This window comes from Nicotiana tomentosiformis, chromosome 8, assembly GCF_000390325.3.
Source record: "Nicotiana tomentosiformis chromosome 8, ASM39032v3, whole genome shotgun sequence".
NCBI lineage: Eukaryota > Viridiplantae > Streptophyta > Magnoliopsida > Solanales > Solanaceae > Nicotiana > Nicotiana tomentosiformis.
This window is the reverse complement of record NC_090819.1, coordinates 141,895,214-141,967,302: the sequence shown is the minus strand read 5'-3', so window position 1 is coordinate 141,967,302 and position 72,089 is coordinate 141,895,214. Positions and strand designations below refer to the sequence as shown.

Here is a 72,089-nt window from a genome sequence, read left to right as displayed (position 1 = left end):
CCGAGCATTGAGTTGAGGCTGTAAACAAGTGGCAGTCACCTTCACATGGTTGGTACTTTATGACATTTCTAAATGAGCTTTTGACATGTTAGAAACATGAGTTACAAGATTTTAATTTGATGGGTTTTAAGTTTTAGAACGACAACGGTAAATGCTAATAACTGAATTCTAAACCTAGTATGTATATAGACTTGTATTTAAACATTAATTATGTGAATATATAATTTTTGTATTATTTTAACACCTCCTAAAGTCATTAGTGTTATGTTACTTTAATTATTTTCCCCAATTTTTGTGTCTTTGATTACATATTTCCTATCATAAAAATACCAAAAAATAGTTCTTTTTTTATTTGTGCATTTTAGGAATTAACTAACTATTTCAATTGGTGAATTAATCTAGTTAATTGATCATTTGAATAAGTTACTTAATTAATTTATTTGTTTGTATAAATTTAGTTTAATAAGTAGGATTAAGGAAGAAATTGGGCCAAATTTGAAAGGGAAAGTGGCCAAAAGTGTAAGATAAGGGGTTGCCCTTGAAAGAGTCTGAAACGACGTAGTTTTGCCTCAAAACTACACTGTTTCATTAAGAGACCCAAGATCAAATCTTACCCATTGATCACCCCTTGATCTAATGGTCCATATTTGATCTCTCAAAAGGTATTTAAAGCCTAAAAAATCTGAAAAATCCCTCATTTCCCCATAACTCTTTTTCTCTTCTCTCTTCTCTCTCTCTTCTCTGTCTTCTCTCCACCGCCGTCGGAAATCGCCCACCAGCGGCGGCCAACCACCAAACACCCCCAAATTCACACCATGTAATCTCCACAACCTCCTATTTCCATATCTCCAAACCAAATCCTTCAAAACCCCCTCAAACTCCTTGAATTTTAGATCTAGGAAACTTTAGCCTCCATTTTTTTGCCCAGAATCTTGAAGTTCCTGCCACTACCACCCCACAATACCTACATCAACGGATATAGCTCATCAAGACCTACCTATTGATGTCAATTCCATCCCGAAAATCCGATAACTAAAAATCCGACCAAATTTCCGCGACCACCCCGAACGCCCTCCTTTGGCATACCCCTATTCTCGTTTCCTTTGTCTATTTTTACTAATTGTATTGTAGTTAGTTTATGTTTAGCATAATTTATAATTTTTGTTTTTATTTTTATTTTTATTATTTATATTTTTATTATTAGTTGTGTTTAATATATGTTAGCTTAGTCGTTCATAGTTATTAATCACTGATAATTAGTTATTCATTAGCTTTGAAATAGCTATTCGTTTAGTCATGATAGTTGATAATAAATTTTTCAAGCGCTTAGTGAATTTATTTATATTGGATTTGAGTATTTGAATTTTGTGTTGATAAAAGCTAAAATTAAAGAAGGAATAGTACAAGTTTGGTTGTTTTTACTATGCAAAGACTTTGGAGTACAAAACTCAAAAGTCATTGTGTGGTGACAAATATAATACTTTTTTTTACAGCTTTTGAACAGTGTTTAGCACACAAAGTCCGACTTTTGGTGAATCAAAATTTGTCCAAAAAATCTGACTTTATTTGCCTATTTAAAGGGCTACTCTTCTCCTGTAAAAACACACACTCTATCTTACACTGAGAGAGATCTTGAGAGTTGCTTGAACACACATATGGTTGAACAAAAAATCAGCACCTGAATACTTTAGTAAGCTGAAATTTTTTGCGCTTTGTGAGTGAATCTTAGAGTGCAAACTTTAGAAAAGTAGAAGTCTTCTTTAGAGTTAGTTCTGGGTTTCTTCTCTAAATTTTTCGGGCTATTTAAACACGATTTGCTGCTGGATTTCTGCTGATTTTTGCTATTATTATCTGTCGTTTTTTGTTGCTGAGCTCTCATTCTTCACTGCTATATTTATTTTCTGCGACTCAGGTAACCTTTAAACTTTGTAATGCAGATTTTTTAATAGCAATTGATGAGGATTTGAGCATGTTTAGATTACTCGAAGCATATGCAAGGAAATTTACTATATGGATGAATGTTGAGGTTTTAATCTTGAAATCAAGTTTTGGATCATAATGTTAAATCCATGACCTTTTTTGCCTTATTTATTCATTTATTGCCTCTTAGCACTTCTCTATTAGTTTTAAGTAGTATTTTATGAGAATCTTGATCTTGTTGTAGAAAAAATAAATTTGTTAACGACGTGATGAAAATTTTGAAAGTGGGTAGAATGTATTAGTTTTGTATTTAATAAGATTGAACTAACAAGAATAAAGGGCCAAATGAACTAATATGTTGGCCCATTTTCACTGATAACAAATTTGGCCCATTTTTGTTTTTAATAAGCAAGGGCTGGCCTAATGCCAAAGCTTGTTCAAAAAGGGCCAACAGTTTTGATACTCAAATAGTTGGCCCATTCCCTTTTAAATCAATGGTTGTCCACTCTTTAAAATAACAAGTTAGCCAAACTTTTCATATTTTTATTTTAGTCAAATAATCTCAATAAAAATCAGAATTTTCTTTTATTAAAATAACTTTACAACTTAGTCTCCTTAATAATTAATTTAAACGCTAGGCAATTAGTAGGCACGCTTTAACTTCACGGGCTCGCTTGCGTAGCGTGATATTATTTTCATTAAATTAATTCAATAATCTCATGCCATACCCATTAGTTTTTAGTTAATTTTTAATTTAATTAATCCTTTGCTAAATAGCGGATTCGCTTGCGTAGTGCGATAGTTGATTTTTAATAATTTTTAAATGTAGTAATTTCTCAAAAGTACCACAAATAATTGATTGTCATGATTTCTGATTTGTTTGCGAGGCGCAATTATAATGAGTTAATTAATTTTGTTTTTCGATCACGCATTCGCTTGCGCAGCGTGGTTATGACAGTGTAATATTATCCTTTAAAAAAAATCAAGAAATAGAAGTGGATAGGTGAAACATAAAAATAATATAAATTACAGTTTTGTCCAAAATTAAGTCAAGCCAAATGTAGTCAATAAACCGACCGTGCTAGAACTACGGGACTCGGGGAATGCCTTACACCTTCTCCCCGATTTATTTTTTGCAGACCAATAATAATATAGTCAAATCTTTCTTTGACTAGGAATTCAAATAAAAGCTGACTTGGAACACCCAAAAACTCAATTCCAAGTGGCGACTCTATAAACAAAATAATCCCTATTCAAGTTTGTCACTTTAATTGGAAAAACTCTTTAACCTACAACAATCCATAACACATATATCTTTTGGGGGGTAGAAAAGGGGTGTGACAGCTCTAGCGACTCTGCTGGGGAGTCTCATGAATTTGAGCTTGTATATCGACTTTATTTGGCTTTATTAATTTTTGTATATATTGTGATTTATTTGGGCCTAATGTGTTACTTGTCCACTTTTTTTCGTTTTGATATTGTTGAACTGTACATATAAATTGTATCCTCTCTCGCACCCCTCTGAGTCTTCTTATAGTTAGTTATGTTGTGTTTGCCTACCAGCTTCACAAAATTTTTGTCTTGAGATAAAGCCAGTTAGCCTACTAGCTTCTGGTGAAGGATTTAACTACACATGCTTAGGCGGGAGAGCCGTTAGCTAGCCAGTGTTGTTCTACTACTGGTGACGCTTGACGCTCCTCGGCTCGGGTTGTCCGCCCGGGTACGCCAGGTCTAGATACCATCTCCTTTAGGATTTGAAAACTTAGAAGAACAAGCCACAAGCAATGAATATCCCTAGTAGGCTACGCTTTATTTGCATCATGTGCATTTGACTTAGCAACGCTCGACACAGGGGTCGAGTTCTATTGTAGGACAGGTACCTTGTTGAGACCATTATGTTATGTTATGTGCTACTTGTTGTATTATTTGGGAGGCTTGCATGTCGACCGATTTTAGCATAAATCAGTTGAACAAACAGAGAAAAAAATGATGTGGTCTAGTGAATATGGTTTTTAAAGATTAATTTTCATAAAATAAAAAAAACAAAAAAAAATATAGTCGGTTTTAACCGAACTACGCGGGTCTGATTCTCACCGGATGTGAGATACTTATGCAAACATCATCGGTTCCGGCCCCCAATTTTCAAAAATACAAAAACATATCTTCCTTTAATTCCTTTTTTAGAAGTCTTTCTTTGAGACGTCAAATCCAAAAATATTTTCTTCTTTTTTTAAAAAAAAAAAGGTCTTTCTCCCAAAATTAAAAAAAAATTCAAAATCCAAAAAATATTTTCTATCTTTTTAAATTTACAAAAACAAAAAAACAAAAAAACAAAAATCCAAAATATTTTCTTTCTTTTTTAAAAGTCTTTCTTTCTAAGATTTCAAAAAAAAATAGAATTAAAAAAAAAAAAGCGAAATCAAAAAAAAAATTCTTTCTTTAAAAGTTTTCTTTCAACAAAAAAAATCGAAACAAAAATTTAAAATATTTTCCTTGCTAGGAGGTTTCGAGAGGTTATTTATATATGAGTAAAAAAAAGAGTTAGTTTATTTACTTTATCACTGATCCTTCATGAACTACACAAGATCTGATTCATGTTCCCACATGATACGTAGGCAACCCACATCAGGTTCGATCAAATGATTTTGAAAAAAATAAAAAAATAAAAGAAGAAAGAGCAAAAAAGTATGTTCATTATAACGTGCTTGTTGTTTTGAAATAAAAGCTAGTTAAAAGGGAATAACCATCGCTATTGTTGATTCGACTAAGGTCACGAAAAGGCAAGTACACAGTTTGGTGGTGAAAAGAAGAGGAAAATGTTGGTTGACTTTTTGTAACGACCCGGCCGGTCGTTTCGAGAGTTATAGCCTTATTTCCCCCATTTCTATTTTTTTATTCTCTTAAACTATATTATGATATACCGGGTTAGTTGGTTCGGGCTCGGAGTAGTTTCGGAGTGGAATGAGATACTTTGTCTCTTATTTAGAACCTTAAGTTGGAAAAGTTAACAAGATGTTGACCTATGTGTAAACGAACTCGGATTTGAATTCGGATGGTTCTGTTAGCTCCGTTAGGTGATTTTGGACTTAGGAGTGCATCCGGAATGTGATTTGGAAGTCCGTGGTAGAATTAGGCTTGAATTGGCGAAATTGGAAATTTGGCGATTTTTGGTTGGCAGTGAAAAATTTGATATCGGGGTCGGAATGGAATTTCAGAAGTTGGAATGGGTTCGTAGCGTTATTTGTGACGTGTGTGCAAAATTTGAGGTCATTCGGACATGGTTTGGTTAGTTTCGGCATCGGTTGCCGAATTTAGAAATTTATAAGTTCTTAGGCTTGAATCCGAGGGAAATTTGATGATTTAATGTTGTTTTGAGTGGTTCGAAGGTTCGACTAAGTTGGTATGTTGATATATGACTTGTTGATATTTTTGGTTGTGGTCCCGAGGGCCTCGGGGTGATTCCGGGTGGTTAACGGATTTGTCGAAGTTGGAAAATGCAGCTGAAGCTGCTACTGCTGCTGCTGCTATTTTCGCACCTGCGGAAGAAAGAGTCGCAGGTGCGAAACCTGGGGCAGAGATGCGGAAAGGGGGATGCTGGGCAGGCTTCGCAGAAGCGGAGTAGACGCGCAGGTGCGCCTTCGCAGGCGCGGGGTTTTGGGCCGCAGATGCAGAAGCTGGGGTCCTATGTGAGTTCCTCACCTGCGATGGATTTTTCCGCAGGTACGGTGGCGCAGAAGCTTACAATTTTCCGCAGGTGCGAAAAACCTTGGCAGAAACCATAAATAGAACCCTTCGCGATTTTGGTTAATTTCCACCATTTTTAAGTCGGTCTTTGGAGCTTTTGAAGTGATTTTTGAAGGGTGATTCAAGGGCTATCAGTGAGGTAAGTTGCTTGAACCCTAATACTTGTATACATGGTGATTTTTCGTTGTTTAATCATTGTAATTAGTGAAAATGAGGGGTTAGGGCTTGAAAGTTTTAAGAGTTTAATTTAAGGATATGAAGGACCAAACGATGTCGGATTTTGATGAATTTGGTATGGTTAGACTCGTGAGTGAATGAGCTTTCTAGTTTTGTAATTTTTGTCGAATTTTGAGATATGGGCTCGGGGGCCGGGTTTGAGCCAATTTCGGCTTTTGGTATAATTTGATAGTTTTTCTTGTGGAATTTATTCCATTAGCGTATATGGATAGTATTGTACTAATTGTAAATAGATTTGGAGCATTTGGAGGCCGAGTCTAGAGACAAGAGCATTGCGGGGTAGAGATTTGACGGGTTTGAGGTAAGTAACGATTGTAAATCTAGTCTTGAGAGATTTTGTATCATTCTACTATTTTTAGTGACGCACATGCTAGGTGACAGGCGTGTGGGCATGCACTATTGGGGATTGTTACTTGATCCGTCCCGTAGCAACTGTAAAGTTGCATATTTTATGAAAATTATATGATACTTATGTGTTTTTAGAAAGTGTTTCTGTTAATTGGGCTGAATGACATGTTTGGGCCTTGTGCCACTACTGTTTGGACCCTTAGGGGCTTTTTCTTACTATCCTCTCATTATTTTCGATAGAAAATCTATATTCAGTCATGGTTATACCTTTTTACTGCATAACTTAGTTTTATAACTCTATTTTGATGCATATAAATGTTCTTTTGGGCCAAATGCCCTGATTTTACTGAAATGCCCGAGTGGCTCGAGAGGTTTTTGACTGAGTGAGGCCGAGGGCCTGATTTGTTAGGATATTTATGGGATCGGGTTGCACGCCACATCATGTTGTATATTTATAGGATCGGGTTGCACGCCGCAGCATGTTTGATATCGGCTGAGGGCCTGATTATGAGGATGAGTATGGATCGAGGCTGCCCGCCTGCATCATACTTTATTATTATAGCATGTGAGTTGTCCGTGCAGATTATAGCGCTCGGGCCGAAGGAGCCCCTCCGGAGTCTGTACACACCCCAGTGAGCGCAGGTACCTACTGAGTGCCGAGTGCCGAGTGCTGAGTGACTGGGAGGCATGAGTAATGGTGAGGTATTCCCGAGTGGCAAGAGTGATTGTGAGGTATGTCCGAGTGGCACGAGTGACTGTGAGATTTGCCCGATGGGCTGTATATGAGTGATGTTTTGCCCGAGGGGCTGTTTATGATTTCATCATTTTTGCTCACCTTTGCATTTTTCCTCTGTTTAAAAACTGGTGAAAAATATATTTAAATGATTTTTTTTTCTGGAACTTGGTTTAAACGAGATATTTTGATTCAAATCTTGATTTTAAACGCATGTGGTATTTTACTGAGATTTCCTGATATGAATGTTATATGATTTATTGCTCGTCACTACTGCTCAGTCTTTATTTATTGTTGTTACTTACTGAGTTGGCGTACTCACGTTACTCCCTGCACCTTGTGTGCAGATCCAAGTATAGCTGGACACGGTAGCGGTTGTTGATTGTTCTGATTGCAGATTTTTTTCCAGGGATAGCAAGGTAGCTGCCTGGCGATCGCAGCCCTGCTCTTCTCCCTCTTATTTTCCTTTAGTTGTATTTAGCTATTTTCCAGACTGAGTTAGTCTTGATGTTATTAGACAGATTGTAGTAGATGCTCATGACTAGTGACACCCCGATGTCGGGCTTTTCCTTCCGCATTTGTATTTTGATTGGAATTCCTTTACGAAGGTTTTTATGTTAAATAACATTGAAATTATCCTTGAAATGAAAATATCGGTTTGTTTTGGAAATGAGTCAGCTTGCCTAGTTCCACGATAGGCGCCATCACGATAGGGGTTAGTTTGGGTCGTGACATATTGGTATCATAGCCTATGTTACATAGGTCTCATGAGTCATGAACGAGTTTAGTAGAGTCTTGCGGATCGGTACGGAGACCTCTGTACTTATCTTCGAGAGGTTGCAGAACCCTTAAGAAAATTTCACTTTCTTGTATTCTATCGTGCAAAATTGATTCAGCTTGAAACATAACTCTTTGAATTCCTTCCACGCATTCGTATGCGCACATGAGCGCTCGGTATCAGTTGTGCATCGCCGGCTTGTGATTCTATGAACGAGGTTCGAGATGTGTATTATGTGTTTTGGTGATGGGCTAGTCTGGAGGACTTGAGGCCAGGTTTAAACCGTAGCTTTAGCTTGGTAGCTTCAGTTGTAACCTGTACATTTATACTCATATATTCTGTAATTCCCCTACGAGTGGAATTCGTGGCTCGATGAGCGGTGGAATGGCTTTGTAATGAGTATGATGTAACTGCGGGATGTGTTAAGACAATTTGAATGTGACGAGAAGTGTTTCCTTGAAATATAAAGGAAGGCCATTGGGCGCTTGATTTTTATTTTGATGTGATGTACGGTCTCGAGTGTGAATGTTTTGAAGGATCTTTCACGTTGCTACATTTTGGGGCAAATTAAATTCTCATGTCTTGTCAAAGAGTTTGGACTCAAGAGAGTAAGTGATTGTGTAGTAATTGTGGTTGAGAATAGGTATTTTCGATGTTGATGGCTCGAGAAAGATGATCTTCGAAGAGACTTAGAGTCGGTAACATTTTATTGGTTCAGGTGCGACATAGATACATTTCGATTTGATGCAGCAGTTGGGTAGGAAAGTATGAGGGAAGACATGACGGGAAGTGTTTCGCGGTGGTTGAAGTACTAGCAGGTCAAGTAGGAGAAGTAGAGGTCGAGAAATTTCTTAAAGGAGATGATTTAACCGAAGTAAGAGTGGCAGATTAACATATGAATTCACTAGTAAGGTAGTCATGCGCCTTGAAAAAGTGTAGAATGGTTTGGAATCGTGTTAGTATGTGAATCGACCTGCAGACTCTATTTGGATTGATGGTTAGTGTACAAAGGAAAATTGAATATGGCAGAAATGAGTGTGTTTGAAATGAATAGAGGCGTGAAGATCTGATTATCGTGTCAGGTGCAATATGACTTGAGTTCAGAAGGTATTGTTGACATACAATTGATATCAATAGGGAAAGTGCAGACTTATACAAATAGTGGGCGAGCAAGAACTCTGGAGAAATTACGGATTTAGTGGTCGTTGCACTCAGTACATTGTCAATTGAAGATGTCGGTAAGGAATTCCACATGTGGGTTATCTCATGTGTGCAGCTAGCGGTGGCGTGATGTTGATGAAGCTTTTGCGAGAAATATTACTTACTACCCGATAGGAGGTCGCGTGTGTGATTTTGGCTGGAGATTCAGAATCTTCATGAAAGGCTTAATAAAAGACTTCGAGAAGTCTGGCAGGTTAACGGTGCAAGACCTTGGTAATTGAGAAGTAGAAATCCTTACGCATTCTAATTTTATATAATTACAGCTTAAGGCTAAGTGGGGGAGTCTGCTATCGACGAGTTGATTGCACGATTATGGGTCGTATTAGTTTCGGTTCGGGGTATACCGGTGAATTAGTTATGACTTGTAGAGGTCGAGATCGAGAATGACTCAGGTAAAGGAATTTCTGGACACAAGTTGTATTACACTCTAATGGGGCACAGGTTGTTTCGGTCTGTTTGGTCGGTTAATTCGAGATTTGAGTAGAGTGGATGACTCTCGAGAATGGTTCCAATGGATTCAATATTTATAAAATATGGCTAGAAAACTGGGAGTTGCATTGAACGGTGTTAAGACTCGTGGCATCTTATATCATTGTGAATTATGCATTTCAGTATCAAGAAGGTAAATGAAACAATTTTAGGTTCACATAAAGTCTCTTCGGAGTAAGCATTTTTGGTTGTGGAACCTTTGGGATATATAAAAAGGGAATTCAGGCATCTTATAAGCCTTAGGGAGGCATGATTCTATGCTAGAGTTTGTGGGGTAAGTTTTAGTTAAGGATAGTAGTATTATAACAAGGAAAAAGTAGCAATTTGAAGGCAATTTAGAAAGATCTTGGAGAAATAGGACATCTTGGTAGTAGGTTGGGTTAGCACAGTAATGGGTATGATCGGTTCTTTGGGTACTTATGATGTGGCTAGTATCTACAGGTGTTTCGTGGCAATGCTCTCGAATTTGGCAACCTGTGTGGCTTGGTGGAGTTAGAGGAATTCAGTTCAGATAGCTTCGTTATGTGCAAATGGATTTCAAAGTGTTCATGATGGGTTCTACCATGGTTTGAACCGGATATTTTCTACCGATGTATGGAACGTGTTGTGTGTTATGATTTTCTCCTAGAAAGAATCAAGAAAGAGGTTTCTGACTAATAAGGTATGTAATTTGCTAGTGACTTAGAGTTGATAATGGAATTCTTATGCTTGTCACATAATGGTATAATAGATGTGGTGTGTTGTGGAGGAATAAGATTTACATGTACAAGGTCACAGTTCAGTTTTGAAGGGAAGGACATAAATTCTAAGGCAGCATGGATGGTTTCAGATGACTAGGTAAATGATATTACTATTTGGTATGGCTTGATGGGAGTGTACATTTTAGAAGGGACAACGTGTTTTGATTTATGGGTACTTCGCTGGTATTGCGACACTCTCCCGGTTGATCGACTGCTGATATTAAAATTTTTGCCAGGTGGCACGGAAGAATTTTTAAAGTATTTCTCGTGGAATGATTGTGTATGAGAGAGGTGTTAGGCATTCGGGCGGTGGAGGTGGAATCAAATATGGTGATTTGTGTGTTCTATGAAATTGGAGATTGGGAGTTCTCAGGAGAAGATTGTTTCATGGTTGTGGACTGTGAAGTTGTGGCTGGAGCTATCCAGATGATAGAATGTGCTATGATTCATTCATTGTGGACTTTCGGAGGTTATTTAACTATTGGTGGCTGAGCAGAGTTGATTTGGGGCCCATTGGTAGACCCAATTAGGATGTGTATTCTACACCAAGCCAAATTGGCTGGCTCCATACTGCTATTGTTGAAGGATGTGCCATTCGGTTGATGTGAAGATTATTCGTGTTCTGAAATAATCTGTGAGTTACTCTTCTATGCTACGAGGAGTTGTGATTCGTTGGTTACATGCACCTATGGTGTGGTTCTATTGTGGCCTTATAGCAGAATTTGAGCGAGAATAGTACTAGATATTGATTGGTTGATGGCGTATTGGTCATGTTCTTTCGGGTTTTGTGTGGCATGGTGTCGTTTGTTTCTCCGTGGTTATGGTAATGAACTTTGGGTACTTGATGTTGAATTGCGCATGGTTATTGATTTTAGCAGGGTGGCTTGAGGTATTTCATATGGACCAGTATTTGGATAGGGTCGTTATTACGATTGGATACATTTGGAATGTTGCTATCTGGTGCACGGATTGCAAGGGTTGTGGTTTAGATTGTATTGATGTGTCATGTCACTAGAGTAGTCGTGTTGGATAAGACGAGGTTATTGGGCCAAGAATGAATGGTTATGAATTCGGTATGTTTCTTTCATCATCGGCAGTGTACGAAGGTTTTAGAACGAGGTTTTGTCTGATACGAGGTTTATTATCGGCACTGGGTTGATTTGAGATGCTATTGTGATTAGAAATCATTGCTTCAACCATTCGAGCTATGCTGTATTTGAATTGGAGTATTAGAGTTATGGTTACGGCTTTTGGTACAGCTTGTTCAGACTTATACGGTATGTAGATGCGAACTTCTAATCTTATAGGAAATTTTGGATGTTGCAAATTTGATTCGAATGCTTGTGGGCTAGGTTGAATTGAGAAATTTCAGTTATGCTGTGCTATCAGACCTGTATGGGATATGGTGGCATGGTATCACCCCCGAGTATGTGCATGGGAAGGTTACACAACCATTTCTTGGCTTTTGGAACAACTCTCGGCACGTTCGAGCACAAATGTATGTTTAAGTGGGGGAGGATGTATCGACCCGACCGGTTGTTTCGGGAGTTATAGTCCTGTTTCCCCCATTTCTATTTTCTTTATGCTCTTAAGCTATATTATGATATACCGAGTTAGTTGGTTCGGGCCCGGAGTGATTTCAGAGTGGAATGAGACACTTAGTCTCTTATTTAGAACCTTAAGTTGGAAAAGTCAATCGGATGTTGACCTATGTGTAAACGAACTCGGATTTGAATTCTGATGATTCTGTTAACTTTGTTAGGTGATTTTGGACTTAGGAGTGCGTCTGTAATTTGATTTGGAGTCCGTGGTAGAATTAGGCTTAAATTGGCGAAATTGGAAATTTGGTGATTTTTGGTCGGCAGTGGAAAATTTGATATTGGGGTCGGAATGAAATTTCGAAAGTTGGAATGGGTTCGTAGCGTTATTTATGATGTGTGTGCAAAATTTGAGGTCATTCGGACGTGGTTTGGTTGGTTTCGGCATCGGTTACCGAATTTGGAAATTTACAAGTTCTTAGGCTTGAATCCGAGGGAAATTTGATGATTTAATGTTGTTTTGAGTGATTCGAAGGTTTGACTAAGTTGGTATGTTGATATATGACTTGCTGGTATTTTTGTTTGAGGTCCTGAGGCCCTCGGGGTGATTCCGGGTGGTTAACGGATTTGTCGAAGTTGGAAAATGCAGCTGAAGCTGCTGCTACTGCTATTTTCGCACCTGCGGAAGAAAGAGTCACAGGTGTGAGCCCGCAGGTGCGAAACCTGGGGCGCAGATGCGGAAAGGGGGATGTTGGGCAGGCTTCACAGAAGCGGAGTAGACGCGCAGGTGCGCCTTCGCAGGCGTGGGGTTTTGGGCCGTAGATGCGGAAGCTGGGCTCCTAAGTGAGTTCCGCACCTGCGATGGATTTTTCTGCAGGTGCGGTGGCGCAGAAGTGTGCAATTTTCCGCAGGTGCAAAAAACCTGGGCAGAAACCATAAATAGAACCCTTCGCGATTTTGCTTCATTTCCACCATTTTCAAGACGGTTTTGGAGCTTTTGGATTGATTTTTGAAGGGTGATTCAAGGCCATCAGTGAGGTAAGTTGCTTGAGCCCTAATACTTGTATACATGGTGATTTTCCGTTATTTAATCATTGTAATTAGTGAAAATGAGGGATTAGGGTTTGGAATTTTTAAGAGTTTAATTTAAGGATTTGAAGGACCAAACGGTGTCGGATTTTGATGAATTTGGTATGGTTAGACTCGTGAGTAAATGAGCTCTCTAGTTTTGTAAATTTTGTCAGATTTTGAGATGTGGGCCCGGGGGCCGGCTTTGAGCCAATTTTGGATTTTGGTCTGATTTGATAGTTTTTCTTGTGGAATTCATTCCATTAGCGTATATTGATTGTATTGTACTGATTGTAAATAGATTTGGAGCATTTGGAGGCCGAGTCTAGAGAAAAGAGCATTGCGGGGTAGAGATTTGACCGGTTTGAGGTAAGTAATGATTGTAAATCTAGTCCCGAGGGTACGAAACCTCGGATTTTGTATCATTCTACTATTTTTAGTGTCGCACATGCTAGGTGACAAGCGTGTGGGCGTGCACTGTTGGGGATTGTGACTTGGTCCGTCTCGTAGCAACTGCAAAGTTGTATATTTTATGGAAATTATATGATACTTATGTGTTTTTAGAAAGAGTTTCTGTTAATTGGGTTGAATGCCATGTTTGGGCGTTGTGCTAGTACTATTTGGACCTTTAGGGGCCTTTTTTTACTATCCTCTCATTGTTTTCGATTGAAAATCTATACTTAGTCATGGTTCTACTTGTTTACTCCATAACTCAGTTTTATGACTGTATTTTGATGCATATAAATATTGTTTTGGGCCGAATGCCCTATTTTTACTGAAATGCTCGAGTGGCTTAAGAGGTTTATGACTGAGTGAGGCCGAGGGCCTGATTTGTGAGGATATTTATGGGATCAGGCTGCACGCCGCAACATGTTGCATATTTATGGGATCGGGCTGCACACCGCAGCATGTTTGATATCGGCCGAGGGCCTGATTGTGAGGATGAGTGTGGATCGGGGCTGCCCGCCTGCAACATACTTTATTACTATAACACGTGAGTTGTCCATGCAGCACGTGAGTTGTCCGTGCAGATTATAGCGCTTGGGCTGAAGGAGCCCCTCCGGAGTCTGTACACACCCCCAGTGAGCGCAGGTACCTACCAAGTGCGAGTGTTGAGTGCCGAGTGTTGAGTGACTGGGAGGCATGAGTGATGGTGAGGTATGCCCGAGTGGCAAGAGGGATTGTGAGGTATGCCCGAGTGGCACGAGTGACTGTGAGGTTTGCCCGATGGGGTGTATATGAGTGATGTTTTGCCCGATGGGCTGTTTATGATTTCATCATTTTTGCTCACCTTTGTATTTTTCCTCTATTTGAAAACTGTTGAAAAATATCTTTAAATAATTTTGTTTTTCTAGAGCTGGGTTTAAACGAGATGTTTTGATTCAAATCCTTATTTTAAACGCATGTGGTATTTTACTAAGATTTTCTGATATGAATGTTCTATGATTTATTGCTCGGCACTACTACTCAGGCTTTATTTATTATTGTTACTTACTGAGTTGGCGTACTCACGTTACTCCCTGCACTTTGTGTGCAGATCCAGGTGTAGCTGGACACGGTAGCGCTTTTTGATTGTTCTGATTGCAGATTGTTTTTCCCGGGATAGCAAGGTAGCTGCCTGGCGATCGCAGCCCTGCTCTTCTCCCTCTTATCTTCCTTTAGTTGTATTTAGCTATTTTTTAGACTGAGTTAGTCTTGATATTGTTAGATAGATTGTAGTAAATGTCCATGACTAGTGACACCCCGATGTCGGGCTTTTCCTTTCGCACTTTTATTTTGATTAGAACTCCTTTACGAAGGTTTTTGTGTTAAATAACATTGAAATTATCCTTGAAATGAAAATATCGGTTTATTTTAGAAATGAGTCGGCTTTCCTAGTTCCACGATAGGCGCCATCACGACAGGGGTTAGTTTGGGTCGTGACACTCTTACTAAGTTTGAGCAATAGGGAATGCTTTGTGTGAGACGATCTGTGATGTTAGGGACATGAGAATTCTTCCAATTCTTTTGATAAATTGGTTGCTATGAAATTTCTCATGCCGCCAGTCCTGAAATCCGATAGCCAATATTGGGGAACAGTTTGATCTAAAAGTCAAAATTTGAATGTTGATTCCAAAGTAATCTTATTGAATTCAGTAGTAATGCTGATGTGCAAATACGTAGCTAAGATGTCAAGCTTGGTAATTGGAAAGTCACTCCCCTTCTTGCCGGAAAGGAGTTTTGGTAACTTATTTTGTCATAATTTCTACCATCTGGATTACTTCGAGGTTGTGATCTAGATGTTGTTTGTTTGTCATGTCATCAAACCTCTCTATCCTTTAATCAATAAAATACAACTTTTCGTTTTGTGTCATTTTATCCATTGTGTTTAATTCTTCTTGTATATATAGTTCTTTTCACGCCAATTTCAGTTACATGACATGCATGCGGAGTTTTCGGCTAGTTAGAAAGTCTGTCTAATCTTGAATTGAATCGAGAAAAAACACTCGAAGGATAAATAAGAGGTTGAATAACTTTGATGATAAACCTGTGTTACATGGAACCAATTTAGTCATATCCGTAGAGGTTAAAGATGTTTATCTCAAACCTATCATGAATACCTGCTTAAGGATAATTGAAGGTTTTGAAGCCTAGTTGGACTAATCGATGAAAGGCTTTTTTGCCATGGCCTGCCATGATCTAATCATATCAGGGAAGATGACCCAAATCTCCAAAGAAGGTGCATTCCAAGGAATTTAAAATGGATTAGTTGGTACTAAAATGTATCATTTCACATCAAGGCAAAGACCAAGAAAATGTGGATCAAATTTGTAAAAGGTCATTTGTTGCGAACAAGATATTGACTACGGAGCTGTACAACTGGCAAAACCAAGAAAATATTCATGTCTATCAATGTCGAACTTGAGAAGAGATAGTATGTTTGGCATTTTTGAGGTTGGGAGGTCATTTTTCTGCTACCTAAACACTTTATACCCTTCGTCACCCCTTTTGAGCGTGTTTTATTTTTTTTTTACCCCCCTCTTTTGGAATCAACTATAGAGTCAAAGTCCAAAAAAATAAAAATGCCACCAGAAAATAGGAGCTAGGTCAATTTATTTTTAAAAAAAAAAAAGAAGAGAAGAAAAAGAATGGAGAAAGGACAAATGAAAAGAAAAACAACAAAGAAATCTTTCGTTTTAGTTTGTACTATGTTTGACTTGATTCCTTTAAAGGATACGTAGGCAGCTATACTAGGGTTCAGTCCAACCAAATCAAAAATAAAAAATTTCACTATCTGAAACTGGGGCAGGAGTTGTTTTTAAAAAAAATATTTTTATGAAGAGTCGATTCCAAGAGTTGTAAGTATACAACCCCATCATCTTGAGTCTATTTTGAGCCTTCATACAACCCTTTCTTTCTAACCCTATTCAAAAGCCATCAAAATAAAGACCTCCCAATTAATCTTTAAGAATGCCAAGCGAAGCACGTAATAAGCAATAATTGTCACACGACATAGAACAATGTCAAGTTGCTCACACAAGAAAGCAAAAAAAAGAAAAAAAGAAAAAAAATGAGAGAGTCTTACTAGTGAAAACTCCCATGGGCATTGTAAGGTGATGGTAAGTAGAGATAAATAAATGAGAGAGATCGGTTGGTGAAAACCTTCCGGGGCACTATCGGTCGAAGGTGAGCTATGATTTTATGCAAATGATTGGCACAAAGAGGCCAACTTCAAAAACGAAAAGGAACAACAAGTAGAAAGGGTAGATTGGCTGGATAGATTTGGCCGCTCAATCCAAAATGCATGTCATGATCATTAAAGTTTGGCTACCATATTCAAAAGAGTCCATTCTATATTTCTCTCCTCGTAAAGTGGCATTTTCAGTTAAATACTATTCTTTCTCATTTTCACATCGCGTTATTTTATTCATTTGCATTATTATTTTGAGTTAGTTTTTGTAAAAACAAAAGAGAAATGATTGCAAAATCTGTTACCAGCTTTCTAACTATACAAAACGAGTTCTATCCTAGCACATCAAAGAGGACATATCCAGAAGGCAACATGCACAATAAGTTGTTGAGATTAAACAAGATATGAGATTTCATGCAGACGAAAGTTCCAAAGAGAAAACTTTGCTGGTCTATTTGCTTAGAAGCCAACAAAGAAAGGGCCACAAAATTGGTCATCGTTCCCCGGAAGTGCAAAACAATGATGTAGTGCATACACGATATTGACAAAGGCACAAATCCAATTCTGATGTCCTCTGATAAGCCTAACAAAGTGTTTCAAAGAAATCGAAAAGGTTACTAAGCAAGACTTGCTTCATCGAAAAAGCTGATAGCACCACAAACACAAACTGATATCGGAAGCAAGATAATCAAGTTTGATTTTTAAAGGAAAAAAAACCTCCAAAGTGAAGACTTGCTTTATAGACAAGGTTCAACAACACCTTAGATATTCGGGTATGAGAATAGTCAGGGGCAACGATGAAAAGCTACGATTTCTAAAAAGCAATACAGAGTATCCGAGCAACTCGGTATCGCACTGAAAGAATTAGTTCTTCTTCACCAAGGTGGCCGCAAATTCAAACTACTCAGGGCATCAAGGCCACAAACCGACCACCACTGTTAAACTTATAAATCTTTCTTTGTTTGAAGTAGGAAACAAAGTAGCGTAGAAATAAAGTTCTCAAAGTACGAATGTCACCAAAGGTAAGTTCTTCAAAGACTCTACTTCTTCTTTCTAGGCATGCCCATAATTACATCATCAACCACTGCATTTTCCAGCATAAGGTACATCAGTCCTTAGTTGAGGTCCTATTTTTTATATAGGGCACACCACACCCTAGTCGGATGTTCAGTATAGGGTACACCAATTTCTAACTGTATTTTCCAACCTAAGGTACACTAATACTTAGTGAGGTTCCACTTTAATACAAGGTATCCTATCCCTGGTTACTTTTTCTCTAAGTGATACAAGGCGCCATCCCTTGGTTAGATTCTCTCAGCGATAATTGGTGCCAATCCCTAGCTATATTCTCTCTTAGTAATACAGGGTGCCAACCTCTGGTTACATTCTTTCTCACTGATACAGGGCGCCAACCTTTGATTATATTCCTCCTTAGTCATACAGGGCGCCAACCCCTGGTTACATTCTTTGTTAGTGATACAAGGCGCCAACCCCTGGTTACATTCATTCTCAGTGATACAGGGCGTCAACCCCTTGTTACATTCCCTCCAAGTCTTTCAACCTCACTCGTAGGAGACACACTTCCTAGTTTGGGCGCCAACCCTTGATTATATTCCCCCTTAGTGATACAGGGCGCCAACCCCTGGTTATATTTTTTGTTAGTGATACAGGGCGCCAACCCCTGGTTACATTCATCCTCAGTGATACAGGGTGCCAACCCCTGGTTATATTCTTTCTTAGTGATACAGGGTGCCAACCCCTGGTTATATCTTTCTCAGTGATACAGGGCGCCAACTCCTGGTTACATTCCCTCCAAGTCTTTCAACCTCACTTGTTGGAGACGCACTTCCTAGTTTGAGTCATTCCAATAGGAGACGCACTTCCTACTCTGAACCATCAATCCTTGGAGATGCATTTCCTAGTCCGAGTCTTTTAACCTCATTCGTAGGAGACACACTTCCTAGTTTGAGTCATTCCAATAGGAGACACACTTCCTAATCCAAACCACCAATCCTAGGAGACGCACATCCTAGTCCAAGTCTTTCAACCTTACTCGTAGGAGACGCACTTCCTAATTTGAGTCATTCCAATAGGAGACACACTTCCTAATCTGAACCATTAATCCTAGGAGACGCACTTTCTCGTCCGAGTCTTTCAACCTCATTCGCAAGAGACACACTTCCTAGTTTGAGTCATTCCAATTGGAGACACACTTCCTAATCCAAAACACCAATCCTAGGAGACGCACTTCCTAGTCCAAGTCCTTCAACCTCACTCGTAGGAGACACACTTCCTATCTTGAGTCAACCGTGTTTATTCTAAAAGGAGATGCACTTCCTAATGAGTTATTAATCCAAGGAGACGTAATACCTAGTTCGAGCCCTTCAATCTCACAGTTATTCCAATGCTACCCATGGGACATGTACCTCCTAAGTCCAAGTTATATTTATTTTACACCTAAGATAAGAACATCCTTTTCGGAGCCTTTAGTTTCATTTATGCATCTTTCAAATAAAATAAGCTGATCTTCAGCTTTACCCAATAACTCACAAAATTTTCTCAGTGCCAAACTGGGGCAGAAAATTTTGTTGGTTTTGTTTGTCTTTGATGGCTTTGCAGGCCCTGCCGTAGAGCACATGTTGTGACGATTAAAGTTTGTGGTTTCAGTATCTCATCAGAAGAAAGAAATCTATCGATCACAAGATAGTTGGAGTTAATTTTGATAATGTGTCACTGACCCAGCATCTCAAGATTCATCTTCTCAATTTCGAATTAGGAAGGCGAGTGATCGAGAATAAGCCATAATATTTTCTTCAAAGAGTATCAAGATCCAATCTAAGGCCAACACAAGTGAGCGGGTCAAGAATCAAGATTTGACTCCACAAGACACATAGATTAGGAATTTTGTAACTCTTAGTTTGTAGACATATGTAGTTCTCTTCTCTTTTCCTTTTGTTGTAAGCAACAAGTAACAGTAACAACGAAAACAACAACAACAACAGTCTTAAATCTAGTGTCCGGTAGTCCCAGCTACTAAATATTTCTAGAACTACACTGACCCAATTCCTCTAAACAAGGATATGTAGGCAACCTCGGAAGCAAGGTTCGATCACCATTTTTTGAAAATGATTTTATTGGAGTGATATGTGAGAAAATATTAGCCATGGCATTCACTTTTCTTTGCACGAAAACTCTTCATGTTCTCGAACAAAGAGGGGCAGCTGTGAATACCTAATTTTTGCACTATTTTAACACCTCCTAAAGTCATTAGTGTTATGTTACTTTAATTATTTTCCCCAATTTTTGTGTCTTTGATTACATATTTCCTATCATAAAAATACCAAAAAATAGTTCTTTATTTATTTGTGCATTTTAGGAATTAACTAACTATTTCAATTGGTGAATTAATCTAGTTAATTGATCATTTGAATAAGTTACTTAATTAATTTATTTGTTTGTATAGATTTAGTTTAATAAGTAGGATTAAGGAAGAAATTGGGCCAAATTTGAAAGAGAAAGTGGTCAAAAGTGCAAGATAAGGGGCTGCCCTTGAAAGGGTCTGAAATGATGTAGTTTTGCCTCAAAACTACGTCGTTTCATTAAGTGATCCAAGATCAAATCTCACCCATTGATCACCCCTTAATCTAATGGTCCATATTTGATCTCTCAAGAGGTATTTAAAGCCTAAAAAATCTGAAATATTCCCTCATTTCCCCCATAACTCTTTCTCTCTTCTCTCTTCTCTCTTCTCTCTCTCTCTTCTCTCCGCCGTCGGAAATCACCCACCGGCGGCGGTCAACCTCCAAACACCCCCAAATTCACACCATGTAATCTCCACAACCTCCTCTTTCCATATCTCCAAACCAAATCCTTCAAAAACCCCTCAAACTCCTTGAATTTTAGACCTAGGAAACTTTAGCCTCCATTTTTTTGCCCAGAATCTTGAAGTTCCGGCCACTACCACCCTCACAATACCTACATCAACGGATATAGCTCATCAAGACCTACCTATTGATGTCAATTCCATCCCGAAAATCCGACAACTAAAAATCCGACCAAATTTCCGCTACCACCCCGAACGCCCTCCTTTGGCATACCCCTATTCTCGTTTCCTTTGTCTATTTTTACTAATTGTATTGTAGTTAGTTTATGTTTAGCATAATTTATAATTTTTGTTTTTATTTTTATTTTTATTATTTATATTTTTATTATTAGTTGTGTTTAATATATGTTAGCTTAGTCGTTCATAGTTATTAATCACTGATAATTAGTTATTCATTAGCTTTGAAATAGCTATTCAATTAGTCATGATAGTTGATAATAAATTTTTCCAGCGCTTAGGAAATTTGTTTATATTGGATTTGCGTATTTAAATTTTATATTGATAAAAGTCGAAATTAAAGAAGGAATAGTACAAGTTTGATTTTTTTTACTGTGCAAAGACTTTTGAGTACAAAACTCAAAAGTCATTATGTGGTGACAAATATAATACTTCTTTTTTACATCTTTTAAACAGTGTTTAGCACACAAAGTTAGACATTTGGTGAACCAAAATCTGTCCAAAAAATTTGACTTTATTTGCTTATTTAAAGGGCTACTCTTCTCCTATAAAAACACACACTCTATCTTACACTGAGAGAGATCTTGAGAGTTGCTTGAACATATATATGGTTGAACAAAAAATCAGCAGCTGAATACTTTAGTAAGCTGGAAATTTTTGCGCTTTGTGAGTGAATCTTAGAGTGCAAACTTTAGAAAAGTAGAAGTCTTCTTTAGAGTTAGTTCTGAGTTTCTTCTCTAAATTTTTCGGGCTATTTAAACACGATTTCCTGCTGGATTTCTGCAGATTTTGCTGTTGTTCTCTATCGCTTTCTGTTGCTGAGCTCTCATTCTTCACTGCTATATTTATTTTCTGCGACTCAGGTAACCTTTAAACTTTATAATGCAGATTTTTTAATAGCAATTGATGAGGATTTGAGCATGTTTAGATTACTTGAAGCATATGCAAGGAAATTTACTATATGGATGAATGTTGAGGTTTTAATCTTGAAATCAAGTTTTGGATCATAGTGTTAAATCTATGACCTTTTTTTGCCTTATTTATTTATTTATTTATTTATTGCCTCTTAGCACTTCTCTATTAGTTTTAAGTAGTATTTTATGAGAATCTTGATCATGTTGTAGAAAAAATAAATTTGTTAAAAACTTGATGAAAAGTTTGAAAGTGTGGAGAATGTATTAGTTTAGTATTTAATAAGATTGGGCTAACAAGAATAAATGGTCAAATGAACTAATATGTTGGCCCATTTTCAGTGATAACAAATTTGGCCCATTTTTGTTTTTAATAAGCAAGGGCTGGCCTAATGCCAAAGCTTGTTCAAAAAGGGCCAACAGTTTTGATACTCAAATAGTTGGCCCATTCCCTTTTAAATCAATGGTTGTCCACTCTTTAAAATAACAAGTTAGCCAAACTTTTCATATTTTTATTTTAGTCAAATAATCTCAATAAAAATCAGAATTTTCTTTTATTAAAACAACTTTACAACTTAGTCTCCTTAATAATTAATTTAAACGCTAGGCAATTAGTAGGCACGCTTTAACTTCACGGGCTCGCTTGCGTAGCGTGATATTATTTTTATTAAATTAATTCAATAATCTCATGCCATACCCATTAGTTTTTAGTTAATTTTTAATTTAATTAATCCTTTGCTAAAATCGCGGATTCACTTGCGTAGCGCGATAGTTGATTTTTAATAATTTTGAAGAATTAATATTTTCAAATGTAGTAATTTCTCAAAAGTACCACAAATAATCGATTGTCATGATTTCTGATTTGCTTGCGAGGCGCAATTATGATGAGGTAATTAATTTTATTTTTCGATCACGCATTCGCTTGCGCAGCGTGGTTATGACAGTGTAATATTATCCTTTTTAAATAATAAAAAATCAAGAAATAGAAGTAGATAGGTGAAACATAAAAATCATATAAATTGCAGTTTTGTCCAAAATTAAGTCGAGCCAAATGTAGTCAATAAAGTGAACGTGCTAGAACCACGGGACTCAGGGAATGCCTTACACCTTCTCCCCGGTCAACATAATTTCTTATCCGGACTTTGTTTTTTGCAGACCAATAAAAATAGAGTCAAGCCTTTCTTTGACTAGGGATTCAAATAAAAGGTGACTTGAAACACCCAAAAACTCAATTCCAAGTGGCGACTCTGTAAATAAAATAATCCTTATTCAAGTTTGTCACTTTAATTGGAAAAACTCTTTAACCCACAACAATCCATAACACATATATCTTTTGGGGGTAGAAAAGGGGTGTGACAAATTGAATTGGAATTGCATCTCCAGCTTCAATTCCTTCCAATTCGCAGCGATATCCGTAAACTTATTCAATGGAAAGCAGAGCAATGAATCAATCCAAAAAATGACAAAGTCTAATACCTCAGAAATTAAAGTATATAAATCATTCAACTGAAAACTTTACTGAACCCAAACCATGAAAAAGTGTGTTACAAACTATATATATGCAAAGGTAATTGCATACGTGCATGTAAGAATTCAGGCACCTATACTAAGTTCGCGACCACTCCACCAAAAGAGGAATTACTTTTTTTTTTTTTTGTGCGTTCACTGACTTAAAATCTTAAGTATGTGTACCTATGAGTATACATACAATTATTCAATCGCACATAGGGCAATGAATCAAACCATTCTCATTACACTTTGGACATCTCTCCTTAACATCCCCATTCACAACCTTGCAACTTCCTCCACAATCAAAACATGGCACAAACCTAGCCCCTCCACACCCTTCACACCCTAACCTCCCCACACCCCTCTCCACTCTTGCCCGATTCAGTATTCTCCCGAGTCGACTCGTCTCGTTCAAATTCACCACTTCCTCTACTCCACCAATGTACCTTCCTTTAACAAACAACCTCGGCACGCTCGCGTCTTCTTCCTCTCCTAGAAGCTCCTTCAACTCCTGACGAAACTCGCCGTGCAACGCCACGTCGCGCTCGTCGAAAATCACCCGGTGCGACTCCAAGATTAGTCTCACTTTGTTGCAATCCTCAAACGTGCGACGCACACCGCCTAGTGACGTCGTGTAGACAACCAATGAATCCTCGCCACGTGGCGGACACTTTTCGGGGTAATCACTTAAAGGGTCAAATTTTATAAAAGTTGGAATTTTCCCTTCTTTTTCTCTTTCCATTTTGTCTCTTAACAAAAATATATTCTCTTTCACTGGCTTGTACCCTTCAGATTCTATCCTTTGATGTACATTCCCCGTATGAACCACAATTTGTGACTCATTTTTCACTGTTTTATTACCCAACTTTTGTAACTTTTTATTTTCCTCATAAGTAGGCATCGACTCTGTTTTCTTCAACCCATTGGTTTTTTTAGAATCTTTAGAAATTTTGGATTCAAGTTCTTCAAGGGTATGAAAGGAAAAGCTTTTTCTTGGAAGTCTCCTTTTCGGGGAAGCGCCGTCATCTTCGGCGGTTGGCGGCGGCGGCGCGGGGAGTGCGAGGAGAGGTTTTTTAGGTGATTTTGGTGGTGGAGGATTTTGTAGGGTTGGTTTAATATCTTCCAAAGCTTTGCTAACTTCATCCCAAGAACGAGGATCCTCATCAATATTTGCGCTGAATTTTGCAAGAATTGGTTGTGGTACTATTGCAAGCTGCTTCTCTTCTTGTTCCTCCTCATCTTCTACCTATTAGATCATAAATTTATCACGTCATTAGTTTCTTATTTCCTATTTAGCCCGTCTCAATTGAGGAATTATTTAATTTCTAAATAGAGTTAAAAAAAATGCTCTTCAACATAAAAAGCATATTTGTAAAAATAATTGGAAATGGAAGGGACATTGAATAGCATCAAAGGATTTTTTTCGTTAGTGAACTAAATTATAAATTACGTCAGGATATCTATACATAAAAATTCATACTTTAAGAGATGTCTTAGACTCATTTAACGTTAAACCTTAGTAAGTTGTTGACCACATTTAATTCGAGCCGAACATACCTTGTTATTGTCAGCTTTGAGCCAAGGCTCTTCGATAGAGTTGATATCAAAGATGGCGAAGCTCGTCGGCGGTGGACGGTAGACGTCGACGGTAGCCTCTATTCTTTTCGACGAGGCACAGCCCATAATTTGATAAGTTTTATTCTGAGTTCAACGAAATGTGATTTTAGTTTCTCTGACTTATGACTTACACATGGATATAGTCATATAGGTAAGTCTTAGCCTTAAAAATGATATGTGGTGTTTGGTATTGCCAATTGGTATTGAGACAACCAATTGAGGATTTAGCCAAGATTTTGGTCGTATGGATCTTGAGTGGACACGTGGCATATTTTCTCTATTTATTCTTTATCTGTTTTTCTTAACCATGAGAAAATGGAATTAAAAGGATGGACATAATTTCATTTAAGACCGTAGTCGACCCAGGGCCGGCTCTAACGTGATGAGGGGTAAGGCTGGTGCTTTAGGCCCCCAAATTTGAGGGGCCCATTTAAAAAAAAAATTAGGTTTATAGATATTTAAAAAATAATATTTAGTACTTTTTAATATAAAATTAGAGTTTTTAATATAAAAGTAAATAGAGCTCTTTAGATATGTAAATAAAGTAATAATATGATATATTTAAAAATGGATAGATAAATAGTTTTCACAACGTTTCAGTTTTACTCCTTCATTAGATAATGTATACAAAAATTCACTCTCCCTTTCTTAATATGCCCAAGTTAATCTTTCTTTTCTCCACTCTCTTTATATTTCAGAAACCCCTATATATTTTCTGTCTTTCTCTTTAATATTCTTACTCACCTTCTTTCTCCAATATTTCATTACTCACTTTCTTTCTACAAGATTTCATTAGCTCCACTATTCAACAATATTTTTAAGCTTCCAATAATTCTATACTTCTATTGCTCTATAAAATATTACTCCCTCCGTTCCAGTTTATGTGAACCTATTTTCTTTTTGGTCCGTTCCAAAAAGAATGACCCCTTTCTAAATTTGGAAATAATTTATCTCAAACTTACAATTCTACCCTTAATGAGAAGCTTTTATAACCACACAAATACTCTGGACCCTTTTTTGACTTGTTTAGGACCACAAATTCTAAAAGTCTTCAATTTTTCTTTAACTTTGTGCCCAATCAAACAGGTTCACATAAATTGAAACGGATGGAGTATCTAATATCAACAATATCTCAAGAAAAATTAAATGAGCTGGCTATATTATCAATTGATTAAAGATAATTAGAGAAAATCGATTATAAAAAAGATTATTAACAACTTTGTATTTCAAAAAGTTAGAAGAATATATTTCAAATAAAACGTATGTTATAACTATCTTTTAAAAATTTAGGCCCCATATTAAACTTTGGCCTTAGGGCCCCGCATATCCTTGAGCCGCCCTGGTAGTCGTTATCTAATTTTATGTCGTGTCTTATTTTTCTTAGCTTTATCCCATATCCTTGTTTAGGGAATAATATAAATTTAAATTATGAAATAATGCTTTATTTAGAAACAATATAAATCGTTTTACAAGTTTTATTTAGTAACAATATAAAAAGTTTTATAAGTTTTGTGTAAACTGAACGACTCCAACGCTAATCCACTTAGATTATCATCCATGTTAACAAGCATTTACCAGTAGTTGGTTTTTAACTCACTCAACTTTGTCAAATTATTTGCTCCCTCCATTTCAGTTTATGTAAACATAGTTAACTGTACACGAAGTTTAATTAAAAAAAAAAAAAACTTGTAAACTTGTGAAGTAAAATGATGCACATATATTTTGTGTGACTATAAATTATTGCATAAAGGTAAATTGTTTCAAAATATAAAAAAATATCATTCTTTTTAGTACATACTAAAAAGAAATAAGTTCACATAAATTGAAAATGAAGTAGTAAAATTTTTAGACATGTCCTAAAATGGATACAACTTATGTTTCATTGTCAAAGAAGTAGATAGAATTTGGGATGTGGTAATCAGAGACACAAGAGGGCCATTCCGTTATAATGGTACTTGGATTTTATTGGCTTGGAACATAGCACGTACCCACTAATAACCTCTATTTATTGTCATTTAGACCACATGATAGAAAATGCCAAAGTTTGTATATGACCTACTTTATTTTCTTTCATCAATATCAACCAGAAATATTAGTTGGAAATTATGTAATAATGAGACGTTACCATCACATCTAACACTCACCTCTATTACAACACATAAATGACTATTTAATTTTAAGTGTGAATTTAGACAATTCAGAGTATGAGGTCAAACTATCTAATTTTAGAGTAAAAAAAACTTATTTGACTCTCTAAATAATAAGGACATCACATAAAGTAGAGTAGAGAGTAAATGACAAAAAGTCGTACTAGCTATAAGTAGAAAAGAACCAATTTGGGTAGTCAAGTGCGTCGATTAATATTAGTACGGCCAACTAAAAGTTAGGTGAAGAATACCAACTTCACACAATAGACTACGCCTCAAGTATAGGCCATTTTAGGCCTAGTCTTGAATTATCCTTTGGCCAAACAATTTTAGTTAGGCATTATATTATGGAGTAGTATTATACCTTAGGGGAAGAGGCTAGTTAGGTGAATGGAAAATCAAGCAAGGAATTTAAGAAGCTCTTTAGTCTTTCCAAAATCCAGCTACCTCTTATAATTAGATAACATCTATATACCCAAAAATAAGTCTCCTACTGTTCAAGTACCTCAGATATTACAATCTACTAATGCAAGTGACGAACAAATAAAATATACTAAGCTCTCGACTCCATTTTCTTGATGGCCTTTTCAACTGCAGGAATATTCTTCTTGAATGTTGCCCATTGCTCAGCTGTCAAGCTAATGCCTGCAGGGAAAAACATAACAAGTATCAGAAGCAGTCCTTTTTTTTCCTTCTGCAGTTTTATCTTGGATGAAATTAGGAGATTTGGATAATGAAATTCCAGAAAAGCCGAGGGAAGAAAGAAGAATATCTCTGCAGCGAACAACAATGCTGCCAAGGAGAATAAAGTACATTGAACTCAGAGGAGGGTTACAAAATCTATCCGTCTCTTTCAGCTTAGAGGAGGGTTCCAAAATCCAGCTACCTTTCCCCAACAAATCATCAGTACCACCATCATCCGTCTCTTTTGCTTCTAAACTCAGATTGCTCTTATGATCAAAAGAAGAAGAGAAAAGCAGAGCAGATTGTACACTAGCAGTTGTAGCATATATTCAACAGAAAAACCAGAAAGCAAAATATCCAGGTGCGCTAATAATGGCCCATAAAGTCCAACATTAAGCTGAAAAAATATCCTTGCAAATTATCAGTCTAAACTCTTCCCCACCAAGAGAAAAATGTTTTCTTTTTTTGAGGGAAGGGGTTGTCAGAAACACTTATTGGATGCTCTAAAGTCTAAACAAATGCTGGTGTCCAAATTAATAGCTGAGGTTTTCTACTAAGCAAATGGAGGTGGAAAAATGAAGAAGAAATCTAGGGATCTTTCGTTCTTACTAAATTTTATCTTCTTATTATGCAAGCTTCAAACATGATACATAGCCATATTTATGCTATGTCATTGGGAACATTGTAAATTCTGGATTATGCAAATGATGGAGTTGAATAACATATGGATATCGGAATGCAGGGGTGACAAACACCTCCATTGCGTTAGGGGGTGTACATGTTTTTAAGATGGACAAAGATAGAGATAAAATTACAAATACTAATATTTAGCAGTTGGAAAACCAACTGAAATCAAATATTAACAAGGTAACTTTGGAAACAACTGAATAGCCAGGACAACACTAGAAAGTAAAGCCATTGACTTGGAAATTAAAAGCTAAAAGATCAGAGTGTAGATATCTTTTGAGACACTCCTCGTACAATACTCCCTGGTGGAGGTTTAAAATCAGCAATAAGGCAAGAAATGCTTATCCAAAAAGTAAAATTCTTTATTGATTACCCAAGCATTAGGGCAACCGAAGTGCTTCTACAGAAACCTTTAAATTGTTTATTGACTAGAAAGCAATAGGGCAAGAAGTGCTTATACCATAAGAGCCTAAATCTTTTCTTATTTTTATGTTCTCTCGACCTCTTTAAGTGACAGGCAGCAGACATAGCTAATAAAATCATGTATAAGCTAATTAGATTTTTTTTTTTGGGGGGGGGGGGGGGATAACAAATAACTACACATTTTAAGCAAAGCAATAAGGAAATATATTTTTTCTCCTTGTAGCGATTCAAACCATGAGCATAGTGAGATTTAATTCCACATGCAACAAGAATTGCTTTAAAATAAAATTTTGGACAGAGACTTCATTACTAATTATAGCAATCACTTAAGCTTATTTCAAATGAGAAAACATGCAAATATGCGTATAAACAATGCATACATGTAATAAACAATCTAATAACGATAGTTTTACCTTTAGCAGTAGGTAACTCTTTGCCATCTTTGTTGTAGTACTCTCTTATCGACACCAGAGTTTTTCCCCTAAACTCAGTAATTGTCACTCTTCTCTTATGTGACAACTATATGGAATTTCCAAAAAAGAAACATCAGGAACATCAACTCAGCAACTCAGCAACAATAAAACAACATAAAACAAGGAACATTTCACATCACATATGATTTTTAAAACCTAATAACTAGTACGGTAATGACTGAGTTCAAAGTACTAGTATCAACCAGTGGCGGAGGCAGGATCTCCGTGAAGGGGGTTCAAGAAAAAAAGGATCGTAGCTAGTGGGGGAATTGAACCTATGACCTTTTAAAGATTTTGAACCCTCTTGACCACTAAGCTACACTTTTGGGACTGTGTCAAGGGGGTTCAAAACTTAATATATAGAGGTAAAAAACAGATTTTGCCTTATATATACAGTGTAATTTTTCGGCGAAGGGGGTTCCCCCTAAATCCGCCCGTGGTATCAACATCTAAATTTCAGTATGAATGCAAACAAAGATTTTTCAAGTGCTTAAATTAAAGTTAGATACCAGAAACTACATATTACAATTCCCTTAAGCCTATAGTTAAACTACTATAACATTTTAAAACATTATAATCAAAGAAAAAACTGTTTAATTCCAAAAATAGTACTACCTATGTTACAACTTATATGACATTACTTCCTTATTAGTCATTCCAAAAGAAAGAAAAACACACTTCTACATTTGAAAATAATTAACTTTACACTTATCATTTTACTATTAAATGGAAAGTTTTTATAGCCACACAAAAATGTTATATTCTCGCAGTCCCATTTTATGTAATGCACTTTGAATAGACACGTAGTGTAAGGAAAAAAACTTTTGTAAACGTATGATCTAAAACAAACTATAAATATTTGTTTGGCTATATCTCAACGTTTAATTATTACTAAAACAGACTAAAAAGAAAAGTGCATCATTCTTCTAAGACCACAAGTATCTAAAGTTTTCGTTTTTTCCTTAAACTCTATGTTTATTCAACCTATGTCATATAAGTTGGAAAAGAAGCTGGAAAATTTTCATTAGTTTTGCTACAGAGAGAGGATTTCAAAACACATAATAAAAAAATAATAATTACAGCCGTTGAGAGAACTTACTCGGCAAACAATGAGATCGCCGTCGTCATCGTACTCTTTATCACCGGCGCCACTGCTTTTCTTTTTATTGTCCTCTTCCTCCTCCTCCTCTTCTTCTTCCTCCTCATTTGCCTCCGCTTTAGTTTGTTCTTCGGCGAGGAACTTCTCCACGACTTGCCGTACAAATGCCTTTCGGGTCGGGTCGGATAGTTCGAGCCCTATCTTTTCGGAGGCCATTTTTCTGATTTTGAGCTCCGTAACTTCGTCCAGGTTACAGGATTTCAGGATTTCCAGAACTGTTTCTTCAATTTTGTTCGAAGTTTCTGAATCCATTTCTAAGAATGTTCTGGAATTTCAAAATGTTGCAGAGATTTTGCAGCGGTGGATTTTAGCTCAATTTGGGAAGCAGATGGAAAGACACTGTACTAGGTTTTTATGTCGCTTCGTTTCACTTCTGAAGGGTTTCTAATTTTCTCTCTTTTATTTGTAGCGCGTTCAGAGTATATTTATAGTAATCTGTTCAATTTATATGATAAAATTGATTATTCATCAAATTTTGAGAAATTTATGTTTTTAATAAGAAATTTAAAATTAAATTAAAAAAAGTATTTATTTATAATAGTGACGTCCTAACTAGTTTGTGCTGAAACTCAGTATTTTCATTTATCATGATTTAAGTCATAAAATAAAATGAGAATATATATTAATTAATTATAATTTAATAATAAAAATATTTGCGAGAAAACAGCGCATGCCCATAAATTTTTACCCTTGGGTTAGTATAAACATTGGATGCACACCTCAACTATGCAATGAATATGTACTACCTTCCAGTATAAGATAACACATCAATTATTTTCACGTCAAATTGAATGTTAGGAGAGTATTAAACATTTACTAAAAGGGGGTAATTTATTTTGTATGTTGGCGACAATAAGCGGTATAGAGTAATTGTAAAAGAATGACTTACGATCCTAACAAGGTTTTTTAAAAATCATTTAGCATAAATATTTTCTTTTAATGACAACTCGACTTGGAGAAGAATTCAACGAAGAAAACATTTTCTCAAAATATATGTTATGTTACAAAACATGGCCTATAATGTATTTACTCTACGCTTGAGAATGTCATTTGTTTTTATAACCCATTATAACATTTAGCCTTAACAGAGTAGATCTACTACCTAATATTAGGTTATACGCACGCTAAAGACACTCTTAACTAGAGGCGGACCCAGGATTTTAACGCGACGGGAGCACTAGTATTCTGCTCGACTAGTGCCCCCTAAAAGTTAGAGAGCCAAGTGATTTAAATTAATCATTTTCAATATATATACAAGATTCTGCCGAAGTTTACAGGGTCTGGTGACCCCTCATCGTAACAGTTAGGTCCGCCTCTGCTCTTAACGTGATGTAATACCATCTAGATTTAAGCCAAACCCGCTTGGTTTTCTCCAAAATAAACTGTAATAGATGGATCCAAGGTAATTAGAAACAAGAATTTTTTCTGTTGCAAACTAGTACTAGTATAAGTGAAATCAAAACAATATAGATCATATTGATTACAATGGCTGATATACATTTAACAATTTGGAACTAGTATAAATCCTCAGAATTCAAGTTTCATCATTCCACATGAAGCCTTTAGACAGTCAAAAACTGCTAAATTAGTAGATGAATATACATCAACAACATTCTTCAATCTCTTAAAAGATAACTTTAATTGGCTTCTCATAGTTAGCTCGTCGATCTGCTTGATCCGTTCTTTTTCTTGCTGCAAAGTTTCATTTAAGATGAAACACGGAATTTATGAGTTTACTAGCTTTGTATAAATTCACTTAAGTACTTAAATTCATAACATCGGCAAATTCATTGCAATAAAAGAAAGTTCATTACTGCAGAAGTAGTTAGAAATGACACAAAGAAAACATCTGAAAAACGTCCTACGGGAAAGGAAAAAAAAGAGAACTAATTCACTGCACATATATATCTCTTTTGTCATTTTAGGGTAACATGTTCTAGAAAATATTGGCTGCTACGGAGTAATATAGGAAAAGAAAAGTAGGCAAGAGTATATGCAATGGCTAATCAAGATTAAGGTGGAAGGCATTGATGTAGATGACAAAATGTACTAGAAACTAAGTTTTTGATAATAATGGATTGAGACGAACTTCATTGGAGTGACATGGAAAGTGAGAAGCCATATAGCTGACCCCAACTTGCTTGGGATTGAGTAGTAGTTTTTGTCGTTTTTATTGTCATTTAGACTAAGTTTAGACAATCAGTAGAATGCAGTAGCAGAGTGTTTTATCCCAAAGATTGTTTTGCGGTTGCTTGTGTGAAATTTGTTGTTGGTTCAAATCTTCTGGTATGATATGCAAGATTACTTCCCATTTATCACTCTGCTACCTATCAGCACCTATCTTGTATGTACTAATAATTTCAAGTTAAACTCCTCGCTATATCACCACACAGTTGACAGTTGCAAAGTGCAAAGAAGATGAAAAGAGTGGGAATAGACCAATTAGACGTCTACCTTGATTGAACCTCAGCATCAGGACCGGCGGAACTAACTCTGCCTCCTCTCCCAGAGCCAGAGACAACTTCATCCATGCTTTGCCCAAACCTTCTGTACCTACCACCCGAAGCAACAAAAGCAGGGCAAGGCCTGTAAGCCTTTATCGGCCACCAACCAAAACCTGGAACTGTTGCAATCCCTCCTTGTATCCGTCCCTCGCCATTACAGCCTCTTTCAATCTCCTCTCTCCCACAGGCCTGACATGCCCTGTAAATACATCAAATTCAAATCATTAAGATTGCAGAATATGTCTGTGTACATCAGCAACTGCTTGAAAGAAATAGCGATATGATATTAAGAGAAACAAAATCATCATTCAAGTTATCTACAGCTTCCAAAATTCAGCCCTCTGTAACTAATAAATAAACTTGCCATAGAAAATTCCCATTCTAATGTAGCAAACACATTCTATGGTTTGAAATAGGAGTCATTTGAAAAGGAAGTGGTAAGATCTCTAAAGATTGAAGCATCTAATCCACAAATCGAATCATTAACTAGTTTGCACAAGGTTAAAACTTGCATAGCCGATAACTTATGTGTTACCCTTACCAAGAAATGATAGAATTGAGAACCCAAATATAAGTAATTTCAAAGTTTTGCAATATCAAGATGTTGATGATCCTTTGGAAATACATGCAAGAGAATGGTGTTATGCATTGCATTGCATCCTCTTCTTTTACCCTGAGAATTGATCCAACTAGTTTTATGCATCTTTCATTGAACATCACAAACCTTCAATTCCAGATTATACAGAATAAACTCACAACTATTTTTCCTTACAGTATCAATTGCTAAATCAGTCACTGAAAAAGTTACTCAAGTGGCAATGTAGATGTGCCTTAGCCTTAACCATTAAGTTTTAAGTTGGCAATTTGTCTTACTTAAGCGAGTCCCGTTAAGTATCGATTCAATATTATTTGTTCTAATAGCTTGTCAGTTGTATCCAAGGAGTAAGCTATCTTTCAAAGAATTTCAAAGCACTCATCTTACTTTTCTTCTCAAACTGATCTTAACGACAATTGCCAAATCAATTCATTTGCATTTGAGAAGTGTTAACTTTTTCTAATGCATTGAACAACCTAAAAGCTCACACTTCAAATATCCTAACATTTCACAGACAAACCTAAAAGAAATACAGTAATAAAAATTCCCGCTCTCTAACAAGCTAAGCTTTTGGACCAAATAGCAACACAGTTAAACTTGATAATGGAGACAAAGGTTTAGCCCCCAAGGATTTGGTCTGGTAGAAAGAGCACAACATGTGATGTATGGGTTAGGTGTACGTCACGGGTTTGAACTCTACCACAGACATAAGCTTAGTATCTTAGTGGAGAAGGGTGGAGGGACGGGAAATTATCCACCAAGTCTCGAACAGTATGCCACTGCCAGTGGCGTAGCCACATAGAGTGAAGGATGTTCAACTGAACACCTTATCGGGAAATTACATTGAGTATATAAAAAATTACATTATGTATATAAGTCAACAAATTACATTTTATAAATATATATATTAAACGAAAAAGGTCCAAATATGCCCTTGTACTATACGAAATTGAGCACATTTGCCCTTCGTTAATACTTTAGCTCAAATATGCCCTTACAGTCACATAGTTGGTCCATATATGCCCCTTAGAGTTACACAATTGGCCCATATATGCCCTTTTCAAAACGGAATCCACCCAAACTAATTAGCTATTTCGTTAATTGTATTAAAGTGTATTACAAATACTATTTCCTTTTTATTAGTACTTTTTTTCTTTACCTATCTCTTTTCTTTCTTCTTTCTTCTTTTCTTCTCTTTTTTTTTCCTTTTTCTTTCTCCCTTATCCGATTTCCTCCATTACCGATGTCTTCTCCATTTTCGTCACCAATTTCACTTGACAAAACTCATGAATTCCAATTACTAAGAAAATTCTCGCGTAAGAATATTTTAATAGATCATATGTTTATCAATTTTTTAATTTTTACTGAACATATATTTAGTTCTAAAAAATTTAACAAAGTAAGATTGAAATAATATTTATGTAACAAAAAACTCGAAAAATCCAAGAAAACCGAACAATCCAAACCGATATAATTGGTTTGGTTTGGTTTTGATAAAAACTGAATCAACCCGTTCCATGTACACCTTTAATTTACATAGTTAATAAAAAAAATAGAAAATGTCCAGCTGAAAAAAAATAAAAAAAGACTAACAACTCAAATTTATAACACTACAACTTGAACTCTAGGCTTTTAATCATTAAATTATCTTTCTGGAAACAATTTAAATATTTTGGTCTTTTGAGTATTGTTAAAGGTTGAGATGTTTTTATTATTTTAAAGTTTAAACCATAATTTTTGGAATAATTTAATTTAGTTTATTTAGAGGGCTAGTGAAATTGGAACTTGATTACTTTATGGGAGAATTTTCTTAGTAATTGGAATTCATGAGTTTTGTCAAGTGAAATTGGTGACGAAAATGGAGAAGACATCGGTAATGGAGGAAACAGATAAGGGAGAAAGAAAAAGGAAAAGAAAAAAGAAGAAAGAAAAGAGAAAGGTAAAGAAAAAAGTACTAATAAAAAGGAAATAGTGTTTGTAATACACTTTAATACAATTAACGAAAGAGTTAATTAGTTTGTGTGAATTTCGTTTCGAAAAGGGCATATATGGGCCAACTGTGTAACTCTAAGGGCATATATGGACCAACTATGTGACGGCAAGAGTATATTTGAGCTAAAATATTAACGAATGTCAAATGTGCTCAATTTCGTATAGTACAAGGACATATTTGGACATTTGACCTGTATTAAAACTTGAACACCCTTTGTACAATTTCTGGCTTCGCCACTAGCCACTGCCCACTGCTCCTCGTGAATTTATGTCATAAACAAAATAGAGATAGAGGTCTGTTCTAAGACTAAAATAAATGAATAAAAGTATCATCTCTACCAATTTAGATTTTTAGTCCTGTGATCACACATTCCTAATAGGTACTTTTTAAACATTCCTAAAGCATAGGCTTTACTTTATCAAATAAAAATAACTAGCTGCAACTTTCCCCAAAAAAGGGGGTAAAATTCAAGAAATGAAATGAAGCAGAAAAATTGAGCATACCCGGGAGGTAAAACTGAAGTAGATTCCAGAACATTATCAGTAGACCCATTTTCTTTCACTTCGTCGTCTTGTTTTTCTTCTTCTGTAACAAGAGGAGTTGAAGATGTGGAAGAAGAACATAGAAAAGGATAAGACTCTAACAAACAATTCCCATGACTTAAACACAATGTAGACCAGTACTTGTTGTTTGTAAAAGAAAGTTGTTTGTGTAATAAAACTGGTAATTTTTGTGATGGTGGCGTTGGTACAGAGAGAAAAACGGAGCTGCTCCCGCCGGTGGCCATGGTGGTGATGGAGCTCATCTTCTCAGCCGCTCAGCTCCGCTGTGCTCAGTCCCGGTCAGCTTATGACTGGTGATAACGTTTGTTATTGGACATAATTTTGACACCAAGGAAAAGGAAAAAAGAAGAAAAAAAAATCTAAAATTTCTATTTAAAGAAAAAAAAGAATCCTAATTAGAAGCGGATCCATAATTTGAAGTTGCGGGGCACTACTATCAAAAAACGTTTGAGCAAATATTGGAGGGGGAAACGAACCAAGACAGCACACTAAGAGCTCGTTTGGACATAAGAATTTTTTCACTTTTTTCGAAATATTTTTACTTTTTTCGAAATCATTTTTTGGCCATAAAATTTCCAAATAATTGCTTATCACAAATAAAATCTATCCCTAATTAAATTTTTTGAGCATATAGACTTTTATTTGGTACACACATTACAAGCTTATATCTTTTTTGTTCTTAATTGATACTTTTTTATCCGTTTACCGCTTAAGCACTTTAATTGTAAAATGAACGCTAAAAGAAGGAGGGAAAGTGGGGTGGTTTTCGAGTAGAACCAATGAAAAAAAGAAATGTGCACTTATTTTGTAAAATAATACACCACTAGCGAAAATTAAAAACGGAAAAAGAATAGTTAAAAAAACTGAAAAAAAAGAAAAAAAATGTATGTAGGCAAATAAATTGTTGTCTTGTTCTTGCTAGTGGTGTATAAAGTAAAGTAGTGCTTAAAGAAAAAGAAATATTTTTGGGGGTGATATTGTTTGTGAAATTGAAGTGGATTGAAGAATTTGCGCTTAAAGTTTATCATGTGATGTGTTAAAGTGCTTAAGAGGGTTAGCCACTATTCCTAAAATATATCATACATGCCCCTTAGCCCACATTACAACCATGAAAAAGTCCTAATTGATTTTAGATCGAGCGAGCCTACATTAGTAGAGGTTTACAATATGGGCAAGTCTGTGGTACCAATTGTGTGCATGTGACTTATTTGTAAGAGTTAGCGATTGCCTTGATATATGCGAGGTCCTTAAATTATATTTGATCATGAGATTCGAATGTGCGGATTCAACTCACTCTCCTTGATTTTGTTGTGAGGGCACATGGTTTCACGAGGGATATGTTATATTATTAGACTTCTCTATGATGTTGGGTGTTCAAGCCATGAGTGCATTGTGATATTGAGTCGGGTTTTGAGGCTAGGATTGTTAAGAGCATGTTGCTTTTGTTTTGAATATATTTGAAAGATGGCATAAGTTAAAGGGAAGTATGTGTTGAATGCATATGCTAGAGTTTAATTGTTGCAACAACCATAGTCATAGGTGTGGTGTGTTTTGAATGATAGGAGCTTAATTTTATTTCGTCTACTATAGCGATGGTTTGTTCGAGGACGAACAAAGGTTTAAGTGTGGGATGGTAATGTTGGGCATATTTTTATATGTTTTAATATTATTTTACCCATGTTTGAATCGCTTTTTGGTGCTATTTGTGTTAAAAATGCCCAACATGTGTTATTATTGGTTTTATGACTAATTAAGTTGTGTGTGATGAATTAGGATGTTTGGAGTGCAAAAATATAAAGAAAAGATGCTCGGACTATAGGAGAAGAGGGTGGATGCGTCGCTTCCAACCTTGGAAAAAAGACTATTTGGAGCACACTTAGTAGTGAAGTCTTGAGAAGACATCCACCTTAGTATCCATCCGCACATGAATGCAGCAAGGTTGAGGGAACAAAGGGTGGACGCGAAACATCCACCCCAGCATACGATGCTGAGAAGTTCAAGCTGAGGCAGACGCGAAGCATCCACCTCAGCATCAATCTCTAAAGGTGATTCGGAAAATGAAAAAGAAAAGTTTGGTCCACGACTTTTGGACGCAATATATAAGCCAAAAACGTCTCTTTTAGGTCATCAACATACTTTTTGAAGGGGATTCGACCTAGGGAGAGAAAGGAACCGCCTTGGAGGTTGGATTTCATCTTCTTCCGCCAAACTTAGTAATTTTTATGTTTCTTTGTATGATTTATTGTTTGGCTACCATGTCTATGTGAAACTAAACTTCACGTTCTAGGGTTGTGGTTCTTTCATGACTTATCATATTAGTTTATTAATTCAATCCTATGCTTAATTATTTGATTGTTTGATCACCAATTGAATACTATCTACGAATCTAGAATTGATTTTGCTTTCTTGATTTATCATATTAGTTTATTTATTCAATCCTACGCATAATTATTTGATTGCTTGATCACCAATTGAATACTATCTACGAATCTAGAATTGAACTCGAAAGTGAGAATTCTAAATTACACATAGGATTGAGTAGAGCATCGGGGAACGGATTCGCGGTTACGATAGACAAATACATGATTGCCTTGTTTGGTTGTTTTTCAGGAATTACAAATGTGTTCTTGTTAGTTCTAGTTCCATAGACATATAGGTGTTAGGTTAGCTTGAATATGCGAGTAAGAACTCGACGGATTCTTATGAGCAATATTAACGCTGTCAACCAATAAACTAAATGAATTAGTTAGTCAATTCAATTGAATAATATAATAGGAATGTTAAACAGCCTATAACCCTAGATCGTTTTCATTATACTGATAACATAAAAATCCGATCTTCCTTTGTTGAGAGTTCATTATTTATTTTCTTTTTAGTTTAATTACTTTAGCATCACTACTTTTGGGTTTAATCCTTGTTTAGATAATTAAGATAGTCTGATCTAGCTAATAGTTGATAACAAGTCCTCACGAGTTTGACATGCTATCTTATCACGTGTGCGTTTGGCCACAACACGCGTGTGAAATTACGATTTTTAGTTTAAAATTTTAGGACAAAATAAATACAGGCTAGTCTCCAAATAGCCTCCCTTACAATGGCTACATGTGCACTTTCCCCCATTTGATGCTGTCATCTAATCTTCAATTGGAAGATACAAGGTTTTCAACCTCCAATCACACTGTCCAAATTTTCACGACGGCCGAAGCCTAATGTCATCTCCACGACCATGGCCACATTTGCAAATTCTGACAAATCAAACTGTGCATTTGTATTGCCAAAAAAGTAAGCAAAGCAAAAATAGGTGGGAAGAAACTAGCGATTTCTAAACCACCAAAGATGGGAAAAATAAGAAGAAAAAAAGGAAGCAGGAACTACATAAATAATTTTATGGAGATTCCAGAGAAAGTTAATCCTACTATAAACGAACACTATACCACTATCCAATTTCAAAAGAATAATCAATCTTCTTCACAGTTGCCTCTCTTTAATCCTATCCCTGCACAACTTGTTGCCCTGCACCTCCATGAATGAGCATCACTGAGCAATGATGATGCACCATGTACCATCTCCCGTTATGGAATTCGAACACGTTAGTCACATTACCTGAACCCATATTAAGATACGCTTTCATAGTCACCCAAGCCGCATCTGTCATTACCCTTGCCCTTACGTCTCTAATCTCGAAGTCAACATTTTGCTCCCAGTTAAAAGCCAGCTGCCAGCTGCCCATGACTGCATTATAACTGCAATGAAAGTACGTTTTAGAACCATCTCAGGGCGTGCTGAAATAAATAAAGACATGGTAACGAAACATGTCACGTCAAAACATTCTATTACCCTAGCGAACTCGCATTAGGGAGAGCTGTCAAAAGAAAAAACTTTGCAATATTTCTGATTACAAAAGCATCTTAGTTGGACAAATCAATGTCAAATATGGAGGAGGACCGGACTTCGAAAGAGCCCACTCGAGGTAAAAGAAAATCAAGAGGGCATCTAAGAAATACCCTAAGGGTAATGGTGAAGCAGCTCAAAACCATGACAAAACAACAATGTCACGGGTAAAGTTCTAACACACTACCCATACTAGGGATAGACGTAGATTTGAAGATCTTCTTTCACCTTCTTTTTTAAAGAATTTTTTGACAAATTGAAGTAGCTCAAAGTATGGAAGAATGGGCCTAAAAGGTAGGTCAACACTCAATAGATGGAGGAAGTGTGGGCTTGGAATAGAAAGAGTAGGCTCAACTCTGAAATAGAGCTAATGTATAAATGAACTGAATCATGAAAAGAAGCCCAAAGTGATAAAAGTAGAGGGAAAAAAAAACTGATGTAATAAGTAATAGCCCAAGATTGGCTCAAATTACCACGAGAAAGAATCCAAACATCCTATCCAAGACCTTAATACAACGGGTAGAGTAGCCCAGGAGTCAGGACTAACATCAAGCCCTTTGAAAACCTTAACCAATATAGGACATGTATACTCTAGCAAAGAAACAAAGTATCTGTTAAATCTCGACCCAATTGCAGCACATTTACCCCAAGGTTTGCTCTCTTTTTCCTAAAATATGTAAAAGTAGATTTATAAACAACTGCACCAGCAAGGCCTCAACCCACACGCACAAGAAAAAGAAAATTAGCAACCATCTATATTCAGAGAATGAAAACTTTAAAAGCACATAACAGAGAACATAATATGCACAGAGAAACCAGACTCAAGAAATTTGGTTGCAGGCAGAAGCATGACAAGTTTGTCATATGAAAATATTTCAGAGAATTTAATCACAAAAAGGAAAAAGGTAGGAGGCTGAGAGGGAGAACTCAACAAGAGATGCAAGCGCAGAGATGAAGTAGTAAAGCTCAAGAGAGACCCCCTTAGAGGATGGAAAAACGCATACCCCGTAAAGTACTCCCCCGAGGCATGAAAACACTTCACATAATCTGCATTGAGCCAAAAACGTTCCATAGCTGGGAGTGATCTTTCTTTAATGATTTTAAAAAACTCAGCATTGACATTCATAATGGCTCTTGTAGCGGCATAGTAAGCCTTCCATCCATTGATTGGAGTCATAGAATCCTGCTCCAATGTGAAATCCTAAAAGGTGAAAATAAAAGATAATCACAACACTGACACTTCCAAGCAACATTCAAATACATGTTGAAACAAACAAAGTGTATATACATTTTCCAACTTTTCCCTATGCTTAAGCTTACATAACTTATTGCGTAAGTTTGGTGTTTGATGTTCAATCATTTTGAAGAACAAAAAGGTAAGTTGATGAACAAAATTATTTGATATAACAGAAGTAGCGAGGTAAGCCCTCGCTTACCCTTTTATCCTAATTTTTTTAGATTTCACGACCTTCATCCTTCAGATTCAATTTCTTTCCATCCAATATTGTTCAAAGTTGAAGGACGAGTTTGATTTTTAAAACAAACTTGGGGGACGTAAATGATTTTCACCCGATAAACTTTTTAACTGGTGTAGATACCAGAAGTAGAGCCAACCTCATATTTCTCTCTTCTGTTTTATTCTATATCTTCTTTTTCTATTGGTGGCGTCCAGGCCACTTGCGCACCTCGCGTAAACCAGTTGCCAGCCTGTCCAACCCACAAGCACAGGCTGTCATGCTAATCCTGCCAACCAAGGCAGGAGCTGAGGGTTTACACCTTCTTCTTTTTTCTTTTGGGAGAAAGGTAACAGGGGCTTGCACCAAGTGTTTGTGGTTGGATTCAGACCGAGAATATCCAAGTTGTTACTCTCATCCCTTAACCACGCAGGTCATCCCATTGGGGACCTTCTGTTGTATTCCATGCGGCTAAATATCTCTATAAATCTGTGCTAAGTTGCTCAGACTCGGGTGCGGGTGTCCGATACGGGTGCGGATCTAGGGATCGGATCCTTCATGATCTAAGTTTTAGGATTCGGGGGTACGGATCCAGGTACGAGTATGGGTGCGTAGATTCAGCTAAAAATAATTCAAATATCTAAAAATAGATTTATAAAACTATGCCTAAATTATGATTCCACCATAGCTTTTGTTTTTAATTACGAAATCGTTGTATCTGTCTCGGACTCCTCCGTCGATTTTGGTTAAAGTACTCAAAATCGATTGACCAAATCTAGTACGGATCCCACACCCACACCCACACCCACATCGTGTCGACACGGGCCTCGAAAATGAAGAGTCCGAGCAACATAGAATCTGTGCATCAGCTAGTATCAAAGCCCATAAGGATCAAGCAACTTCTACAGAAGTACTGACGGCTTTACTCAAAAGGAAAGCTCTACCACATATTGTGTTACACAAACAAAACATTGGACCCATTTTCCCAATAAAGTAAACTCTTTTCTCCCTTAGAATTCCTAATTAATGAATAAGTAGCTTGCTTTCCTTGTGTATTAATCCCTTCCCTTTTAACATTGAACATTGTTATTTCCCTTTCTGTATACTTCTTATTCTTCCCTTAGAATGACTGTCCACCTTTTATGCTTTTTTTAATAGTGAACTGTACCATACACCATGTATACCAGAGATCCCCCCTATGTGGTGCAGTAAAACTCTTATTTACTTACAAAAATGAGCGTATTTTTTAAATTCATATGTTGTAGTTATGGTATATCAAAGAGGAGTATTCAGTTTGGGGTAGATGGTCTACCAAAAGTTTTGAACTCCGAATCGCAAGCCCAGAAAATTGCTGGCACGGCTATTATGTGATGCAGGAGAAAAGCTTTTCATCTATAATTTGGCATAATATTGAGCAATTATAACACTTGGAACACTGACACAGAAGCTTCACAGAGTAATACAGCATTGTTTCAGTGTCTTTCTCATGCTTAAACAATTTTAGGCTTTAAAATTCCATATTGTTGGGAGAAACAGTTAAAAATTTAGCCCATGATAGAAGACAATGAAAGATAGGTGATAGGTCATAGCTTCTGTTTTCTTAAGACAAGATAAAAGACCAAACAGATAATACCTATTAATCCTGTACTAAGCTTTTTCCTAAATAAAAAACAATAATTGCAGCTAAGCTCAAAAATCTTTCAATGACATGAAAAAAGAAAACTAAGGCAAACCGAACTTTAAAAGCTACCCATTTATCTAGAAGTACAATGAAACAAAACATTGGGAAGCAGATGGAAACTGGAACATAGTGTTTCCTTAATGTCTAACACTTACATGACTTTCCTCCTAGAAGGAGTTATAAAGCCAATCAGCGCCAAGAGAATTCTCATATACCCCTAAATGTGCACACACATACAGAAGCACCTGAAGGAAGAAGCAGTAAGAAACTATTTGACAACAGTCTTCAGATAACCTAACAAGTGCCTATGTAAGATTATTATACCCCACTAATCATTTAAATAGAGTCGTGAAGTGGACGGTTAATTTCCTAAATCACAGATAACAAAAAAGGAAACAGAAAAATATACAAAGCATAGTTTCTCTTAAACCATCCTCCGAAACTTTTCCTAGCACTTTCACAACATAATCAGTGAAATACAAAACGAGTAGCTTTGTGAATGCTCGTTATGCCATAAATCCATGCGCTAGGTGAATTAAATGACTGCTTGACGGTGCAACTTCCAATATAGACAATACTACTATAAAGCTATTTAATTTTGCCTTTGATTGGAGACTGCTCAAAGCTTATCCTCTACACAGTTAGCGAGGCAAAGAAAAGTCAAACTATCCGTTTCAACTGTCAGTTCAGCCACGAAGCACAGAGGTAAGAATAAGATTAGGACCAACCGACCAGATTAATCTCTACGCGAAACAAGCTTCCTTGAACTAAATCTCAACTAGTCCGGATACCTATCCCAGCATAGTTGGTGAATCTAGCTGTTCTAAAGCTAATAGCCTAATAATAAATAGTCTTCTTTAATCGTCCTTCATAAGAGTGCCAAATTAATACTACACCTTTTCCATTTTGAGACGTCCCGGAAATTGGCGCAATTCTTCTTCTAAAGAACTTTCAAAACTTCCAAGAATTCATATTCCTTAAACTGTTCAATTATTAAATTTGACGCGATGTTTACTCTATCAAGCTAGCTATTCAATTATCACTTCAACATTTTCTACCACTATCACTAATGTAATACTACTATATAATTTAAATTTGAGTTGAGGTTCTATGTAACGACGGTTTAAAAAATATTTACAGAGGTCACCTAAGAGGTAAATATTAAGATTGGTAATCTTTAATAAATGGTAAGTAATCTTTTAATATAAGGAATGGTAAGTAACCTATTATAAATGGTATAAGAAGTTCATTACATCGTAAGTGCGTGTAACTTAAATCCTTTAATATGGAGTAATCAAATAAGATGATATTAAATGGGAAGAGACAACACTAATAATGTGAAAAAATTAAAACTTTCAAGGAAATTTCGAATGGCGCACCTTATGATAGAGAGCTTTCCAGGCATTATCATCATTTGCAGCTTTCCTCATAAGCGAATTCGTCATAGAAAGCCTACAAAGACTCGGATAATCCAAATAGCTCAACGCGTGCGTCGTGATCTCCGGAACTAGCTGCTCCATCATCGACGCCCCTGTCTGCTTCTCCCCCGCCGCCACTGTCACACTAACCTTCTCCACCATTTCGGAACTTACTCCTCCACCACTGCCACACGCACAATTACGAGAATTATCTCCGCCGTTCGTCGGAACTGATTTTGATTTTGATTTTGAATTTGATCGGCGGGTTAAAATAGCGGCGGCGGCGAAAACGCAACAGATAAACGTGACGGTGCCGGAGAAGAAGTTAATATCCATTCATAAGTCATGAAAAAATCGTCGACATTCATGAAAAAAATTAAAACCTAATAATCCAGTACGGTGAATTCCAAGGAAGAATGTTGTAGGCGTTTTCTGGAGATATTTAGAAAAGGGAATAGGGTTGCAGAAATATGAGAATTGAATATAGTTCGGTCTCCGACTTTGAAACCCTATTAATGGTTCTAAAAATGGAGAGTGAAGAGGAACAGAGGAATTTGTTACTCAAATGAAAATGTCTTGGGCATATTAGGTGTCAAATGGAAATATGCAGAAGTAGAAGGGTGAACATGTAAACTAATTAACATGATGTATTATAATATGCATATTACTCGAATGAAAAATGTATTGGGCATATTAGGTTTTAAATTGAAATATGCAGAAGTAGAAGGGTGAATCTGTAAACTATTAACATGATATGAGGGATGGCATGGCCAACACTTAATTACGAAAATAATATTCTTAATTGTATTACTCCAATTATTTTGTAAAGATCATTCATGTTAATTTAAATAATAGTTGTAAAGATAGAAATTTCATATGTATTTTTATTCAACAAAAATTATTGTGTTTCTGGGTTAACTATATGTTGTTAAACTTATTTTGTTGGAATTAAACATCAAAGAAAAAGAAATAAAATGGTACCAATATTTCATCAACTTGCTTTTGCTTTGTGTTTGTGTGTTAATTTTTTCTCGTATTCTAATTTGAAATTTACAATATATCTTTTTTTAGTAAAATAATAAGTAGGCTTATTGGTAGCACAATAATTCATAGGCGTGATATTTTGGTAATTTTCGGGCGCATTAAATTTAAGAAAAAAAGTCTCTAATTTATTTAAACCTCATTAACTTGTGAATAACCAATGAATTTGCATATTTATTGATCGATAATTCACTTGTTAATAGTATTAAAAATAAGATGAGTTATCTTTTTTTAACATAAGAAAAAATATGTGTTACATTAGAGGTGGACCTCGATATTTAGAAATAAATATTTGTAAAGGAGTATCAACTATACTCTTTCTTTTTATAGACTTTTCTTATTAAATTCTTGAATTAAAGATAATTGATTGAGAAATTACACCTTGAAATATTTACTTAGAATTCAAAATAATCATGAAAATTCAAATGGTAAAATTAATGCAGTTTGCACAGTAATACCTTGAGTTCTAATTTGACTATGTGTTATTTCTTAATCAGATTACTCTTTTTTATATACAAAAAATATAAATTTACTATTGGTATTTTAAATTAAGTCGGAGCAAGATTTTTTCAAAATGAGAATAACTTAATTAATAATTTAATAAAAGTAACTCAATGTTTTGGTTTAAAATGGCATCGTAATATTAAGGATTAGCCTTTTTTGTAAAATAATTTATATTTTGCTTGGTTATAGTAGTTAATATTCTGTTTATTCTTATTTTTAATATCAAATAGAATATTAAGACATAAAATGTTACTCGCTTTAAACTATAAAGCAGGAGAAAAAAATATTTACACAATTTAAATAGTACATAATTAGTAAAATATTTAATTAGTGTATTCATTTAAGGAAAAATTTATTTTTCAAGCCTGATGTAAATTGCTTCTCTTGAGGTGAGAGTCTATCTGAAACAATCTCTTTATTTTTGCGAGATAAGTTTAAAGTTTATATATACATTACCATCTCCAAACCAGATACTATAAAAAATATATTGGATATATTATTATTGTTGATTTAAGGAGGAATTGAATGTGAGATGATAAATTTAAGTGGAGTTCACATAGTCATTAATCTAAACGTGTGCATAGGAACGTAAATTGTAAAATTATGGTGTGAAATAATAAATTTAAGTGGGGTCCACGAATATAGTAGCCTTCAACCTTGTTGAACGTGTAAATGGAAAATTAAAGGGACACACTCTTCCAGGCAGAGTATTTAAGGCACATTAGACGTGAATACAAAAATGCCCTAGATAGGCAAGGAGGATGACATGAGATAAACTGAAATGATTTGGGCTTTTCAGTCTATTCACTTTGATCGGAAGCAGCTCCCGATTCTCTTTAAGGTAATACTGGTGGGGTAGCCCGGGCTTCGTGCGGGCCCGAACAAAGGTATATTGTTATCCTTCCGATTTTGGCCGTAACATATCAACTGGAATGTTTTACCAGTTTTTAACAAGTCGCTTTGCACCAATTTTCAACAGAAAAATACTATAAGCATCCAATTAGACAATTCTTATGTTGTCTAATGCTCCGCACCATTCTGCCATTAGTTAGCCATATAAATTGAAAGTTGTTTTCACTGGTGGTACCAATCAGATGTTGATAATGTTCCCAAGCATTGTGCTGCAAGCTCAATATTTTCAGCCAAAGGACTCCCAATTTTCAGAGGAAGGACGGACATCAGAACCAAAAACGGATCCTGCAAGAAAGTTAAAAACGACTTCAAAGCTGACTAACTAATCATAATTCCTCCACCTTGTTATTGTTGTAAAACTTACTTTTGAGCCAGAGAAGGTGAAGTTCCCACTGCCCTGGTTCACAAGGAAAATATTAACAAAAGTCTACCTAGAAAAGTATATGATTAGTGACGAAGACGAACATCTCTTTAGTAGTTTCTCGCATTGTCTACCAGAGTAAAAGATGTCACCTGTCGTTGGAACTCACATTAACGAGGAGTTGACTTTATTTTTATCTTTCAATCAAATTTGATACACATCCACCTATATTCTCCAACGATGAATTCACAAGTTGCACAGAGATACATCGCATAAGAGTTACCTTGTACCAAAAGGTATTAAGAGAGCAATACGATTACGACCAAGTTATAAAATAGCAAACATAACAAAGTCTGATAGCTGCTAGAAATGACAAAAAAATAAACAACCCGGAGTCTGGTATATATAATAAGAGAAAAGTAGTAATTTTGCAAAATTTACAGAGAGGATGTAGTAGGACTAATGAAAATAAAATTGTATACTCAGGTAAAGCTGTCTGAGGCAAGATGATTATACCCAGATGTGGTCAATCTAATGGAAGTCCATGTAATTTTTTTGTTGTGCCAGTAATGCCCACAAATTCTGATCACATTTATACTAAGTTATAGGTTCAAATGTGTATTTTAGAAGATTAAAATCAACTAATAAAGTTAAAGGCCATGTAGAAATAAATCATAGAAGGAACTACTAATTTCCATGACGCGGATCCAATTGCAGGTTTGGAGACAAATATCTTATGTTTAGCAATTCGATTTCACATATTCAAAAGTAAGTATATTTGTACAACTCGCACTCCAACTAAAATTCAGAGAGCTTGCAGCAAATTCAAATAGAACAAAGATAGATAAAATATCTGTAGATGCCAACAGGAGAATTCACAGTGATTAATCAAGAACTAAAGGGAAAAATAAAAAGATATACAGGGGAAGAAATGATGTAGTGTTCTTATTGTTGAGGTTTTAATTTAAGATGTAATATTCTTAAAATGAGGGTGAATGGGAAATGGAGGAAAAATGAAATTTTGAGTAAAATTTTAAGTTTCCCCTCTTAACAATGAGACATTGTCCCATATTGGAAGTGGAAGACATTTTTGGTGGGTATATATATAATTGCTCTTCTTGTAGCTCTTAAAGAGTTAAGAAGAAAGCAAGCCTCGCGCCGTCGTCGTCGTCGCTCGCTCGGCTCGGCTTCGGCTACGGCTACGGCTACGGCTACGGCTTCGGCTTCGGCTTCGGATTCGGATTCGGATTCGGATTTGGACATTTGGATTTGGTCAAATGATATAGCCATTCCCCATTCATGTGGGGGATTGTTGAGGTTTTAATTTAAGATGTAATATTCTTAAAATGAGGGTGAATGGGAAATGGAGGGAAAATGAAATTTTGAGTAAAATTTTAAGTTTTCCCCTCTTAACAATGAGACATTGTCCCATATTGGAAGTGGAAGACATTTTTGGTGGGTATATATATAATTGCTCTTCTTGTAGCTCTTAAAGAGTTAAGAAGAAAGCAAGCCTCGCGCCGTCGTCGTCGTCGCTCGCTCGGCTCGGCTTCGGCTACGGCTACGGCTACGGCTTCGGATTTGGATTTGGATTTGGATTTGGTCAAATGATCGATTGATTGATTAATTTTTTGGACCAAATTTATTTGTTAATAGTAAATATTAACGTAAGATTATCCGTATTTGTAACGGATATTTTCCAATCCGTGTATTTGATCATTGGCAGCCGGATAATGGTCTTCCCACCATGAAGTGCTTGCTCCACCATGAAGTGCTTGCTCCACCATGAATATAATGCTTGCTCCACCATGAAGGGTGGACGTTTGGCTTGCACTCCCTCTTGGTTGCTATAAATAGGAGCAGCAAATGTTGAAGTGAAACACTCGGAACTCAACTGAAATTACCAAGAACTCAACATACAATTGGCTATACATTGCACTCCTTCCTCTCAGAACTTCCATACGTTCTTCTGAGTATATACTCCTTCGTTCTGCATTGTTTTTAACTTCAAACAAAGCAACTGTAAGTGTGATTTGCTACCGAACTTTGTGTTCGCTGAAACACTGGGGTTTGAAGTACCGCTACACCAGTGTGTTATTCGTTCTATCCTGGGAGGAAATAATCCATTACCTTGGGTACTAGGAGGGGATTAAATTCCTTAAGGAAACACTGTGAATTCAGTGGGCTCGAATTATTTACTGTTTTATTACGTAAATTTATATTTTGCAGAATTAGAATTATTATTTACAAATACAGCTATATTGACGGGAAACAACAATCTTAAGGAATTTTAATATTTATTTCTGTATTTGTAGTATTCTAATTATTCTGCAAACTAAAACCTTTGTGGTTTGTGTACTCCCGTTTTGGAGAGTTAAGCCTTCGTGGCGTTTTGTTGGATATTAAAATCTACGTGATTTTTACTCCAGTTTGAAAACGTGTATTAAACGTTTGTTTGTGTCATTCTTTTACATAAAAGATGATGACTGAAAACGAGAACCAAGCTGTTCCGATGGCAACTGCCAACGCAACGACAAGCCGAACACCGGCGTTGGCACCGGCAGAAAAACCCGGAAAATTTTCCGGGATTGATTTCAAGCGCTGGCAGCAGAAGATGTTCTTCTACTTGACTACGTTATGTCTACAGAAGTTCATCAAGGAAGATGTTCCTGATCTGCCGGATAAAACTCCAGATAATGAACGCTTTCTCGTGATTGAAGCGTGGAAGCATTCTGATTTTTTATGTAAGAATTATATTCTTAGCGGACTGGATGATAATCTGTATAATGTATACAGTAGCATGGAGACATCCAAAGAATTGTGGAATGCACTTGAAAAGAAATATAAGACTGAAGATGCCGGGATGAAGAAATTCGTTGCCGCAAAATTTCTGGACTACAAAATGATAGATAGCAAGTCTGTTATTACTCAAGTCCAGGAATTGCAAGTGATTATTCATGATCTACTTGCTGAAGGTCTTGTAATCAACGAAGCATTCCAAGTAGCAGCAATGATTGAGAAGTTGCCTCCATTGTGGAAGGACTTCAAAAATTATTTGAAACACAAACGAAAGGAAATGTCCCTTGAAGATCTCATTGTTCGGTTGAGAATCGAAGAGGACAATAAAGCTGCTGAAAGGAGAGGCCGTGGAAATTCAACAATAATGGGAGCAAATATTGTTGAAGCTAACAAGAAGAGGAAGAAGGCTTCTGGTCCGAAATACAACCCAAGTAAGAAGCGGTTCAGTGGAAACTGCTACAACTGTGGGAAAACTGGACACAAGTCTACGGAGTGTCGTGCTCCGAAGAAAGACAAGAAAAGGGGTCAAGCAAACATGGTAGTAAACCATGATGATGTTGATAACTTATGTGCCATGCTCTCTGAATGTAACTTGGTGGGAAATCCTAAAATGTGGTGGTTTGATTCAGGAGCCACTCGCCATGTTTGTGCAGTTAGAGAGGCTTTTGCTACCTATGCTCTTGCTGAACCCGGAGAGACAGTTTATATGGGAAATGCTTCAACAGCAAAAGTTGAAGGATATGGGAAGGTATTTCTAAAAATGACTTCTGGCAAGGTCATGACTTTGAACAATGTCCTTCATGTTCCCGAAATGAGAAAGAATTTAGTCTCTACTGGACTTCTTGTTACGCACGGTTTTAAGTGCGTTTTTGTATCCAACAAGGTTGTAATTAGTAAGAATGGAATATTTGTGGGAAAAGGTTACCTCACCGAGGGCCTTTTCAACCTAAATGTAATGGTTGTTGAAAATAATAATAATATTTCAGCTTCTTCTTACTTACTTGAGTCAAATGATTTATGGCATGTACGTTTGGGTCATGTCAATTATAAAACCTTGCGAAAAATGATTAACTTGGAAGTACTGCCCAAGTTTGAATGCGAAAAATTAAGATGTCAAATATGTGTGGAATCTAAGTATGTTAAACATCCTTATAAGTCAGTTGAAAGGAATTCAAATCCTTTAGACTTAATTCACACAGATATTTGTGACATGAAGTCAATACCATCTCGCGGTGGAAAGAAGTATTTCATAACTTTTATTGACGATGGTACTCGATATTGCTATGTTTACTTACTGAATAGTAAAGATGAAGCAATAGACGCATTCAGGCAATACAAAAATGAAGTTGAAACGCAACTTAACAAGAAAGTAAAAATGATAAGAAGTGATAGGGGTGGTGAATATGAATCTCCTTTTGAAGAAATATGTTTAGAATATGGAATTATTCATCAAACAACAGCCCCTTACACGCCCCAATCTAATGGGATTGCGGAAAGAAAGAATCGCACATTAAAGGAGATGATGAATGCGTTGTTGATAAGTTCTGGTTTGCCACAGAACTTGTGGGGGAAGCCATTCTTACGGCTAATCGAATATTAAATCGAGTGCCCCATAGCAAAACACAATCCATTCCATATGAACAATGGAAAGGAAGGAAGCCCAACTTGAATTATTTTAAAGTGTGGGGGTGTTTGGCAAAAGTGCAAGTTCCTAAACCCAAAAGGGTAAAGATAGGACCGAAAACCGTTGATTGTGTTTTCATAGGATATGCGACAAATAGTAAAGCATATCGATTTCTGGTTCATAAATCAGAAAATCCCGACATTCATAATAATACGGTTATAGAATCAGATAATGCTGAGTTCTTTGAAAATATATATCCGTATAAAAAGGAATATGAGTCGGTTGGTGAAGGATCTAAACGATCTCGGGAAGAAACAAAAGAAAGTACATATAATCAGGAGGATCCAAGACGCAGTAAACGTCAAAGGACGTCTACTTCATTTGGACCAGATTTTGTGACTTTCTTATTGGAGAATGAGCCTCAAACATTTAAAGAAGCTATGACTTCTTCGGAATCATTATTTTGGAAAGAGGCAGTCAATAGTGAAATAGAATCCATATTGAATAACCATACATGGGAATTGGTTGATCTTCCTCCTGGAAATAAACCTTTGGGTTCTAAATGGATTTTTAAGAGAAAAATCAAAGATGATGGAACTATTGATAAATTCAAGGCAAGGCTCGTAGTCAAAGGGTATAGACAACGAGAAGGTCTAGACTACTTTGATACGTACTCTCCAGTTACAAGAATTACGTCCATACGGATGTTAATAGCATTAGCTGCAGTGTATGGTCTTGAAATTCATCAAATGGATGTTAAGACGGCCTTCTTAAATGGAGAGTTGGAGGAAGAAATTTACATGGAACAACCTGAAGGGTTTGTGGTTCCAGGTAAAGAAAAGAAGGTATGTAGACTTGTTAAGTCTCTTTACGGACTAAAACAAGCACCCAAACAATGGCATGCGAAATTTGACCAAACAATGTTGTCAAATGGTTTTAAGATAAATGAATGTGATAAATGCGTGTACATTAAAAATGTTCCAAATCACATAGTCATTGTTTGCTTATATGTGGATGATATGTTGATAATGAGTAATGACATTGCCAACATAAATGCTACAAAGCGTATGCTCAATAGCAAGTTTGATATGAAAGACTTGGGAGTTGCTGATTTAATTCTGGGAATTAAGATCAATAAGACTCCTCAAGGTCTGGCATTGTCACAATCTCATTATATTAAGACAGTACTTGAAAAATTCAAGCACTTGGGCTTTAAAGTTGCAAAGACTCCAATTGACGTGAATCTTGCATTAGCAAAGAACAAAGGCCAAAGCATATCACAATTGGATTATGCTCGTGTATTGGGATGCTTAATGTATATCATGAATTGTACACGACCAGATATAGCTTGTGCTATAAGTAAACTGAGTCGATATACGAGCAATCCAGGCCAATCTCATTGGATGGCAATGAAACGAGTTTTGGGATATTTAGAACATACCCAAAACTTTGAATTGCACTACAGTAATTTCCCTGCGGTGATTGAGGGATACTGTGATGCAAATTGGATCACCGGTTCAACTGATTCTAAGTCCACAAGTGGATATGTATTCACTATTGGTGGAGGAGCGGTATCTTGGAAGTCGTCCAAACAAACATGTATTGCCCGCTCTACAATGGAGGCTGAATTCATAGCCTTAGATAAAGCCGGTGAAGAAGCTGAATGGCTCCGGAATTTCTTGGAAGACATTCCATTTTGGCCCAAACCGTTGGCACCAATATGCATACATTGTGATAGTCAAGCGGCAATTGGAAGGGCTGGGAGCGTTATGTATAACGGTAAATCTCGTCATATACGACGAAGACATAAAACCGTTAGGCAATTACTCTCTAGAGGAATTATCACGATTGACTATGTAAAGTCAAGTGATAATGTGTCGGATCCACTTACAAAAGGCCTAACTAGAGAGGTAGTTGAGAAATCATCAAGGGGAATGGGGCTATGGCCGAGAACAAGTCATTGTGGCGGTAACTCTACCTAGAAGACTGGAGATCCCAAGATCTAGGTTCAAGGAGATCAAACAAAGTCATTAATGACGGTTCAACATTGTCAAATAAAATTTTAGTCCATTCTCGAGATGAGACAATGTTCAGTATCAAGGATAAAGCATTAAGGCTTTTTAATGATTTCTAAATTTGATACGGGGTATATCAAATAGTGTATCTACAGGATGACACGTTTAGGAATCACCTATGTAAGTGTGAAGTGTTAGCCGCTTCAAGGAGAACTTTGTAAGGCCAGTTCTCTACGCACTTATGAAACCAGGCGGTGTTCATGGCTGAAACGAACACAACAATGAGAACCAAAGACGGTTAAGGGTTGATTGTGTGACTTATGGTTGTCTAGGTATACACCAAAGATCGACGGTTCAAAGATATCAAATCTACCGATTGACCGAGTATATCCGACATAAGTTTACTACGGAAAGTTCAAAGGGAAACCTACTTATCCAGATGCGATTAATCCTTGCTTGTAAATCACACAGTTTTTCCATGCATACTTCCATGATATAGCCATTCCCCATTCATGTGGGGGATTGTTGAGGTTTTAATTTAAGATGTAATATTCTTAAAATGAGGGTGAATGGGAAATGGAGGGAAAATGAAATTTTGAGTAAAATTTTAAGTTTCCCCTCTTAACAATGAGACATTGTCCCATATTGGAAGTGGAAGACATTTTTGGTGGGTATATATATAATTGCTCTTCTTGTAGCTCTTAAAGAGTTAAGAAGAAAGCAAGCCTCGCGCCGTCGTCGTCGTCGCTCGCTCGGCTCGGCTTCGGCTACGGCTACGGCTTCGGATTTGGATTTGGATTTGGATTTGGATTTGGATTTGGATTTGGATTTGGTCAAATGATCGATTGATTGATTAATTTTTTGGACCAAATTTATTTGTTAATAGTAAATATTAACGTAAGATTATCCGTATTTGTAACGGATATTTTCCAATCCGTGTATTTGATCATTGGCAGCCGGATAATGGTCTTCCCACCATGAAGTGCTTGCTCCACCATGAAGTGCTTGCTCCACCATGAATATAATGCTTGCTCCACCATGAAGGGTGGACGTTTGGCTTGCACTCCCTCTTGGTTGCTATAAATAGGAGCAGCAAATGTTGAAGTGAAACACTCGGAACTCAACTGAAATTACCAAGAACTCAACATACAATTGGCTATACATTGCACTCCTTCCTCTCAGAACTTCCATACGTTCTTCTGAGTATATACTCCTTCGTTCTGCATTGTTTTTAACTTCAAACAAAGCAACTGTAAGTGTGATTTGCTACCGAACTTTGTGTTCGCTGAAACACTGGGGTTTGAAGTACCGCTACACCAGTGTGTTATTCGTTCTATCCTGGGAGGAAATAATCCATTACCTTGGGTACTAGGAGGGGATTAAATTCCTTAAGGAAACACTGTGAATTCAGTGGGCTCGAATTATTTACTGTTTTATTACGTAAATTTATATTTTGCAGAATTAGAATTATTATTTACAAATACAGCTATATTGACGGGAAACAACAATCTTTATACGAGCAATCCAGGCCAATCTCATTGGATGGCAATGAAACGAGTTTTGGGAATACAAAATGGGAGGTAAAAGACTTAACGATAACAGTATTTACTCAGAGTAAATGCAGTTAGGCTTCAATTTAGAGAGGTAAATCAATGCATAGATAGAGCTATTCGCAATACCAGAAGGTGGTGTAGTTACATTCATTCACTTAGTTCATCAAACTTCTAACATCTCATAAATGACAAACTAATGGAAATATTGAAGTGCCATGTACTCTAACTAACATAGGCAACAGAAGAGAGTAAAATCATAAATTAGGATCTAGCTTAATTCCATTGGTTTCCATTCATGTTTTCTCAGCACATCTTATGATCATCAGTTGTCACAAAATTGAATATAGTCAAATAAAATAAGTATAGCAAAATATCACTCACCTATGGGCATAATATTAAATGTCTCAAACATAATGCGGGTCTTAATAGATAATAAAAGATTGTTAAGTTTCTTCATACTTTGATGCTCTATTATAAGAGATTAACAAGTAGGTTATATTGTTCCTTAAAGCTCTCCATAGTAAGAAAGCACATTTAAAAAGAATATTCTTGTACCAACTGCCAAGTCTTTTTATTAGTGAAAAATGTAACTTTTCTTTATCTCACTATTTCCCAGCCGAGGCGGCAACTTTTCTTCTTTCAAGGTCATTGCTACAGAATCATCTATTTTATGCTGTTTGCTATTCTAACATGATCTTATGTCACCGAGCGAGGGCACTTTTTTGATTGTCGAATATCCATTAATCTGATTTTGGTGCAACTATTGGTACTGCATTTGTCCTAAATGTCATTATGCAACAGTAGAAATACAGTTTTTCCATAAAATAGCAGGAGATACTAACTATAGATGACACAACTATTTCACTTTATTTATTTCGTCATGAACACGTATGATGAAAAAGAATACCATTATAGAACATCAAGCATCTAATATTTACACCACAAATATCTCTAAAGGAAGCAATGCTGCTCTAACGAACAACTTACCATTTGTAATACTCAAGTTAACATAGCACAATAAATTGCAATAAAATAGTTACGGTTAGCTAAGAATTGTCAAACGTAATGCAAGAAAGTATTTAGATAGCATGTAATCATTATTGGGTTGTAGAATGAGACACGTAGAGTTATGATGTGTCAGTTCGTACAGTAAGTTCTTAGTGTAGCTACAGAACTTTTAATCTGACAGAACTAAATACATGCATATTCAAAATGTCTACTTTCCTCCACTTTGTCAACTCTAGTTTCTTAATGACGTTTGGAGATATTGCGAATGTAAAACCTCGGATGAAGAAAATTACAACAAGTTCGGTATAAAATACATAAATTTCCAGAAAGAGAAAGCGGAGCAAAGAAAATGGTCATAATTTAAGGATGTCACAACTTTTCAATTGACACGAAGGAAGTACATACGTTACAATTTAGTAGAATTAAGTGCAGAATCAGATGAGAATTAAGTGGAACAAATAAGAGTAGAAGTTAAATTCAATTGAATTTAGCGTATAAATTGTTCTCTATCTAATACAAAAATAATAATAATCATATAAGCTAAATATGGAGAAAATCTGCTTCGGTAGACAAATGAATAAAATTATGAGACTCTAGGGGTCATGTGGTACTCAGGGAATCTGCAAAAATCAATCTTTGTAACAGGAAAACAATTGCATTTGGTTTCAAACTTCCAATAAAGCATACGTGATATCATTCTTCTCTCCCCCCTCACAAGTCATGCCATTGGGAAGTCTAAAGCAGAAACAAAACAAAAGCAGATAACTATTGGTAAGAATAATCCAGTGATCCCTTAAGTTTCTCCTCTCTCTTTTTTCCTTCTAACTATGGTGTTTGGCCACTTTGCGTGCACTTGGACCTAATAACTTTCAATGTATTGACTTATTAATCTATTTTTCCAAATACACGTTGAATTTCGAAATGCTTAAATTTTATACTTATTAAAATAATATAATATAGAGTGAGCTATTACTCAATTCTCAACCAAACCCCATCTTATTTGTCTTTTTTTCTATTTTTTACTTTGATCCAAGAATTAAAGGAATAATCCTTTGAAACTCCAAACTTTAGTAGCATTAAATAGATTTCTTTACCTGCAATTCCCTAAGCTTATTTAGTTTTATTGGTAAATAGGAGGAAGGAACAGAACTTTTCGGAGGATCATAGAGCGTGCATACAGAAACTTACTGGATGAGCACAATCAATCAGAATGGTAATTCTTTCATAGAGAGGAAGGAGACATCGAAGTAACAAACAATATAGACATTCAGATTTGTCTATTAAATCGCCTGGGGAAGTTGGGGAAGGGTGACAAAAATTGAACAATAGTTATCAGTAAAATTATGGCATGTAACAAAAAGGATAAACTTTAACACACTATAAACATGAGGCATATGAGATAATCAAAGGAAAAAAAGAAGCAAATACAAAACTTACCCCTTTTAAGTAAGAAGTAGAGAAGTAGAAGAAAGTTAGTGATCTATGTAAAGTATGAAAAGATGAACTGTAGATATGTTGTGGATATTAGAACAAATCCAGAAGTCGGAAATTTATAGTAAGGATTAGAGGAAAATGATAGGTGTACAAAATAGCTAAAAGACGAAGAGAGCGAAAGCGGTGATAAGACGAAGATGACTCCACAGAGAAGAGTGAAGGCGGGGAAAATTTTGGTCAGCACGCACGTGTCAAATCAGGAAGAAAAGGGGTATCTCGTGTCTAATCATTGTAGGCGCATGAGGCCCAAGTTTGGTTTTAAAATATTTCTTAAAAATTGAATGGGGTGACCTATTTGGTCGCCCCTTTTTAACTTATACTCGTTTTGTTTTTTATTTACATCCGTACCTATTTTTTTGTTAAAAGTATTTTAAAAAGACAGTTTTGCCCTTCTTTAATAAAAGACTATTGATAAAAACTGTAGACTGCAGGGCAAAACTTCAGCATGTGTTTGGTATGAAGTTTTAGCAAATGAACTAAATAACTTCAGCATGCATTAGAAAAAACTAATTAGAAAATTACATATTGCAAGACAAAAATTTAATCATGTTTAGTCAGAAGTTTTAGCAAAATGAACTAAAAAACTTCAGCTTGTTTAGACTAAAGTTTCGGATAAAACTCATGACAAAACTGTAGACTGGATGATAAAATTTCAGCATGTTTTGGTATGAAATTTTAGCAAATGAACTAAATAACTTCAGCATGCATTAGCAAAAACTCATTAGAAAATTATATACTGCAAGACAAAAACTTAAGCATGTTTAGTCTGAAGTTTTAGCAAATGAACTAAAAAACTTAAGCATGCTTAGGCTGAAATTTTAGCAAATGAACTAAAAAACTTAAGGATATTTAATCTGAAATTTTAGCAAATGAACTAAATAACTTAAGTATGTTTAGTCTGAAGTTTTAGCAAATGAACTAAAAAACTTAAGCATGTTTAGTCTGAAAATTTAGCAAATGAACTAAATAACTTCAGCATGTTTAGATTAAAATTTTGGATAAAACTCATGACTGCGATGTTGATGCAGGACGGTAGGGTGATTGCCTACGCGTACAAACAACTGAAGGTGCATGAAAAGAACTATCATGTCCATGACCTTGAGTTAGCAGTTATTGTTCATACCTTGAAGATTTGGCGGCACTATTTGTATGGTGTACCTTATGAGATCTACACCGATCATTGGAGTTTGCAGCATCTGTTCAAGCAAAAGGATCTTAACTTGCGTCAGCGGAGGTGGTTGGAGCTACTAAAGGACTATGATATCACCATTTTGTACCCCCCGGGGAAGGCCAATATGGTGGCCGATGCTTTGAGTCACCGGGAGGAGAGTTTGGGGAGCTTAGCCTATCTACCAGCAGCAGAGAGGCCATTGGCGTTGGATGTTCAGGCCTTAGCCAGCCAGTTTGTGAGATTGGATATTTCTGAGCCGAGTCTAGTATTGGCTTACATGGTATCTCGGTCTTCTCTTTATGATCGTATCAGGGAGCGTCGGTATGATGGCCCCCATCTACTTGTCCTTATGGACATGGTCCAGCACGGTAATGCTAAGGAGGTCACCATTGGGGATGATGGTCCATTGAGGATGCATGGCAGGTTATGTGTGCCCAATTTAGATGGTTTGCGAGAGTTGATTCTTCAGGAGGCTCACAGTTCGCAGTACTCCATTCATCCGGGTGTCGCGAAGATGTATCAGGACTTGAGGCAGTATTACTGGTAGAGGAGGATGAAGAAAGACATAGTGAAGTATGTGGCTCGCTGTCTAAATTGCCAGCATGTGAAATACAAGCATCAGCGGCCAGGTGGGTTGCTTCAGGAGTTAGAGATTCCGGAGTGGAAATGGGAGCGGATCACTATGGATTTCGTTATTGGACTCCCACGGACCCAGCGGAGGTTTGATGCAGTCTGGGTGATTGTGGATAGGCTAACCAAGTCAGTTCATTTCATTCCTGTGATGACTACCTATTCTTCTGAGCAGTTAGCTCGAATTTATATCCGCGAGATTGTTAGGCTTCATGGCGTACCGATATCTATCATCTCTGACCGAGGTACGCAATTTATATCACGGTTCTGGAGGGCTGTACAGCAGGAGTTGGGTACTCGTGTTGAGTTGAGCACAGCATTTCACCCTCAGACGGACGGACAATCTGAGCGCACTATTCAGATACTGGAGGATATGCTTCGCGCTTGTGTGATAGATTTTGGGGGTGCTTGGGATCAGTTCTTGCCACTTGTGGAGTTTGCCTACAACAACAGTTATCAGTCGAGCATCCAGATAGCACCGTATGAGGCTCTGTATGGTAGGCGATGTCGATCTACAATGGGTTGGTTCGAGCCGGGCAAGGCTAGATTACTGGGTATAGACTTGATTCAGGATGCCCTGGATAAGGTGAAGGTGATTCAGGATCGACTTCGCACAGCCCAGTCCAGACAGAAGAGTTATGCGGATCGGAAGGTTCGCGATATTGCATTCATGGTTGGAGAGCGGATCTTGCTCCGGGTTTCGCCTATGAAGGGCATTATGAGATTCGGAAAGAAGGGCAAGTTGAGCCCGAGGTTCATTGGTCCCTTTGAGGTGTTGCGGCAAGTTGGGGAGGTTGCTTATGAGGTTGCCTTACCTACCAGTCTAGCAGGAGTCCATCCAGTATTCCATGTTTCTATGCTCCGGAAGTATCACAACAATCCGGCTCATGTGTTGGATTTTAGCTCAATCCAGTTGGACAGGGATCTATCTTATGCTGAAGAGCCAGTGGCTATTTTGGACAGGTAGGTTCGAAAGCCGAGGTCAAAGAACATTGCTTCCATGAATGTTTAGTGAAGGGGTCATCCGGTCGAGGAAGCGACTTGGGAGACTGAGCAGGATATGCGCAGCCGTTATCCTTATCTTTTCACCACTTCAAGTATGTCTCTATGCTCGTTCGGGGACGAACGATTATTTTAAGAGGGAGAGGATGTAACAACCCGGACGGTTGTTTTGAGAGTAATAGCCCTGATCCCCTATTTACTATTTTTCCCATATCTTTTCTGCATATGTGACTTGCTGGGAGGTTTTGATTTGGGTTTCAGAGTGATTTGGGACACTTAGTCCGTAAAATGGAAGCTTCAGTCTTAGAATTTTGAACATAGTTAGAATTATGTGAAGACGACTCCAGAATAGAATTTTGTCTATTCTGTTAGCTTCGTTGGGTAATTTTGGACTTAGGGGCGCGTGTTTGGATTATATTTTGGAGGTATGTAGCTGATTTAGGCTTGAAATGGGGAAAGTCTAATTTTTTGGAGATTTTAACCGGAAGTGGACATTTTGATATCGGGGTCGTATTTTGATTCTGGATGATGGAGTAGGTCCTTAATGTTGAATATGACTTGTGTACAAAATTTTTGGTCAATCGGACGTGATTTGATAGGTTTTGGTATCGGTTGTAGAAGTTTGAAGTTTCAAAGTTCATTAAGTTTGAATTAGAGGGTGATTCGTGTTTTTAGCATTTTTTGATGTGATTTGAGGGCTCTACTAAGTTCGTATGGTGTTTTAGGACTAGTTGGTATGTTTGGTTGAGGTCCCGGGGGCCTCGGGTGTGTTCCATATGCTTAACGGATTGAGTTTTGCACTTATACAATTGCTGAAGCTATCTGAGTCCTCGTGTTTTTGCACCTGCGGTGGAGAGTCCGCAGGTGCGGGATCGCAAGTGTGGAGAGGCAAGCGCAGAAGCAGAAATGAGAGGATCTGCCTAGGGTTGCAGGTTCAAAGGAGGTGCCGCATCTGCGATGCCCGCAGAAGCACTCAACGATCCGCATGAGCGGAAGAAGACCGCAAAAGCAAACATGGGTCCGCAGGTGCGACCCTTTGATTGCAGAAGCGGACGCTGAGTTTTTAAGCGGAATCCGAACCTGCGATGGGAATTCCACAGGTGCGGTGACGCAGGTGCGATTCTTGGCCCGCAGGTGCGAAATCGCTGGGCAGAAAAGGGCTAAGTGCGAGGGTTTGATTTCATTCTCCCTTTTTGGACCTAAAGAGCTTGGATTGAGGCGAAATTTTGAGGGATTTTCAGAGGAAGCTTGTGGGTAACGATTCTTAACTCTTTTATGGTTACATCTCATTAATCTATAGTTGATTCCACCCTTTAATTTAGGATTTGAGTTGGAAATTGGGTAAAAATGGTAGAAACTTCCTAGACTAAGTTTTTGAGATTTGGAAGGCGATTTGAGGTCGGATTTGAGAAATTCTTGTATGGTTGGACTAATTAGTGAATGGTGTTCGTATTTTGTGACTTTTACCCGATTCTGAGATGTGGGCCCGGGGAGACGTTTTGGGGAGATTTTCTAATTTTTTGCTTTAGCTTTGATTTCATTGAATAGATTAGTTTCTTATAGTTATATTTATGATATGTAATTGATTTTGGCTAGATTTGGGCCATTCAGAGTCAGATATTCATGGAAAAGTCATTGTTACCGATTGTTTGAGCTAGTTTCGAGGTAAGTGGCTTGCCTAACCTTGTGTGGGGGAAATTCCCTTAGGATTTGGTGCTGTTGTGATATGTGAGCGCCGTGTACATGAGGTGATGAGTACATACACAAGCTATATTGTTGTAAAACCCAATTTTTACTGAGTATCAAGCTGTTTTTCCTTTTAAATTGAGTTATATTGTTTTAATGAGTATTAGTCTGTTTCCATTCTTATATGAGCTATTCCAATATGTGTAGTTATCCCGTTTAGTCTAATATCGCATGTATACGTGCTTTAACTGCTTATTTGAACTCTGTGAAGCATGCCTAGTTGATTTCCTACTTTTCTTTGTTTTTTGTCAGTCTTAACTGTAGAATTCTTGCTGTTAACTATGGTATTTATCGGTTTGAGCTGTGTGTTTACTTTTGAGACTACGAGGCGGTTCCTCGGGAGTTCTCCCTACATATTTACTTTTGATACTAAGAGGCGGTTCCTCGTGAGTTCTCCCTACATATTTACTTTTGAGACTATGAGGCGGTATCTCAGAAGTTATCCCTGCACATTTACTTTAGAGACTACAAGGCGGTACCTCGGGAGTTCTCCCTGTATATTTACTTTTGAGACTACGAGGCGGTATCTCGGGAGTTCTCCCTACATATTTATTTGGGGACTACGAGACGGTATCTCGGGAGAACCCCTGTTGTTTATCCCTGTGTGTTGTACTATTATTTCACTATGTTTTTCCTTTTGTTAAATTCCAGTCTCTTATTTTACTGTTATATTCTCCTGCTTTATTTATTATATACCAGTGGACCTGACCTCGTCACTACTCTACCGAGGTTAGGCTTGGCACTTAATAGGTACTGTTGTGGTGTACTCATGCTACTCTTCTGCACATATTTTGTGTGTAGATCCAGGTACTTTTTATCAGCCCCGCTACTAGCTGAGAGTGCTTGCTGCTATACGGAGACTTCAAGGTACATATTCCACATCCGCAGACCTCGGAGTCCCTCTCTATTCTCTCATATGTCATTTACCTTCCGTACTTCTTTTGTTAGACTCTGGTGTATAGAGATACTAGTTTCCTTCTGTAGCTTGTGACTTATGATGTTCCAGGTTTTGGGAAGACTGTGTATTATAGAGTATTGGTTCTTGTACATGTCGAGCGGCATTGTTACTAGTTATTCAGTTATCCATTGCTGTTAGTTGCCAAGTTTTACTTTCGTATTGTTATTTCCGTAATTTGTTAGGCTTACCTAGTCATAGAGATTAGGTGCCGTCACGATGTTATACAGAGGTAGTTTGGGTTGTGACATTTATTTCTGTCATCAGCCATTCCGTGTAATCTCTATTGTTCTGTATGGGTTGTGAGACGGCTTGATCATTTGCATAGGTGTTGTGGTCCCGTGTAACTTGCGGTGTTATATGTGTAGGATGGCTCTCGAGATGCAGGTCATTTATTACACCTTAGTCGTTCTTGAGTTTCATAGCGTATGGCGCTATTTGTCTCCCCAGGGATGGTATTATGCACTTGGCGTGCTCGTGGTCGACATTCAGGTATTTTTTTGGAATGAGCATTCTAGCTCGGTAAGTATCTCCTTATAGAATTCATGTGTGGATCGGGTGGCACGCCGCCATGGGTATCATGGTTGGATCGGGTTGTACGCCGCAACGGTATCATGGTTGGATCGGGTTGCACGCCACAACGGTATCATGTGTGGATCGGGTTGCACGCCGCAATAGTGTGATGTTGAGTACAGTTCCCCATATCTATCCTTGTGTGTTTTGTTTCTCTTTTTTTGGGAAAGGTTCATAACACCTTTTCGGTCGTTTAATTAGTTATGTGGGTTAAGTAGTTCTTTCCAGAGTTCGTTTTCCTTATGTATCACATTCGAGTTTGTAGCTTGTGGGCACATTGTGGCATATGAGATTTTTGGCAGTATCTGAAGTGGCTTATTGCCTGAGCAGCTTATACTGGGTGAGACAAGATTATTGGACTTGGGATCAGTGCGATCAAATTTATATGAGGTATATTAAAGAGCAAATATCGTTATTTGGTTCATAATGAGGTAATGGTTCTTGTCAAGAGGAGAAACTCAATGATTTGTTGACTCGACAGTTAGTTATGAATTTTTACACATCTCTTCCATTGTGGCAGCATTGCAAGAGTTGGAACAGGACTTATATGTGTCATGAGGAGTGTTGTGGGCATCAGATTCGTGGAACTTCAGCTATTGTTATCGTAGGATATTATTATGGTCATGAGAATTATGCAGTGCATGGTGTGAATTCAGCAAAGGTATGCAATCATGTATTGGTGCATCAGGTAGTGATTGATACGGTGTTCGTATGTTGGAAATAGTCTTGGTGGAGAATTTTGGATGTTGGAATTTAGTACTAAGGCTTATTTGACTAAATAAAAGGGAGGATCTTCAGACTGGCTCAAACTAATGTGCTCAACTGGGTTGTGGTAGCACGGGTAGGTGCAAGAGGTGTTAAACAGTGATTTCAGACAACTCTAGAGCAGTTCTTAGCACGTTCGAGAATGAACGTATGTTTAAGTGGGAGAGAATGTAACGACCCGACCGATCGTTTTGATCTCTAGCACGTTGTTCGGAAGTTTGAGGCCATGAGTAGCTTCACTTTAGGTATTACGACTTGTACGCGTGGTCGAAATTGAATTTCGGAAAGTTCGGGGTTGATTTGGAAAGAAAATTCTCTTTTGGAAGCTTTAAGTTGGAGAAATTTACTAAGGTGTGATTTTTGAGTAAACGACCTCGGAATCAGGATTTAAAAGTTCCAACAGGTTCGTATGATAATTTTGGACTTGGGCGTATGTCCGGATCGGGTTTTGGATGACCCAGGAGCGTTTTGACTTATATTATGGAAGTTAACATTTTGGAAGAATTTCATAAATTTGAGTTGAAGTGCATTTCAATGTTATCAATGCCCGTTTGGGATTCCAAGCCTGGGAATAGCTTCATATGGTGATTCTGGTATTGGGAGCGCGTCCGGATGTGGATTTGGAGGTCCGTAGGTCATTTTGAGGTCATTTGGCGAAAGTTGGAATTTGAAGATTTTTGAGAAGTTTGACCAACATGTGTTCATTATTGGTTTTATGACTAATTAAGTTGTGTGTGATGAATTAGGATGTTTGGAGTGCAAAAATATAAAGAAAAGATGCTCCAGCTATAGGAGAAGAGGGTGGATGCATCGCTTCCAACCTTGGAAAAAAAGGCTATTTGGAGCACCCATAGTAGTGAAGTCTTGACAAGGCATCCACCTTAGCATCCGCACCTGGGCGCAGCAAGGTTGAGGGAAAAAAGGGTGGACGCGAAGCATCCACCCTAGCATACGATGCTGAGAAGTTCAAGCTGAGGCGGACGCGAAGCATCCACCTCAACATCAATCTCTGAAGGTGATTCGGAAAAGGAAAAGGAAAAGTTTGGTCCACGACTTTTGGATGCAATATATAAGCCAAAAATGCCTCTTTTAGGTCATCAACATACTTTTTGAAGGGGATTCGACCTAGGGAGAGAAAGGAATCGTCATGGAGGCCGGATTTCATCTTCTTCCGTCAAACTTAATAATTTTTATGTTTCTTTGTATGATTTGTTGTTTGGCTACGATATATATGTGGAGCTAAACTTCACGTCTAAGGGTTGTGGTTCTTTCATGACTATTGTTATTTGGATATTGATTTTGGTTTCTTGATTTATCATATTAGTTTATTTATCCAATCCTGCGCTTAATTATTTGATTGCTTGATCATCAATTGAATACTATCTACGAATCTAGAATTGAACTCGAAAGTGGGAATTCTAGACTGCACATAGGATTGAGTAGAGCAAGTTCTTGAACCTGGGCAACGGGGAACGGATTCGCGGTTACGATAGACATATACTTGATTGCCTTGCTTGGTTGATTTACAGGAATTACAAATGCGTTCTTGTTAGTTCTAGTTCCATAGATATATATACGTTAGTTTAGCTTGAATAGGCGAGTAAGAACTCGACATATTCTTATGAGCAATATTAACCATGTCAACCAATAAACTAGATGAATTAGTTCTCCTCGGTAGGATAGATACATCTATGGTTCGTGTCGTTCGACCCTTGGCAGTGCACACATCTTTTGGGATCGGCCCGTTCACCTTGGCAGAATTATGTACCACACTTTCATGGGAGTGGGTCGTTCGTTTCGGCAATATAATAGATATATCTATTGTTATATACCATATTGTGATGGGATCGGTCCATACGCATCGACATTTCTATAAAATATTCCTATGGGAAAACGTGCATATTATTGTCAAAAAGCTAATGTATCTGGGAGTTTTCCTGATTTAAATTATGACGACCTATCTGGTGAGGTCCATTATATATATATATATATACACACACACACACACTCCGGTGGAGGGGGTGACTGCTAATCGAGAGTTTGAGTTTATTGTTGAGGGAAAGATTTCACCACGTATTTATACTTGTTTATTTCGTTTATTTACTCTACCCCATATCTGTTTACTTCTTACTGTATCTGTCTTGTTGGACCAGTAGTAAGTGTCGATGTCGACCCCTCGTCACTACTTCTCTGGGGCTAGGCTAGATACTTACTGGGTACGCGTTGATTTACGTACTCATGCTGCACTTGCTGTACATTTTTGTGCAGGTACATATATGTCTGGTTATCATTTGGGCGTAGAGGCGCGAATGTTGCAGGGACCTACCGTGAGCTGCATTTCATGTTATGATCCGCAGCCTACAGAGTCTCCATCAGAGTTATTTATGTTCTCCTGTCTAATTTGTATTCCAGACAGATGTTGTATTTTATTATATTTCCTAGTTGATGCTCATGCACTTGTGATACCGAGTTTTGGGGGGTTTTACGGGATTGTTCATTATTGTAGTTCGTGTAAATATTATCACTTACCTTGTAAATTCTATTTCATACTCTTTATTTAATGAAAATTGTGATTTCAAATACTAAAAGGAGTAATTAAGTTAATCATTCACCGTTGGCTTGCCTGACAGCGGTGTTAGGCGTCATCACAACCTTAGTGAATTTTGGGTCGTGACATCACACTTGCATGAATTTGTTTCACCTTGAAGCTAAAACTTCATGCTAATGTAGCATGAAGTTGTTTCATGTTGAAGTTAAAATTTCATGCTAATATAGCATGAAGCTGTTTCACATTGAAGCTAAAACTTCATGCTAATGCATGCTGAAGTTATTTATCCTGAGCTTCTGGAAGCTCTCCTCACATTCCTCTGTCCACCTGAACGGAGCACCCTTCTGGGCCAGCCTGGTTATAGGTGCTGCAATAGATGAGAATCCCTCTACAAAATGACAGTAATACCCCGCCAAACCAAGAAAACTCCGGATCTTCATCAGGTGCTGCTCATGATCCTCCCGTGTACGGGAGTACACCAGAATGTTGTCAATAAACACAATGACGAATGAGTCAAGATAAGGCCGGAACACGCTGTGCATCAAGTGCATAAAAGCTGTTGGGGAATTGGTCGGCCCAAATGACATCACAAAGAACTCGTAGTGACCATATCGAGTCCTAAAAGCAGTCTTCGGGATATCTAGCTCCCGAGTCTTCAACTGATGATAGCCGTAATGTAAATCAATTTTGTAAAATACCCTGGCACCCTGTAACTGATCAAATAAATCATCAATACGAGGCAATGAATACATGTTCTTCACTATAGCTTTGTTCAACTGGCGGTAATCAATACACATCCGCATATAACCATTCTTCTTCTTCACAAATAAGACACGATCACCCCAAGGTGACACACTCGGCTGAATGAAGCCCTTATCAAGCAACTCATGTAACTGCTCCTTCAACTCCTTCAATTCAGGAGGAGCCATACGGTATGGAGGAATAGAGATGGGCTGAGTGCCAGACAACAAATGGATGCCAAAATCAATATCTCTGTCGGGCGGCATGCTCGGAAGATCAGCTGGAAACACATCTGGAAAGTCCCTCTCTACTGGAACTGACTCAACTGTATGGGTATCAATACTGACATCTCTCACATAAGTTAGATACGTGTCACACCCCTTCTCAACCATTCGTTGAGCTTTAAGAAATGAAATAACTCGGCTAGGAGTATACTCTAAGGTACCTCTCCACTCTAATCGCGGTAAACCTGGCATAGCCAGCTCCACGGTCTTTGCGTGACAATCAAGAATAGCATAATGGGGCGACAACCAATCCATGCCTAAGATAACATCAAAGTCTACCATGCTGAGTAATAATAAATCGGCGCTGGTCTCAAAATCACTAAGAGCAATCAAACACGATCGATACACACGGTCCACAATAAGAGAATCTCCCACATAAGTAGACACATAATTAGGGAAACTCAAAGAATCCCGAGATACGCCCAAATACAGGGAGAAATAAGAGGACACATAAGAATATGTAGAGCCTGGGTCAACTAATACCGACGCATCTATATGACAGACTGGAACAATACCTGTAATGACAGAGTCGGAAGCAACTGCCTCTGTACGAGATGGAAGAGCATAATACCTGGCATGGCCTCCCCCTCTAGGGTGACCTCCATCTCAAGCTGGCTGAGTAGGTGGGGCGGTAGCTGGTGTTGGAATCATAGCCTGAGGATCCGGTGGAGCACGTAGTGGCTAAGAAGTCTGCGAAGGTGCACCCCTCCTAAGTCTGGTTCAATCCCTCACCATATGGTGAGTGTCACCACACTCAAAATAACCCTCGGAGAGCGTGGCTGCTATGACTGACTCGGGCCAGGTCTGCTAGACTGGCCGCTAAAATCACCCCGAGCAGGAGGCACACTAGATACTGGCGGTGCATAATAAGGCTCCTGGGGCCTAGCAGGGGCTGGAACACCACTAGCGGCTGGAAGAGCTGAATGAATGGGGCGACTCACATAACCCCTACCATGTCGAACTGCAGTTGGGGCACGAGTACCGTTGTAAGTGCCAGACTGTCGAGACCTCTTAGCCTCCCTCTCCTCTCTATTTCGGGCAGGCATGCCCTCCAATCTCCTGGTAATACTCACAACATGCTGATTAGAAATATCAATCTCCATCTCCCTGGCCATACTAATCCGAATACTGGGGTAGAGTCTCTCAATAAACCATCGAACCCTCTCTCGAACTGTGGCAACCAAGCTGGTACATGTTGGGCCAAATCACTAAAGCAGACTGCATACTCTAACACAGTCATAGCACCCTGGCACAACTGTTCAAACTCTGCGTGCCATAAGTCCCTGAGGCTTTCAGGGACATACTCTCTCAAAAACATGTCTGAGAACTGAGTCCATGTAAGTGAAGCTGCCTCATCCGGACTACTCAACTCATAAGCACACCACCACTGATAGGCTGCTCCTCTAAGCTAGAAGGTGGTAAAAGAAACCCCACTCGTCTCCGCTACGCCCATAGTACGGAGAATATGATGACACTCCTCCAGAAAACCCTGAGCATCATCTGTAGCCAATCCGTCGAAGATAGGTGGGTGGTACTTCTTGTACCTCTCAAGTCTGAGCTGCTCCACCTTAGAAGCGGTTGTCCTAGTCTCATGCTAAACCCGAGCTACCGGCTGCATAGGGATGAACTCTAGGGCTTAGTAAACCTGGACTTTCTGCTCAGGAGTACGGGATGCGGGAGTCTGCGCCCCTCCTCCGGCCTGACATGTGACAGGAGCAAGTGGAATCAATCCAGCCTGAGCTAAGGTTCTGAACATGCTCAGAAATTGGGCTAGAGTCTCCCGGAGAGATGGTGTAGCAATAGGCACCTCAGGTACTTGCACTCCAGCTGGAGCTACTAGGGGCTCCTCTGTCGCAGTGCGCGCAGGTGCTCTGGATGCACCGCGTGGTCGTCCTCGGCCTCTACCCTGGCCCCAACCTCTCGTGGCTCTAGCAGGGGGCATGAGTGCCTGGTCATCAGATCCACCTGTACGTGTCCTCACCATCTGTGAGAGAATAGAATACATAAGTTTAGAATTTTTATGTCAACAAATTTTGCACGAAAAGGAATCAAAGAAGTAAAATTATTCCTAACAGTTACATAGCCTCCAGAAGATAAGTACAGACGTCTCTGTACCGATCTGCGAGACTCTAATAAACCGACTTGTGACTCATGACACCTATGAACCTAGAGCTCTGATACCAACTTGTCACGACCCAAACTCTCTCAGTATAATGTCGTGACGGCACCTAGTCCCTACGACTAGGTAAGCCTAAACAATTGCGAAAATAATAATACGAAAGTAAAACTTAGCAACTAACAACAGTGGATAACTGAATAACTAGTAACAATGTCGCTCGGCATGTACAATAACCAATACTCTATAATAAACAGTCTTCCCAAAATCCGAAACATCGTAAGTCACAAGCTACAGAAGGAAACTAGTATCTCTATACACCAGAGTCTAACAAAAGAAGTACGAAAGGTAAATGACATAGGAGAGAATAGAGGGGGACTCCGAGGTCTGCGGACGCGACAAATGTACCTTGAAGTCTCCGTACAGTAGCAAGCACTCTCAGATAGTAGCGGGACTGATAAAAAGTACATGGATTTGCACACAAAACATGTGCAGAAGAGTAGCATGAGTACACCACAACAGTGTGCAGTAAGTACCAAGCCTAACCTCGGTAGAGTAGTGACGAGGTCAGGTCCACTGGTATACAATAAATAAAGTAGGAGAATATAATAGTATAATAAGAGACTGGAATTTAATAAAAGGAAAAAAACACAGCGAAATAACAGTACAACGCACAGGGGTACACAGAAGGGGATCTCCCGAGATACCGTATCGTAGTCCCAAAATAAATATGTAGGGAGAACTCTCGAGGTACAACCTTGTAGTCTCAAAAGTAAATATATAGGGAGAACTCCCGAGGTACCGCCTCGTAGTCTCAAAAGTAAATGTGCAGAGAGAACTCCCGAGGTACCACCTCGTAGTCTCAAAAGTAAATGTGCAGGGAGAACTCCCGAGGAACCGCCTCATAGTCTCAAAAGTAAATGTGTAGGGAGAACTCCCGAGGAACCGCTTCGTAGTCTCAAAAGTGAACACATAGCTCAAACCGATAAATACCACAGTTAACAACAAGAATTCTACATTTAACACTAACAAAGAACAAGGAAAAACAGGAAATCAACTAGGCATGCTTCACAAAGTTCAAATAAGCAGTTAAAGCACGTAGATGTGCGATATTAGACTAAACGGGAAAACTACACATATTGGAATAGCTCAAATAAGAATGTCGCCCGGTATGTACAATAACCAATACTCTATAATACACAGTCTTCCCAAAACTCGGAACATCATAAGTCACAAGCTACAGAAGGAAACTAGTATCTCTATACACCAGAGTCTAACAAAAGAAGTACGGAAGGTAAATGACATAGGAGAGAATAGAGGGGGACTCCGAGGTCTGCGGATGTGGCATATGTACCTTGAAGTCTCCGTATAGCAGCAAGCACTCTGAGCTAGTAGTAGGGCTGATAAAAAGTACCTGGATCTGCACACAAAACATGTGCAGAAGAGTAGCATGAGTACACCACAACAATACTTATTAAGTGCCAAGCCTAACCTCGGTAGAGTAGTGACGAGGTCAGGTCCACTGGTATATAATAAATAAAGCAGGAGAATATAACAGTATAATAAGAGACTGGAATTTAACAAAAGGAAAAACACAGTGAAATAACTGTACAACACACAGGGAAAAACAACAGGGGATGTTCCGAGATACCGTCTCGTAGTCCCAAAATAAATATGTAGGGAGAACTCCCGAGATACCGCCTCGTAGTCTCAAAAGTAAATATACAGGGAGAACTCCCGAGGTACCGCCTTGTAGTCTCTAAAGTAAATGTGCAGGGAGAACTCCCGAGGTACCGCCTCGTAGTCTCAAAAGTAAATATGCAGGGAGAACTCACGAGGAACCGCCTCGTAGTATCAAAAGTAAATGTGTAGGGAGAACTCCCGAGGAATCGCCTTGTAGTCTCAAAAGTAAACACACAGCTCAAACCGATAAATACCACAGTTAACAGCAAGAATTCTATAGTTAACACTGACAAAGAATAAAGAAAAGTA

The 72,089-nt window shown here is 37.5% G+C and overlaps 4 protein-coding genes across 4 annotated transcripts; all 4 read right to left on the bottom strand.

The window, feature by feature from the left end:
• Positions 1-22,930: 22,930 nt before the first annotated feature.
• On the bottom strand, positions 22,931-24,730 carry LOC104121484 (uncharacterized protein At3g28850). Its single transcript, XM_009633494.4, has 2 exons — positions 24,524-24,730; positions 22,931-24,212 (listed from the first exon to the last, which is right to left on the bottom strand). The coding sequence occupies exons 1-2, from the start codon at positions 24,647-24,649 to the stop codon at positions 23,172-23,174; spliced, it is 1,167 nt and encodes a 388-aa protein (XP_009631789.1). The 5' UTR covers positions 24,650-24,730; the 3' UTR covers positions 22,931-23,171.
• A 2,422-nt stretch (positions 24,731-27,152) lies between these two features.
• On the bottom strand, positions 27,153-30,567 carry LOC104121483 (RNA polymerase II transcriptional coactivator KELP). The gene is made up of 3 exons (XM_009633493.4): positions 30,097-30,567; positions 28,938-29,043; positions 27,153-27,375 (listed from the first exon to the last, which is right to left on the bottom strand). Exons 1-3 carry the CDS (start codon positions 30,406-30,408, stop codon positions 27,284-27,286), a joined length of 510 nt encoding a protein of 169 aa, XP_009631788.1. The 5' UTR covers positions 30,409-30,567; the 3' UTR covers positions 27,153-27,283.
• A 1,040-nt stretch (positions 30,568-31,607) lies between these two features.
• On the bottom strand, positions 31,608-36,240 carry LOC104121482 (uncharacterized). Its single transcript, XM_009633492.4, has 3 exons — positions 35,752-36,240; positions 32,611-32,859; positions 31,608-31,848 (listed from the first exon to the last, which is right to left on the bottom strand). The coding sequence occupies exons 1-3, from the start codon at positions 36,051-36,053 to the stop codon at positions 31,812-31,814; spliced, it is 588 nt and encodes a 195-aa protein (XP_009631787.1). The 5' UTR covers positions 36,054-36,240; the 3' UTR covers positions 31,608-31,811.
• Positions 36,241-39,054: 2,814 nt separating this feature from the next.
• On the bottom strand, positions 39,055-44,863 carry LOC104121481 (F-box protein SKIP8). Its single transcript, XM_009633491.4, has 3 exons — positions 44,217-44,863; positions 40,707-40,903; positions 39,055-39,554 (listed from the first exon to the last, which is right to left on the bottom strand). The coding sequence occupies exons 1-3, from the start codon at positions 44,589-44,591 to the stop codon at positions 39,302-39,304; spliced, it is 825 nt and encodes a 274-aa protein (XP_009631786.1). The 5' UTR covers positions 44,592-44,863; the 3' UTR covers positions 39,055-39,301.
• Between the last annotated feature and the right edge of the window lie 27,226 nt (positions 44,864-72,089).

Excerpts from the sequence above, each read along its gene's own strand:
- LOC104121484 (XM_009633494.4), bottom strand. The coding sequence starts at position 24,649 with ATGGGCTGTGCCTCGTCGAAAAGAATAGAGGCTACCGTCGACGTCTAC. Across the intron at positions 24,213-24,523 it reads TCAAAGCTGACAATAACAAG|GTAGAAGATGAGGAGGAACA; the intron begins GTATGTTCGGCT and ends ATGATCTAATAG.
- LOC104121483 (XM_009633493.4), bottom strand. The coding sequence starts at position 30,408 with ATGGATTCAGAAACTTCGAACAAAATTGAAGAAACAGTTCTGGAAATC. Across the intron at positions 29,044-30,096 it reads GCGATCTCATTGTTTGCCGA|TTGTCACATAAGAGAAGAGT; the intron begins GTAAGTTCTCTC and ends AATTCCATATAG. Across the intron at positions 27,376-28,937 it reads AGAGTTACCTACTGCTAAAG|GCATTAGCTTGACAGCTGAG; the intron begins GTAAAACTATCG and ends TTTTCCCTGCAG.
- LOC104121482 (XM_009633492.4), bottom strand. The coding sequence starts at position 36,053 with ATGAGCTCCATCACCACCATGGCCACCGGCGGGAGCAGCTCCGTTTTT. Across the intron at positions 32,860-35,751 it reads ACTTCAGTTTTACCTCCCGG|GGCATGTCAGGCCTGTGGGA; the intron begins GTATGCTCAATT and ends ATGTATTTACAG. Across the intron at positions 31,849-32,610 it reads GATGCTGAGGTTCAATCAAG|CAAGAAAAAGAACGGATCAA; the intron begins GTAGACGTCTAA and ends GAAACTTTGCAG.
- LOC104121481 (XM_009633491.4), bottom strand. The coding sequence starts at position 44,591 with ATGGATATTAACTTCTTCTCCGGCACCGTCACGTTTATCTGTTGCGTT. Across the intron at positions 40,904-44,216 it reads GGAAAGCTCTCTATCATAAG|GATTTCACATTGGAGCAGGA; the intron begins GTGCGCCATTCG and ends TTCACCTTTTAG. Across the intron at positions 39,555-40,706 it reads TCGGGGGAGTACTTTACGGG|TTATAATGCAGTCATGGGCA; the intron begins GTATGCGTTTTT and ends CTTTCATTGCAG.